Below are 60,948 nucleotides of genomic sequence, written 5' to 3'. Positions count from 1 at the left end.
TCCAGTGGTAGATGTATTCCCCCCAAATTCTTAATTTTCTAGATGTTTGATACGTTTGATACCTTGCTTGCATGAATAAGACAGGCTAGTTTTGCTTTGCAAGTAGTTTGATGTCAAAATATATTAAAGAGTGCAATCCGTTGCATGTTCAGACAGAAAAAAGTCCCTAGCCAGCAGTCTTGGCTTGGGAATGCTGTGAGTTATATGTTTTCTGTCTAAACATGCAGAGAGTTGCACCTTTAGAATGGACTACATAGCCTGTTTTCTGCTTTAGGAGATAGAGGATGTGCCTATTCCAAAGCAATGCAATGAAAGGCAGCTATATATATATAGCTGGGGAACATGGGTGGGAGGGTGCTGTTGCACCATGTCCTGCTGTGTTGGTCCCTGGCCGATGGCTGGTTGGCCCCTGTGTGAACAGAGTGCTGGACTAGATGGACCCCTGGTCTGATTCAGCACCTGGGCTCTTCTGATGTTCAGCATCTAACTCTGCCTTTTCTACTTGAAGTCCCATCTTCTTATATGCAGGGCCGGTGCTACCATAGAGGCCACTCAGGTGGCTGCCTAGAACCGCAAGGTAAGGGGGGGGGGGCGGCAAACGCCGCACCCGGAAGCCGCTCTCCCACAGTGGCTCTGAGAGGGCGGCTTCCGCGTGCACCGTCCTGAAGCCGTCCACCTGCCCCAGCGTCCTGGCTTTGCTTCGGCTGGGTGGGCGCCGTTCCAAAGCCGCCCGCCCACTGGCCCACCCCACCCCAGCATCCTGGCTTCGCTTCGGCTGGGCGCCCACCCAGCCGAAGTGAAGCCGTGCCGCCCCCAACCCCAGCGTCCTGGCTTCGGTTCGGCTGGGTGGGTGCCTAGCCAAAGCGAAACCAGAATGCTGGGGTGGGGTGGGGGCGGGCTGGCAGCTTCGGAACGGCACGCCTAGAAGTCGCTCTCCCAGAGTGGCTTCCGGCAGGGCGCGCCGTTCCGAAGCCGCCCACCCCCACCCCAGCGTCCTGGCTCCGCTTCAGCTGGGCGGGTGAGATGGCGCCCCGCACCCAGGTACATGGGGGTGGGGGGGTGAGTGAGTGAAAGCAGCTCACCTGCCTAGGGCTCAAAATAATCTGGCACCGGCCCTGCTTACATGTCTTTCCACTGTTCTTGCCTCGCAAAGTAGAAGACTCTACTGGCTGCAATTGGAAACCGGAAATCTTCATCGAGAACTATTAAGACGGTGTCCCCTTTGGGATACAGGAAAAGAGGAAGTAGGATACGGGTTGCGAAGTGGGACATAAGGCTCCTTTAGGCGCTTAGTATTCTGGCTGCATCTAAATGAGGTCCAGTTTGTTAGGGAGCTCAGTCCGTTTGACTTCCCAGAATGATGGGTTTGCTTATGCTATACATGGACTCGACGGTTTAGAGACGCTTTCCCCAACCTGGTGCCCTCCCAATGCGTTGGACTATAAATCCCAGCATCACCCAGCATAGTGGCTGGAGCATAGTGGGAGATGTAGTCCAACATGCCTGGAGGGCACCAGGTTGGGGAAGGCTGGTTTTGGGTTGTTGTTTTTAAGAGCAATATTTGGAGGCAATCCTGGCTTTCCCCCCTTTCTCAGGAAAACACAAATTCACAAGATTTGCTTTTTTATTAAATAATAATAACAACAACAACAACAACAACAACAATGAGGTTTTAAAATATAAACTGTTCATTAAACAGAAGAGGAAACGACAACTGTAAAAATAAAGCCAGCATGAATAGATATATTAGATTTCTCTTATTTATACATTAAAGCATTGTTTTAGGGAGTGCAGGAAAAAAAGTACCACCAACGATATTGTTCCCAATAGAGGAAAAATGGAAGATGAAAATTATATACAAATGTAGTTATTCGGAGCTAAATAGATACTATGTTAAATGTACGACTGCATTTAACATGTCTAATCCTCACTATTTTATTCACTGTTTATTTGTTTAAAATATATATTAAAATCTGCCGTTCAGGGCATACTGCCCTCACGAGGTGGCTTCCAATATTACAATATTTTTTTTAAAAAAACAAAAAACATGGGACTTTAAAAATTAAACTGTTCATTAAGCAGGACAGAAATGACAACTATCAAAAACAAAGCAGGCATGAAAAGAGTTATTCTATTTCTCCTATTTATACAGTCAACCAGTGCTTCGGGGGTGAAGGAAAACATCTCACGGATGATATTGCTCCCAATAGAGTGGAGGGGAAGGAGTATGAAGATGAAAATTATGGACTGAAGTTGCGTTGAAGTGGTGCTGAAATCCAGGCAAGATTTAATAAAAGCACCATTAAGCTAAAATCTGCCATAAGGCACACTGGCACGCCCAGGCAAATAAAAAAATGTTTTGCCTCTAGGTGACCATATGGATAGGAAGACAGGGCTCCTGTATCTTTATTTTATATTTATTTATTTGTTACATTTATATACCAGCCCATAGCCGAACCTCTCTGGGCGTTTTACAAAAGTTAAAAACAGTAAACATTAAAAGTATACAAAATTTAAAACATGGGAACAACAGTATAAAAACAACAGTATCCATTTAAAAATCAACAGTTCAGGGTAGGGTGACCATATGAAAAGGGGGACAGGGCTCCTGTATCTTTAACAGTTGTATTGAAAAGGGAATTTCTACAGGTGTCATTTGTATATATGAAGAACCTGGTGAAATTCCCTCTTCATCACAACAGTTAAAGCTGCAGGTGCCCTGCCCTCTTTTAAATCTGGTCACTCTAGTATAGCTCCTGCAGCTTTAACTGTAATGAAGAGGGAATTTCACCAGGTTCTCCACATATACAAATGACACCCGCTTAAATCCCCTTTTCTATGCAACTGTTAAAGATACAGGAGCCCTGTCCTCCTTCTCATATGGTCACCCTAGTTCTGGGGGTCCGTTAAAAAACAAACTTAGTGTTGTTAAATGGTGTTAACAGTTGTATTGAAAAGAGAATTTCAGCAGGTGCCATTTCTATGCATGAAGCACCTGGAGAAATTCCCCCTGCATCACAACAGTTCAAGCTGCAGGAGCCCTGTCGTCTTTTGTATCTGGTCAAGTGGTTAGGGCTCCTGCAGCTTGAACTGTTGTGATGAAGAGGGAATTTCACCAGGTACTGCATGCCTACAAATGGCACTTGCTGAAATTCCCTTTTCAAAACAACTGTTAAAGATACGGAAGCCCTGTCCTCCTTTTCATATGGTCACCCTAAATTTGCCTCCTACTGAAAAGGCAACACTGTCATGTGTAATCAGTCATGTGTTAAGTTAGTTCAGTCATTTCAGTAACTTCCTAAAACTCTGGCAAACATTAAGCGGTGCAGCAAGTTCATGGGGCTGTAAAACTATGACTAATGGTGCAATCCTACGCATGTTTAGACAGAAAAAAGGCCTTCAAATCTCAGCTTTCCACTGGGAGTGGTAGGGCTTTTTTCTGTCTAAACATGCATAGGACAGCAACCTAAATGAAATAAATTAGTCTATCTGTGACCATTCCACACACACACCCCCACACACCCATAGCTGAAGCTATGTACAAAACATTAAAACGTTTAAACAAAACATTAAACGTTTGTACAAAACGGTGCACAAAACATTAAAACATTAAAAACAATATATGTTTTTTTTTTGTTTTTGTTTGCAGTGTTTCATAGATGAAAAGAGGTGGGCCCATCCCACATACACTGACCTGGACGTAAGCCCCAGTGTAAAGTGACCCTATGGAAAGGAGGACAGGGCTCCTGTATCTTTAACAGTTGTATAGAAAAGGGAATTTCAGCAGGTGTCCTTGGTATGTATGTAGGACCTGGCGAAATTCCCTCTTCACCACAACAGTTGAAACTGCAGGAGCCCTGCCCTCTTTTGAATCGGGTCGCTCTAGTATAGCTCCTGCAGTTTTAACTGTTGCGTGATGAAGAGAGAATTTCACCAGGTGCTACATGCATACAGATGACACCTGCAAAAATTCCCTTTTCTGTACAACTGTTAAAGATACAGGAGCCCTGTCCTCCTTTTTATAGGGTCACTCTACCCCAGTGAACACTATGGGTAGACTCCAACTAAAGTCCTACTTAGAGTAGACCCATTGAAATGAATGGGACTCAAGTTCATCACGATTAACTGGAGTCCCATTCATTTCAATGGGTCTACCCTAAGTAGGACTTTAGTTGCATTTTACCCGATGGGACTTGCTTCCGAGTAAGCAAACATAGGATCGTGCCAGTTATGTACTTCCAACACTCTTCTTGCACCGAAAAGCAGTGCCGGTGCACACCCACCATCTCTACTGCCGAAGGGAGCCAGCGTTCGTGCAGTGCTACCTTCTCAACTGGGTGCTATCCAGATCTGTTAGACTACAACTCCCACCAGGTTGGAGAAAGCTCTTTTAAAAAAGTAAAGTACTTCTTTAGAAGTAAGTATTTTTAGGATGTTTTTAGAATGTTTTTAGGATGTTTTTAGGATGTTTTAACAATGTATATTATGTTCTTAATTCAGTTTTATGTATTTTGTAGGGCTGTGCTCCGCTTCTCTTTGGGTCAGAGAAGCAGAAGCGGATCGGGGTGCTTCGCCTCCCCTTAAGGTGGAGGCGAAGAGGATCGTGGGGGGGGGCAGTGGAGTGTCACGGAGCAGATCGAGAAGACGGCGGATCCTTCGCCTTGATCCGGAGCTCAGAAAAAAAGGTAAGGGGGCTTTACCTGGTGCTACCGCCGCCCGTGCGGCAACAGCGGCAGAGCCAGGTAAGGGGGGAGGGGGGGTCTACAGTTACAGGTTGAGCCGTAGGCTCTAGTGAAGCTGGCGACGGACCGCGATGGACCAGGTAAGTGGTGTGCGCGAGGGGGGTTCACCTGGGGAAGGGTCTTACCTGTGTCCGTCTGCGGTCCGCCGGCGGCTTCAACTGAGCCCGAGGACTCAAACAGGAAGACCAGGCCGCAGCTGCGGCCTGGTCTTCCTGTTTATTTATTTATTACTTTTTTATATCGTCCAATAGCCGAAGATCTCTGTTTGAGTCCTCGGGCTCAGTTGAAGCCGCCGGACCACAGACGGACGCAGGTAAGGGGGGAGGAGGGAAGGGGGCCTTACCTGGCGCCACTGCCGCCGAGCTCTGTTTCGGATCTGGAGTTCTGCAGCGAAGCGAAGTGGACCACAGGCGAATTGGCGCGGAGTGGAATGGAACCGATCCGGAAGTTGCAGATTGGGATCCGAAGTGGATCGGGGGGGGTCCGTGCACAGCCCTAGTATTTTGTATTTAGTGTTGTTCCGCCCTTCGATCAAAATGGAGAGGCAGGTAAGAAATTATTATTATTATTATTGTTGTTGTTGTTGTTGTTGTTGTTGTTGTTGTTGTTTCCAAGCGAACACTTAGCCACCATATTTTCCTATGATCTGCAATTTTAATGTTTGCTAGGAGCCTTATTTTGAACCGGACAAGAACTGAAGAACCAGTAATGTTGACTCACCACCATATACACTACTGCTATCCCGGCAAAGGGCTCTTAAGCTTCCCACCTCTTCCCGAGATGAGCAACAATAGATCCTTCAGCAACATTCTTTTATTTATTCAGGTAAACTGCCGCTCCAGACTTGTACACGTGCAAAAGAGTGGATCAGCTCCGCTCAAACCCTCCATGGCTGTTCATAGTGATTTATCATGTGGTTAGTAGATTTAGTATGTGCTTGTTAGTGTAATCAAACTTTTATTGAGATTCGAAAACACGCATGTGCAAAGGCAGCTGACGCGTTAAGTCAGCACTTGAACTTAGTTCACTTGATCATTGACATAACTGAGCTCTTAAAGCTTCTTTGTCCTCGGACCGTGGGAATCCCTTCAAACATTAGACTATGTAACTTTTACTCAGCGCTGAGGCTGAGTCTTTCCGGGCGGTGTCATTGGTTAGTAGCTTTGATTTCCTGTTAGGTGTTGCTTGGCAACTTACAATACAGGTAAACAGTGGAAATCTGTATAACACCGTGGTCATCCAAACAGGCCCTGTGTCATTTGCTGCAAGAGACTAACTGTGGGGCTTTGCCCATCCCGTGGGCAAATTGGTCTTCAACTGGTTCAGACCCGAGGCCCACCTACGGCTTCCCAACCCGCAACATGGGACCCGTGCCCAACGTTTCTCCACGGCCAACATGGCAGCAACAGCTTTGCCGAGACCCATCTGGACTGATCTTGCGACCCACTTTTGGGTCGCCCCTGAAAAAGTCACTGCCGTACACAACCGGTGCAGCTAATCCTTTGCAGTAAACAGCCTCGGAGGACCCCCATTAAAACACAAGATTTTTTTCTCTTCACATAGGTGAGCACAAGGGGTGTGCCGGGTGTGTCCAGGAACACCCTAATACATGGGTTCTCAACAAGGGGGGAATTCCCCCCCCAGGGAAATTTTAGGGTTCCGGGGGGGGGGAATTGGGACCACTATTCAGCAAAGTATGATGTCCTGTGGATTATGTCTTCCTACACACGTTATTAAAAACCTCCCAGAAAAGTGTCCTGTCGTCTGCAAAAGCCAGGCCTTTGCTCTCTTTTCCCTCCCTCCCTCGCAATCCTAGAAGTTTCAAGCTTCCCGTTTAAAGGGGCAATGCAAAGCATGGGAGATGAGAATGTAAAAGGGGCCATGCTTTGCGTTGCCCCTTTAAATGGGGCTAACATAGAAAAAAATAAAAGATTTTCAATATTATACGCATATTATTTGAAATGCACCTTTTGAGTTAGACTATCTTGGGAAGGGGGGGAATTTTATTCTGAACAATGGTGAAAGGGGGGAATGGAGCAAAAAAACGCTGAGAACCACTGCCCTAATATTTCAAGCAATAAGTATCTCGTCAGTCCTCCCCTTACCTGCAGTGGCTTTCCCACAATCAGGCAAACCGAACGCCTCGTAGGGCATCCGTGTCTACAGTGTTTAAGAAGTCAATGAAGCCAAAAATATCCTTTATGACTGATTATTCAATAATTTCACAAAAATAAAATCCCTTGGGTGCGCACCCTGATGAAATGCGTTGCGCACGCCAATGTCTTTTCGTTGTATTCCAGGTGTGCTCTCTCTCTCTCTCTCTCTCCCAAAGTGCTGACATCAGCCATTTCTGGCTAGACATTCGCCATGGAAGACCTCAGATTAGAGAGCCGCGCAAGTTGCTCATTGAAAGCAGGAGGGGGGAATAAAATCTTGCTGACAGCCCCTCGGTCCTGATTTTGACTCAGGCCAATTTTTCCATGGAAATGACCAGCTTGGGAATCCCCCGCCAACACTGCAGAGAGCTCAGTACTAATGGAGCCTGGAGGAAGAAGCAATAAAAGAAGGAAAGCATCTGTCAGAATTCAGGAGGTCCCCCCACCCCACCCCGGCATTCCGTTTCTGAGTCTTGCCAGAGTGTGAGCATTCGGTTCAGACGGGTCAGCCAAAACTGGTTTCGTTTTCTGGAAGGATAGCGGGTGATTCCTTTCCTCCATCTCCCCGGGGGGGCTGACTGCTACCCCCAGCAAAGGGGTGATGGAGAATTTCAGGGACTTTTGGAGGGCGGATGACTTTCGGTTCCGGGGTGCTATTTACTAGGGATGTGCTCCGCTCCGATTAGGAGCGTAGAAGCAGTAGCGGATTGGCCTGCTCCGCCTTACCCAGAGGCGGAGTAGGAGCGGACCGCGGACCCCCTAGAAGCAAGGCGAAGAGAAGCGGCCATTTTTCGGAGCTCCGAGTTCAGGCGGAGCGCTCCGGTCGCCATCTTGAAAACATTTCGCCATAGGATTGCATTGCGGCAAATAATCGCGCATAACTACGTTGTTTTTGAAGCTATCATTCTGAAAATTCTTGTGCACAGGGAGTCGTGGATGGGGGTCATTTTGAGACCACTCTCACCTCTCTGCATCGTACGGGTCACGGGCTATATTTTTGTGAAAATCGGGTCAACCGCGCGGCTCAAACTGCGTTTCCGGCTTTTCGCCCATAGGATTGCATTGAGGGAAAGAATCGGGGATAACTGGGGGGGGGTTTTAAGCTATCATTCTGAAAATTCTTGTGCACAGAGAGTCGTGGATGGGGGTCATTTTGAGACCACTCTCACCTCTCTGCATCGTACGGGTCGCGGGCTATATTTTTGTGAAAATCGGGTCAACCGCGCGGCTCAAACTGCGTTTTCGGCTTTTCGCCCATAGGATTGCATTGAGGGAAAGAATCGGGGATAACTGGGGGGGGGGGGTTTAAGCTATCATTCTGAAAATTCTTGTGCACAGAGAGTCGTGGATGGGGGTCATTTTGAGACCACTCTCAACTTTCTGCATCGTACGGGTCGCGGGCTATATTTTTGTGAAAATCGGGTCAACCGCGCGGCTCAAACTGCGTTTCCGGCTTTTCGCCCATAGGATTGCATTGAGGGAAAGAATCGGGGATAACTGGGGGGGGGGGGTTTAAGCTATCATTCTGAAAATTCTTGTGCACAGAGAGTCGTGGATGGGGGTCATTTTGAGACCACTCTCAACTTTCTGCATCGTACGGGTCGCGGGCTATATTTTTGTGAAAATCGGGTCAACCGCGCGGCTCAAACTGCGTTTCCGGCTTTTCGCCCATAGGATTGCATTGAGGGAAAGAATCGGGGATAACTGGGGGGGGTTTAAGCTATCATTCTGAAAATTCTTGTGCACAGAGAGTCGTGGATGGGGGTCATTTTGAGACCACTCTCAACTTTCTGCATCGTACGGGTCGCGGGCTAGAAGTTTTTAAAAAATCGGCGGGAAAAATACCTTTTTCAAAGGGCTGAGGGGCAGAGTCAGCTCCCGGTCATGATGATCCCAAAGTTGGAGGAGGGCATAGGCAAAACAGGTAACTTGGGATTCTGGGAAACTTCTCTTTCTTCATCTGAACGGGCTTTTCCCCGTGTTTTTTAACACACCTCGCAGGGATGTTGTGTGTGGGGTGCCCGATTTTCAAAAATTCGCCAAAAATCAGGGGATGATGGGATTGCTTTGAAACTTGGCGTGCATGTGTATATCCCCATGAGGTGTCATGGTGCCAAACATGAGGTTTCTAACTTGAACAGAAAAAAAGTTGTATAATTTTTTAGCTTTCAATGCAAGCCTATGGGGGGGGAACGGAGCTCCGGATCCGGATCCAGAGCTCCGGGCGGAGCGGAGCGGAAGTGGGCGGAGCGGGGGCGGGGCGGAGCGGCCTGATCCGAAAAATGGCGGATCTGCAAGTGAAGCGGAGCGGGGGGTCCGTGCACACCCCTACTATTTACAACTACAAGGTGGCCAAGTTGTCTTTTCTTTGTTTGTGTGTGTGTAGGGGGGGTGGGCTTTGAGAAAGCCAAGCCATGGTGTGGGTCCAGTCATCTCTGGCCCGGTCTCCCCCCAGAAAAAAAGTGCCTTCTTAACCCCAGTTTCAAAGTCCTTGATAGCCAGACATCGGATAGCACAGCATTTCTTAAAACCTCAGAAAAAGGGGAGTGGAGAAAAAGAACCTTATAATTGTACGTCATTGCTCCCAAACATTTGCCTCCCCAAACGTCTGTGAACCTGTCCTGAATTTGGGGGGAGGTTTTCGTCATCCCACCCAAAATCTGTGGGGGCTGGGGGGTGGAATCCCCTACCCTCCCAGGTCCAACAGCAGGTTGAAATGATTCTCCTCACTATTTCCGGCGGAAACACATGATTAGGAAAGGTAAAATTAATACTCAAAAGCTCGGGAGCGATGCAGACACTTTGTATCTCCAGTGGTTCAGCTAGGGCTGGATTTGGGGGCCCAGGTCCTAGACCCCACCAACCCAGGGATCCCCCAAATAACCATCCATATTTGTGCAACACTTAGCCCTCATACTTTACATGTTTGCTACTCTTCAGTCCAGTGAAGCAACTGCCTCAGGCATTGGATGCTGTGGGGAGGGAGCACGTGGTAGTGGCAGCTGCTCACCCCATTGATGACCCCCTAAGTCAGCTTGCTGCCCTCAGGTACAGTGGGGGATAAGAACATCAGAAGAGCCCTGCTGGCTCAGACCAAGGGTCATAGAATCATAGAATAGCAGAGTTGGAAGGGGCCTACAAGGCCATCGAGTCCAACCCCCTGCTCAATGCAGGAATCCACCCTAAAGCATCCCTGACAGATGGTTGTCCAGCTGCCTCTTGAAGGCCTCTAGGGTGGGAGAGCCCACAACCTCCCTAGGTTACTGGTTCCACGGTCGTACTGCTTTAACAGGCAGGAAGTTTTTCCTGATGTCCAGCTGGAATCTGGCTTCCTTTAACTTGAGCCCGTAATATACATTGTTAAAAACATCCTTAAAAACATTTTTAAAAGATCTTAATATTCCACTGGATAGGCCTGCCGGAAGAGATCAGTCTTGATCGATTATTCAGATCTGATGCCTGGATTTGCACAGCCCTAATATATAATATATATACACACACACCAACACACATCTATATATGGTTAGATCCAGGGTCTGCCTTCATCATGAGGAAGGGATCTTTCCTGAAAGAAAGGACTCCACTCACATCCAGTCCCTCCACCTGATTTTTGGGGGTCTTCCACACGCACCACAGCTCATCCCATTCAGTAGGGTCTCCTAACTCTCTGTGTGGGATTTTCAGGGGGCTGGAGGGGCCACCATGGGAAGGAGGAGGCAGGGAATTCCACTTCTGCCAGGACAGTTCAATCTGTAACCAACCATTATCTTCTTCTGCAACGGAAGAATTTACTCCTTCCCAAGTAAATGAGTTGAGCATCAGAAGCATTCAGAGGAGGGCAACCAGGATGATTTATTTATTTATTTATTTATTTATTACATTTCTATACCGCCCAATAGCCGGAGCTCTCTGGGCGGTTCACAAAAATTAAAACCATTCATAATATAAAACAACAGTATAAAACCATAATATAAAATACAATAAAAAAGCTCAACCAGATAAAAACAGCAGCAATGCAAAATTACAAATTTAAAACACCATGTTAAAATGTATTTATAGATTGTTAGTGTTATTTATAGATGATCAGGGGTCTGGAAACATGCCCTATGAAGAGAGACTGAAAGAACTGGGCCTGTTTAGCCTGGAGAAGAGAAGATTGAGGGGAGACATGATAGCACTCTAAAAATACTTAAAAGGTTGTCACACAGAGCAGGGCCAGGATCTCTTCTCGATCATCCCAGAGTGCAGGACACGGAATAACGGGCTCAAGTTAAAGGAGGCCAGATTCCAGCTGGACATCAGGAAAAACTTCCTGACTGTTAGAGCAGTACGACAATGGAATCAGTTACCTAGGGAGGTTGTGGGCTCTCCCACCCTAGAGGCCTTCAAGAGGCAGCTGGACAACCATCTGTCAGGGATGCTTTAGGGTGGATTCCTGCCTTGAGCAGGGGGTTGGACTCGATGGCCTTGTAGGCCCCTTCCAACTCTGCTATTCTATGATTCTATAACCTCGAACATGTCAGGAACGTCAGAAGCTGTTGTGAAACATGGAATGGTGGTGGGAGGGAGGAGAGGAATGCGAACAGTGTGCTCCATGCCCGAACTAACATACGTGGCTGTCTCAAGGGTGCCCCAGAAGACCGTTAAGTCCACGGTCTAAAATTACCTAGGTGCGCCACTGATTAGCGCCAAACTTAGCTCTGAATGATGTGATGTCATGCTCTTCGGTGGGATTGGGAGTGCTGTCCAATGTGGCGACATGCTGGAATGGGGCGGGTGTCCAATGAATTTTGCCCTCTATTATCGATCATCCATCACCCCGCTGATCCTTTCGCTAGCATTCTTGAAAACACGCGTGATGCAGAAGCAGAAGTCGGACACAGCCGTTCCAGCTGCCGAATTTGTGGCACGCTTTTGCCAATGGGCACAGCGGTCTCTCAGAGCATACAAACCGGCATTCTTTTATCAGCTCAGGCTGAATTACCAACTATGCCCTTATCTGGACAGAGATAGCCTAGCTACAGTGATCCATGCTATGATAATCTCTCATTTGGATCACTGCAATGCGTTATATGTGGGGCTGCCTTTGAAAACGGTGCGGAAACTTCATCTGGTACAAAACAGGGCAGCCCGTTTACTAACAGTGACTGGCCGGCGAGATCACATCACGCCAGTCCTTTTACAACTTCATTGGCTGCCAGTCCAGGTCCGGGCCCGATTCAAAGTGCTGGTACTAACATACAAAGCCCTAAACGGCTTGGGGCCAGGCTATTTGAAGGAACGCCTCCTCCCATATATACCTGCCCGGACCTTAAGATCATCTACAGGGGCCCTTCTCCGTGAGCCCCTGCCAAAGGAAGGGAGGCAGGTGGCTACCAGGAGGAGGGCCTTCTCTGCTGTGGCACCCCGGCTGTGGAACAAGCTCCCTAAGGAGGTTCGCTTGGCACCTACATTACATTCTTTTAGACGCCAGGTGAAGACCTTTTCATTCTCCCAGCATTTTAACAGTCCATAAATTAATTTTAACTTTGCTGTTTTAAATTTGTATTTTTGCATTGCTGCTGTTTTTATCTTGGTTGTGATTTTATACTGTATTTTATATTATGGTTTTATACTGTTGTTTTATACTTTGAATTGTCTTAATTTTGTAAACCGCCCAGAGAGCTTCAGCCATTGGGCGGTACAGAAATGCAGTAAATAAAGAAATAAAGAAATATGCTAACCAGGTCTGACCCTGCTTAGCAGCAGAAATCAAGCATGTCCAAGGTGGTATGGTCATAGTGTGCTCAGGACCTCACCTCCAGAAGCTTCCAAACACAGCCGTTTTAGATCATCTTGGGAAAGACTTGCTATGGTGACAGAGAGATCATAGAATCATAGAATAGCAGAGTTGGAAGGGGCCTACAAGGCCATCAAGTCCAACCCCCTGCTCAATGCAGGAATCCACCCTAAAGCATCCCTGACAGATGGTTGTCCAGCTGCCTCTTGAAGGCCTCTAGTGTGGGAGAGCCCACAACCTCCCTAGGTAACTGGTTCCATTGTCGTACTGCTCTAACATTCAGGAAGTTTTTCCTGATGTCCAGCTGGAATCTGGCTTCCTTTATCTTGAGCCCGTTATTCCGTGTCCTGCGCTCTGAGAAGAGATCCTGGCCCTCCTCTGTGTGACAACCTTTTAAGTATTTGAAGAGTGCCTTCTCTTGGCAGTGAGGTGTAGTGGTTATATGTTGAGCTGAAGTTACTGGGAAGATCCACAGTCAAATCCCCACTCCTCGACACAACACATTGGTGACCTTGGCCCAGTCTCTCTCTCTCTCTCTCTCTCTCTCTCTCTCTCTCTCTCTCTCACACACACACACACACACACCCACACACCCACCCACCCACCCACCCACAGCCTTACCCACCTCACAGGGTTGTTGTGAGATTTTTTTTGGAAAGAACCAAATATCCTGCCTGGAGGGTTTTTTGGAGTCAAAATGGGATAGAAATATTATATAGGGCACAGAAAGATCCCCTCCACAACTGCCTCCCCCCATTTATCCATTTTCCCGCCAAACCAGGTAAACTTTATTTTTTTAAAAAAAAAAAAAAGTCTGCTGTAAATGGGATGCAGCCTTTGAAATCTCCCATCTGTGAGGGCTCTGGCAACAGTTGAACCATAGTTGCTGCTATATCACTATATCACTTTTATATAGCTCCATCTGCATGCTAAGTATGGCATAAAATTGTACAATTAATCTACACAAACCGCTCTAACGGGATTCCTCGCCGTCCACCCCAGAGAAAAGGGAAAACCAAGAAGCATTCTTTGTAGTGTGCCACAATGCATCTCTCAGCCTCCCAACACACTAAAAACATAAAAGTATTGCGTATGCACATCTGGAAAGATCTTCAAGGAAACATACAGAAAATGCATATTTGAATGCCAGCTGCTTCATATAGAAAGAGGAGTCGTAATACTACTACGTAGAGGGATTTTATAAATTGTAAAGGGGTTTTCTCTCAGTTAATATAAAGCACATATATACTTAAAAACCCATTACCAAACAGGAAAAAACTTTTTAATGGATGGGGTCTGGTTATCCTATTATACATAAGCTATTTCCAGGACTCTTGTATCTGGAAATTTTATGGCAAAGGAATACGTTTAAAAGTAAAAAAGAAAGTCAGGTTTTGCTTTGATTTCTTTGATAAAACAATGGCTGGAAGCTGAAATGGTACCAGCTATTGTTAGAAAATGAAACGAAAACAAATGTTAATAGAAATAAATAAAATAAATAAAATAATATGCTCAGGAGCAGACTTCTCAAGGGTGGGTGGGTGGAATCCTGCCTCAGTAATAGAATCAAGATTTTTAAAAATGGCAATTCTGTAAGGGGTGGATTTGAAGGATGGATCCCAGACCATGGAGTGCAGCCTTCAAGACCTGCCCCTGGAATCTTATGCAAACATAGAGGAGCTTAGTCCTCAGTGAACTCCCTGGAATGTACTTTTCAGTAAATACAGTTCTCCTAAGGGACCCTACCAACTTTCTATCAGGTTAACTGGTATAACCTCCCCCACTGGAATCCTGGGAATTGTAGTTTGGGACAGGTAATGAAAGAGAACCCAATCTCTTTCCCATCCATTCATTGCATTTCCCAGGAGTCCCTGGTGGAGAGGGAATGTTAAACTAGTTTAACTCTGTAAGGGAGATAGATAAAATATGCCCTATGCAGCTACCTGCGCTGCTCAGAAAACAAGGTGGATTGAAATTTTCCAGAAAAGTAAGCCACTAGGAAGGAACACAAAGCGAATGTTCTAGGGATGAGTCTAAGGATTTAGGGTGACCATATGAAAAAGGAGGACTGGGCTCCTGTATCTTTAACAGCTGCACAGAAAAGGGGATTTCAGCAGGTGTCATTTGTATGCATGCAGCCCCTGGTGACATTCCCTCTTCATCACAAGAGTTAAAGCTGCAGGAGCCCTGCCCTCCAGTGACCAGATACAAAAAGTGGGTGGAGTCAAAGCAAAAAGAGGCTGTGTCCACATTCTCACACCCCAATGCTCTTCCAGTGTCGTCCCCCCCCACCCCCGTGCTTTGTGCTGATTTTTTGCTCCTCCAGTTTCTGTTCATTTCAGTTGAGCTTTCACAACAGTTCCTGGTACCACGGGGAACCAGATCGTTGTTCACAAGCCCAGAGTGGAGATGACCTAGCACATTGCCTTCCTTTTATAAAACCTACGATCTCCAAGTTAAGTGCCGCAAACTTGACAAATGGGTCCCCCTCTACAACTCTCAAATTCCAATTGCTCCCAAGAGAATTGCTAAGGGGGGTATTCCGGATTGCAAGATATGCCATAGAAATTTGCAAAAGTTACAAAGTTTCTCCTGGACTTTCCTGCATCCCACCTTAAAACAACAACACATGAGTATCCCTTTGTCCCTCGCATAGAAGGGTTGGAAGGGGCCTATAAGGCCATCGAGTCCAACCCCCTGCTCAATGCAGGAATCTCAATATAGGAATTTATGTGTGCAATCCCCAAAGTTTCCAGGATTAGCTCTGCACACTACCCAATGTGGTGAGAGCCTGTTGCAGCTTTTGCACATTTCACTATTATACAATAATGTGCAAGTGCACTGCTATTCTTCTTCTCCCACAAATTGTCCATTTATTTGGTTTGTATAGAATCGTGCTCTTCGCTCTTCACTGCTCTTACTTATTATCCTCGCGCATGCGCATGCGCATACCCTTCCCGCTTCAGGCGGCCTCTAACGCGCAGGCGCATTAGAACCTCCCGCGACAGAGAGCGGGATACGCACAAGAGAAGCTCCTCCTATCCTTTTTCATATGGGCACCGGTACCAAGTGCGCAGGCGTAATTGCGCTACATCCGGGTATCCTTCGCGGGACCTGAACATTCAGTGGCGAAAAACTCTATGCAAAGGAGTCTTAGAGACTATGATGGGAACTATGTAGTGACACTTCCGGTTGTTAACAGACATGCTGGGGGTGGGGGCAACGTGTGCAAACTCACCTTGTTCACTTCCCTTTCAACAACAACAACAATAATAATAATAATATCAACAACAAAAGGTTAGGATGGGCTGAATACGGCCAGCTGATTAATAGGAGGTTTCTTTTTCCTAAAGCTTTTAAAACTTGATGTTGTGCGGACTTTATACTGTTAGTTTTACCCTACCCTGTGCCTGCTTACCCTACCCTGTACCTGTTTGCATTCTCTTCCCCTCCTTATTGTTTTACTATGATTTTATTAGATTGTAAGCCTATGCGGCAAGGTCTTGCTATTTACTGTTTTACTCTGTACAGCACCATGTACACTGATGGTGCTATATAAATAAATAAATAAATAAATAAATAATAATAATAATAATAATAATATGAAAACGAGGGCAGGGCTCCTGTATCTTTGTTTTGTTGTTTATTCGTTTAGTCGTTTCCGACTCTTCGTGACTTCATGGACCAGCCCACGCCAGAGCTTTCTCTCCGCCGTTGCCACCCCTAGGGAATTTCAACAGGTGTCATTTGTGTATATATAGAGAACCTGAAAAAAATTCCCCCTTCATCACAACAGTTAAAGCTGCAGGAGCCCTGCCCTCTTTTGTATCAAGAGAGACTGAAAGAACTGGGCATGTTTAGCCTGGAGAAGAGAAGACTGAGGGGAGACATGAGAGCACTCTTCAAGTCCTTGAAAGGTTGTCACACAGAGGAGGGCCAGGATCTCTTCTCGATCCTCCCAGTGTGCAGGACACGGAATAACGGGCTCAAGTTAAAGGAAGCCAGATTCCAGCTGGACATCAGAAAAAACTTCCTGTTAGAGCAGTACGACAATGGAAGCAGTGACCAGATTTAAAAGAGGGCAGGGCTCCTGCAGCTTTAACTGCTGTGATGGAGAGGGAATTTCACCAGGTTCCCCATATATACAAATGATATCTGCTGCAATTTCTTTTTCAATACAACTGTTAAAGATACAGGAGCCCTGTCCTCCTTTTCATAGGGTCACCCTAGGAGGGGTTGAGGTCAGGTATGATAGAGGTGTAGAATTATTGATTTAAAGTCTACCTCTTTATTGAATTGCTATCTTTAAAAACACACACACACACAGAGTCCTTAAAATCTGCAAATAAAAGAAAGAAAAGGAAGTTAACAGGGCGTTGCAGAGTGCTGCAATTTATTTCTGTAAACCCCAGAGAGCTTTGGCTGTGGGGCAGTATATAAGTGTAATTAATTAGGGTGACCATATTAAAAGGAGGACAGGGCTCCTGTATCTTTAACAGTTGTATTGAAAAGGGAATTTCAGCAGGTGTCATTTGTATATATGGAGAATCTGGTGAAATTTCCTCTTCATCACAACCGTTAAAGCTGCAGGTGCCCTGCCCTCTTTCAAATCTGGTCACTCTAGTATAGCTCCTGCAGCTTTAGCTGTTGTGATGGAGAGGAAATTTCACCAGGTTCTCCATATATACAAATGACACCTGCTGAAATTCCCTTTTCTATCCAACTGTTAAAGATACAGGGGCCCTGCCTGTCTTCCTTTTCATATGGTCACCCTAAATTAATTAATTAATAAATAATAATAATAATAATGTTTACTATTTTTAATTGTTGTAAACCGCCCAAAGAGCTTCGGTTGTGGGGCGGTATATAAATGTAAATAATAATAATAATAATAATAATAATAATAATAACAACACCAAGGGGTTCTACTGTTACTTTCTACTGTTAGTTTTTCCCTACCCTGTGCCTGCTTACCCTACCCTGTACCTGTTTGCATTCTCTTCCCCTCCTTATTGTTTTACTATGATTTTATTAGATTGTAAGCCTATGCGGCAGGGTCTTGCTATTTACTGTTTTACTCTGTACAGCACCATGTACATTGATGGTGCTATATAAATAATAATAATAATAATAATAATAATAATAATAATGTTTACTATTTTTAATTGCTGTAAACCGCCCAAAGAGCTTCGGCTGTGGGGCGGTATATAAATGAAATTAATTAATTAATTAATTAATTAATAATAATAATAATATCCTGCAGGCCCCGCAATACGGTGACGTTCCAACGGTTACCGGAAGTCGTATGCGTACACAGCCGTCTTGTTTTCTCTTTAGAGGCCAAAAAAAAAAAAAAAAAAAGGCGTGGGAGGGCGAGGCGCACTTCCCTTCGGGCGCATGCGCACTTCCGCGCTTGCGCAGCCGCCTCGATGGTGGTTGGCGGAGTGGCCGCGGCGCGGTGCATGGTGGGAAGGAGGCGGCGGCCGCGGCGAGTCCTCCTTCCCCTCCCGCCGCGCCTCTGCCGCTTCCCCTCAGCTGCGCGCGGGGTGTTTGAAGGAGCCGCGGTCGCGGCCGCCGCCCTCGACGATGCCGAACTTCTGCGCCGCCCCCAACTGCACCCGCAAGAGCACCCAGAGCGACTTGGCCTTCTTCCGCTTCCCGCGGGACCCCGCCCGGTCAGTGAGGCTCCGGTGGAGGAGGAGGAGGCGGCGGCGGCGGACACGGGGGCTCCGGCTGAGGGGAGGGTGGAGGCGGAGGAGGAAGGGTGCGCGAGGCTGACGGGGCTACTCTGAGGAGGGGGAGATAAATGGCGGGGGGGGGCGTGTTCACACGTTACGTTGGAGCCGACCTGGGTTTTCCAGTCACACACGCGTCTTGGAGTGAGGGAGGCACGGGAGATCACGTGTGAGCGCGCTGTTCTGACCCCCGTCTCGGGAGCTGGGAATAGAAAGAGAACCCCGAGGCTGGATCACACCAAGAGGTCCGTCTAGTCCAGCCTTCCTCAATCTGGGGCGCTCCAGATGTGTTGGACTACAACTCCCAGAATGCTGGCTGGGGCATTCTGGGAGATGCAGTCTAACACATCTGGAGCGCCCCAGGTTGGGGAAGGCTGGTCTAGTCCAACCCTCTCTTCACACAGTGGCCACAAGTAGAAGACCCAGTGCAACAGCACCCTCCTACCCGTGTTCCCCAGCAACTGGTGCACACTGGTTTACTGCCTCTGATACTGGAAGTACCACATGGCCATAGGGGGTAGTGGCCATTGATAGCCTTCGCCTCCAGGAATTTATCCAACCCCCTTTTTAAAGCCATCCCAATGGGTGGCCCCCACTACATCTTGTGGTAGTGAGTTCCATAGTTTAACTCCGTGCTGTGTGAAGAAGCCCTTCCTTTGATCTGTCCTGACTCTTCCCCACCCCCACCCCATTCAGCTTCATGGGGTGACGCCTTTGGGGTCTAGTATTGTGAGAGAGGGATTCTCTATACCAGGGAATCCACATTCTCTATACCAGAGCTTTCCAAACTTTTCATGTTGGTGACACACTTTTTAGACATGCTTTAGAAAGAAACATGCATTGAGCAGGGGGTTGGACTCGATGGCCTTGTAGGCCCCTTCCAACTCTGCTATTCTATGATTCTATGACATGCATCATTTCGCAACACAGTAATTCAGTTTTACTAGCAAACCGGAGGTTAAACTAACCCCTTATAAGAGATACGGACGCATACGTAAGTTGTAATACGTTCGTGCAACACACATACACCCTGCAGCCGACACACGAACGTGTCGTGACACACAGTTTGGAAAGCTCTGCTCTACACCTTTATTAGGTCTCCCCTTAGCCTCCATTTTCCCAAGCTAAACATTCCCAGTTATTTTAACCTTTCGTTCAGCGGGGAGTCGCTCCAGTTGTAAATGGCTGACAGTAGGCTCAGAACAGATCAGAGAGAGAGAAAACGTCTTCGGGCAACGCAAAAGAACCTAAGAATAGTCCTCCTGGATCAGACTAAAGTTCCACGTAGTCCAGCATTCGGTTCATACAGTGAATGAATCACTGAATTATAGAATAACACAGTTGGAAGGGGCCTATAAGGCCATCCAGTCCAACCCCCTGAGCAGCTGCCCACAAGCAGGACATGAGTGCAACCTGCTTCTGTTCATGCTGCCCAGCAACTGCTTCTGATACTGGAGTTATTAGGACTAGTAGCCATTGCTAGCCTTCTCCTCCATGAATTTGCCTAACCCCCTTTTAAAGTCATCCAGGTTAGTGGCCAGCACTACATCTTGTGGTATGAAATATCAGAGTTTGACTGTGTGCTGGGCGAAGAACTCCTTCCTTTCACTTGTCCTTTCACCCCCAGTATAATCTTTCACTCTGCTGTAAGAAGGATGTAGGCAGATTGGTTCAGAGGAGGGCAACGAAGTTGGGCAGGAGTGTAGGAGATGAATCTTGTGAGCAAAGGCTGGAACGAACTGCATATGTTTAATTTGGAGAAGAGAAGACTGAGGGGGACGTGATGGCACTTTCCAGATATCAGAATAGAAGGGGGGAAGGCTTGAATGGTTTAAGTTACAGGAGGTAGATTTGGGGTAAACAGAATCATAGAATAGCAGAGTTGGAAGGGGCCTACAAGGCCATCGAGTCCAACCCCCTGCTCAATGCAGGAATCCACCCTAAAGCATCCCTGACAGATGGTTGTCCAGCTGCCTCTTGAAGGCCTCTAGTGTGGGAGAGCCCACCACCTCCCTAGGGAACTGATTCCATTGTCGTACTGCTCTAACAGTCAGGAAGTTTTTCCTGATGTCCAGCTGGAATCTGGCTTCCTTGAACTTGAGCCCGTTATTCCGTGTCCTGCGCTCTGGGAGGATCGAGAAGATTGATGTTAAAATCAGGTCAGCAATGGGCCCAGTGACCTAGAAGGGTGGGGGACTCTCCCTTGCTTGAAGCAGAAGCTGGTTAGTCACCTGTTGGGAATTCTCTAGTTGTGGATGTTTGCATGAAGCAGGGTATTGGAGTAGGTGGCCTGCAAGGCCTCCTCAACTCTAGTATTCTACTATGTTCCAGTTCGAAACAGCTGAGTGCATGTGTAGACATTGCTTGGCTTGTGAATATTTGCCAAGTGTCCACAGTTTTTGGCTGGCCCACATACCCATCAAGCCCCCCCCCCCCCCGCCTTTTTCTTGGGGAAGGGTGTGGGAGGAAGTGGATCTGTTAGGCAGCAGAGCCCAATCCTCACACCACTGCCAGCTTTCCTGAGGCAGACACAGGGTGAGCTCTGTGGAACTCTATCTGCTCCTGCATGGTCTTTCCTGAGTGCGCACAGAAGGCTAGCTGGGTTGGGAAATGTGGCCCAGTTTGGCTTAACAATCCCCAGCCCTCCAGCTGCTAAGATGATCCCTGCCCAACTTTTCATCTTCAAAATTGGGAGGAAGGCTGGACGCTCATCACGCTCGCCCGCGTTGGGCGTGATTGCTATACCCTTAAGCAACAAAGAGTCTTGTGCCCCCTTAAAAACTACACATTTATCCTGCTCTAAGCTTTCATGGATATTGTCCACTTGATCAGATGCATAAAATGTCAAACCTTAAATTGGCAGATCTGTAGACATATGCTAAGGGTCGAAGGGCAAGATTTAAGCTGTGTTTTAAGAGAGAACTGAATGTTTTGGGAATGGTAACTGTTTAAGATTGATTGTGCCACAAGACTCTTTGTTCATAGAATCATAGAATAGCAGAGTTGGAAGGGGCCTACAAGGCCATTGAGTCCAACCCCCTGCTCAATGCAGGAATCCACCCTAAAGCATCCTGACAGATGGTTGTGCAGCTGCCTCTTGAAGGCTTCTAGTGTGGGAGAGCCCACAGCCTCCCTAGGTAACTGGTTCCATTGTCGTACTGCTCTAACAGTCAGGAAGTTTTTCCTGATGTCCAGCCGGAATCTGACTTGCTGTAACTTGAGCCCATTATTCCGTGTCCTTCACTCTAGGAGGATCGAGAAGAGATCCTGGCCCTCCTCTGTGTGACAACCTTTTAACTATTTGAAGAGTGCTCTCATGTCTCCCCTCAATCTTCTCTTCTCCAGGCTAAACATGCCCAGTTCTTTCAGTCTCTCTTAATAGGGCTTTGTTTCCAGACCCCTGATCATCCTGGTTGCCCTCCTCTGAACACGCTCCAGCTTGTCTGCGTCCTTCTTGAAGTGTGGAGCCCAGAACTGGACGCAATACTCTAGATGAGGCCTAACCAGGGCCGAATAGAGAGGAACCAGTACCTCATGAGATTTGGAAGCTACACTTCTATGAATGCAGCCCAAAATAGCATTTGCCTTTCTTGCAGCCATATCGCACCGTTGGCTCATATTCAGCTTGCGATCTACAACAATTCCAAGATCCTTCTCGTTTGTAGTATTGCTGAGCCAAGTTGTTTTGCTGCAACAGACTAACATGCCTACCCCTCTAGAAATTAAAAATCACAATGGCCGAAGGAGGCTCTTAGAAGGTTAGCTCAGTAGTAGATTGCACGCTTTTATATGTGAGGCTGGGGTTCAGTCCCCAGCGTCTCTGAATGGCCATGTTTCTGTCCCTGGACCCACGGAATGATGCGAAGGCATTTTGGGCTGGTGGTAATGCATTGCTTTAGAATTCTCAAAGTCTGCCATAAATATTATCCTAGTATTGGTAACAACACTCCTGCAAGGTATAGTAGTATTATCTTCATATCGCAGCATGGGATGGTGTGTATTTGTGTGTTTTTGTGTGTGTGTGTGTGTGTGTGTGTGTGTGTGTGTGTATTGCATGAGTAATAATGGATAAGGCAAGTATGTAGCCTTGCAAAGAAGTCCACAAAAGCTCTTCCCTGCCTACACATAAGTACATCTAGTCATTGTGTGGAGTCTGAAAGGCAAAAGAGAATGAATTCTCTTCCAGTTTACCTAAACATTTTCGGTCTGGTTCCTCGGAGGTAACTTTTAGACCAGGTGAGTGGCTCTTTATGAGTCTATATGTCTAGGTATGTTGGAACAATATGTGTAGGCTTAATTAAAAACAACAGTGGCTAGATGTGGGAATTTTTGAAATGTGGTGATCATGAGAGCTGGAAAATGAGGTAATGTTGTAAATACTGGCATTCATATGTACCTGTGATTTTTCCCAAAGTATCTATTATTTGCAGGGATACAGAGGCTGTTCTGCACTATGCGTTTGGAAGAAATCTATAAGAGTTCCATTAAGTCCCCCACACTGGCTCAGTTCAGACAACACGTTTCTTAATGGTGGTTTTAGAACTCCACGGTGGAGTTTTTACATCACCGCTGAGAAATGTATTGTCTGGAGGGAAAACTCCATGCAATGACAGAGGTTTGTTTTGGGAAAATGCTCCATGCAGAATAACCACACTGTGCAGAGGAGAGTTCCTGCACAACTGTTGTGTTACATGGCGGTTTCCATTGCATTGCGTTGACTTTTCCTACTTGCTTCAGAGTTCTTTGGCAAGAATGGCGAAAGGAGCGAGTGCCGTTATAGGAGAGCCGTCAGGAATTTATTTATTTATTTTTTTGCAGCAATGGCTGATGGGATAATATCAGGAGGAGAGAGGGTGGGGGAACTGTCAATCAAACACTGGGATGGATTTTACTCAACTCCATGGTAGCCCGCAGTCACACAACGGTGGAGTTAGAACATGTTGTGTGGTGAGCACCCCCCTAAAAACTCAACCGCTGTGTGGAGTTTTCACACTGCGTTGACTAACGTGTTGTCTGGACTGAGGCACTGCATAAGCAGGGGCTCTTACACATGGCATGCTGACTGATTATATATAGGGAGCTTCTGTACCGATGGTGGGGGTCAAAATGGGTAGGTCTACCAGAGGCCTGTAAGCAGGGTTGGCAGGGCGGATATTTCTGCACACAGAGTGAGAGGTTTGTGTGCATATGCATGCATACTTATGAATATAGAAGTCTGAGTCTCAGAAGTATAGGAGCGACACACATGGCGACAGTCAAGGTAAGAAGGTGTGTTGGAGTGAAAGGAAGAGAGCCATGTGCAGGAAGAAATGTCAGGAAGTAGGTGGATGTGTGTGTGTTGTGAGGTGTGTTCTGCAGGGGAGAGATGCATTAGATCTTTATGTGATGTTGAGAAGGCTCTGCAGAAGTATATTTGAATGTGAGATGTTGGGATGAGTTGTATGGCTATACAAGTAGACGTACGTTGAGGAACTCTGTCAGTCTAAGCAAAAGCAGGGGAGGTGTCTGTATATGCATGTCTTTCCTCTCCTTACGTACATTTTCTTGTAACTCTGTTGCTTATGTACACAAAGCCACGATGCTCCCAAATATACATGTATTCTGTATCATTTTATGTGCCTGTCACACATACCTTCTGTTTGCACTTCTGTCTGCACTGCTTCATGCTTCCATTTCTTTCTCTGATACCCACAGCCATGAAGGGATTTGGGAAAGCTGCTTTGTTTGCAGGTGCATGTGGGAGAAGTAAGGAAAAAGGAAAGGAACCTCTCATGCAAGAGTCATTACTGACTCTTGGAGGGACGCCAGCTTTCGCTGACGTTTTCTTGGCAGGCCTTATAGCGGGGTGGTTTGCCATTGCCTTCCCCGGCCGTGATTCCCTTTCCCCCAGCTAACTGGGTACTCATTTTACCGACCTCGGGAGGATGGAAGGCTGAGTCGACTGCCTGAAACCTGGTATCGAACTCAGGCCGTGGGGAGAGTTTCGGCTGCAGAAACTGCTGCTTTACCGCTCTGCGCCACACGAGGCTCTTTTTGGGAGAAGTAAACACCAGTGTAATTTTACTAATATAGGTGACAGGTCTACATGAAACCTGGGTCTGAAGGTATCAGGTGTTCCTGTGGAAGGGTGAGAGCAGAGTAGGTGTCAATGAGAGAGGTGGGCTGCATGCTCTTGTGTGCCTTGAGATTTATGGGAGACTCGAGGGAAAGAGGTGAAGAACATGAAAGTGAGGCTTTTAAGAGACAGGAGTGTAAGTCTGGCCTTTGTTTCTTATACCGATGCCTGGTTTTCTCTGAGGCAGGAAGCCTATTTCTGGACTGTAGGTGGCGGCTCGCGTGATTTTATTTATTGCCTCTCCCTTTTATCCTCACAGCAACCCTGAGGTTCAGTGACTGGCCCAAAACCACCCGGTATACTTTACGGCTAAGTGGGGACTAGAACCCAGTTCTTCTCAGTCCCATCCAAAGCTCTAACCACTACACCACACCGACTCTCAGTGATGGAATGCACTCTCATGAAAAGATATATTCATACAGATCACAAGCTAGCATGATAGGGAGAAGGCTAGGCTGGACTTCTAAGTGCAGGAAAATGTTAACGTGAGTCTCTATGAAATTATTCAGCCCAGGCACAGGTTTACTGCCTCGCTGAGAACTCTGTTTAAATGGCTGTAGTTATCAACCTTCCCTAAAGTCTACTCGGCTAGTTGAGGAAGTCCTGGAAATTTTCTTGCAGTGGCAGCTGGGGAATGGGGGAGATACATCCCCAGCTGTGAGTAATGGTGACATTCCATCGTGCAGCATGTTCTTAACGTGCCAAAGCCATCACTCTTGACGTAGCTCTGCTCACTTTCAGCAGCAGAGGGAGCGCCCTACTCGGGTTGGATTATGTTGCTTAGATGAGTGCAAGGATACAGTAGAATACCTCTGGATTGCTGGTGGCTACCACCCGTGTAACAAGTCACACGCTGGCAACTGTCTATGTAATGCATGCTATAGGCTGGGTTCACACAACACGCTAACCCACCCAGTGTGGGTTGTTGTTGATCTGTGGGTTATCATGTTGTGTGAACGCAGCACTTTTTCCGCGGGGTTGCTCATTAACCATGCAGTGCAGCTTGTTAAACACCCTGAACATAGAATCATAGAACAAGCCATGGGTTCTCAAGGTGGTTTGTTCGAGAAAAATAAACCACACTGCATGGTTAGCAAGCGGAAAACGTGCTGTGTTCAGACAACATGATAATCCATACTGGGTTAGCGTGTTGTGTGAACCCAGCCTATGTGTTTTCTAGCCAAAAACAATAATTTCTGTCCTCTTTCCTGATGTAAACGTTTTCAGGGAACACTTCAGTGTCATAAATTATAGGTCAAACAATTTATAAGTTAATTACAGTATCAAAAGCTGCCACTAATTGATTTATCATCCTTTTTTTTATTTGCACATCTATACAAAATATCACACTTGGCATAGTACAAAAATCATCAGAGATGTGTACTGCTGCTAAATGTTTTGTACAGACTTGATTTGAATTGATCCTTTGGGAGACTTGAGTCTTAGGTGGCTGTCTAATGCATTGTAATGCGTAACCAGAACCAGAAGTTTCGAGCATATAAGACCCACTCTGGCCCACTTGCATTGGCTGCCTGTATGTTTCCGAGCCCAATTCAAGGTGCTGGTTTTAACCTATAAAGCCTTTCACGGCTTGCGACCACAATACCTGATGGAACGCCTTTCCCGACATGAACCTACCCGTACACTGCTAAACATCTAAAGCCCCCTCCGGGTGCCTACCCCTAGGGACGTTGGGAGAATAGTAACAAGGGAGAGGGCCTTTTCAGTGGTGGCCCCTCAATTATGGAATGATCTCCCCAATGAGGCTCGCCTGGCGCCAACATTGTTATCTTTTTGGCGCCAGGTCAAGACCTTTCTCTTCTGCCAGGCATTTAACAACATCTGCTGAGTTTTTCAACTGACCCCAAAATAGTTGTTTTTAACCGATTGTCTGTTTTTGTTTGTATTTTATGCTTTTAAATTTTGTGTATTTGTTTTTAATGTTCACTGTTTTTAACTTAAGTAAACCTCCCAGAGAGATTCAGCTATGGAGTGGTATATAAATGTAATAAATAATAATAATGATAATAATGATAATTCATATTGATTAGCTCCTTAAGGACACAATCCTATGCACGTTTAGACAGGAGAAAACCCCTGCAACTCCCAGTATTCCTCAGCCAGCATGTTGTAGGACTTTTTTCTGTCTAAATACGCATAGTAAAGTATCTTGTGCATTCATAGAATCATAGAATCGCAGAGTTGGAAGGGGCCTACAAGGCCATCTAGTCCAACCCCCTGCTCAATGCAGGAATCCACCCTAAAGCATCCCTGACAGATTATTTTTTAGCGTTCTTGTCGAATATAAGAATCTGCCAACCTGGGAGTAGTCACAAATTAATGCGACTTCATTATGTACAAATAGGATTTGGAAGACTTAGTCCACATGGTTACAGCGGGATTTCTTCTGATTTATTTCCAGAAAAGAAAAGAAAAAAAATCATATTGATGGTTCTTGTTATCTGATCTGATATTTAGGATGTATGAATTTGCCCTCAGAGGGCCATTTGGCAACAAGGAAATTATAGAAAACGTCATGTCAGCGTCCTAGTTTGCTGGAATAACTTCCCGTCTTTAGGCCATCATTCATGAACAGTTGCAAGACAGAAGGAAACTCTCTCTTGAGGTGTATTTCTTTCTCTTTGCTTTTCTCACAGGAGGCCGGGATATTGTTTGAGGCAATGAACCGCCCAGAGAGCTTTGGCTATTGGGCGGTATAAAAATGCAATAAGTAAATAAATGAATAATGAAACCAGCGCCATCTTACTTAGTTGGGTAAGGCAGCCTTCCCCATTCTAGTGCACTCTGGGTGCTTTGGACTCCAGTTCCCATCACTCCTGGCCAATGGCCATGCTGGCTGGAAATTATGGGAGTTGCAGTGCAAAGCGTCTGGAGGGCACCAGGTTGCAGAAAGCTGGAGCGAGGTCCTCATTGAAGTTCTATTTGCACTTAATTCTTTCTCTTCAAGGCCAGTGACTAAAGCTGAATATGCACAGTGGAGCTCATTTCAGGCATTGACATCAAAGAATTAATTTATCTCAACGCTTGAATGCTGAGTTTCAATTTTTCTCTGATAGCCAAGGCAGTTTTCCCCTGCATAATATTGGTGGTTCACTTCATTCCAAACACCCTTGAAAGCTTGACTTTTAGGGTGCAAGAGAATAAGAATTGCCCACCCTCTGAGTAGTTTTCTCTGTAGGATTCTGGATGGGACAGTGATCTGGCCTCACCTCCTGACTCATAGCATCATAGAACAGCAGAGTTGGAAGGGGCCTTCAAGGCTATCGAGTCCAACCCCCTGCTCAATGCAGGAATCCACCCCAAAGCATCCCTGACAGATGGCTGTCCAGCTGCCTCTTGAAGGCCTCTAGTGTGGGAGAGCCCACAACCTAAGTCCAGGTTTATTCCACTGCATGTCTGTTGAATGCTCTGGATGTGTCCAGTGCAGAGTTCTGGCAGAATTATGCACTTCCCATTGAGGCTAATGGGCCTTTTCTCTTTTCAGTGCAGGCAATCATGCAGAGATGCAGTGGGCACTCCCCTCTATGGGTCAATATGTTTGGCTCACAGACACCTTTTCATCTATTATTATTAAGAACATAAGAAGTGCCCAGATGCTGGATCAGACCAAGGGTCCATCTAGTCCAGCCATTGGCCAGGGATGAACAAGCAGGACATGGTGCAACAGCACCCTCCCACCCATGTTCCCCAGCAACTGGTGCACACAAGCTTACTGCCTCGAATACTGGAGATAGCACACAGCCATCAGGGGTAGTGGCCATTGATAGCCTTCTCCTCCAGGAATTTATCCAACCCCATTTTGAAGCCATCCCACTTGGTGACCATCACTACATCTTGTGGTAGTGAGTTCCATAATTTAACTATGCGCTGTGTGAAGAAGTCCTTCCTTTTATTTGTCCTGGATCTCCCACCCATCAGCTTCATGGGATGACCCTGGGTTCTAGTATTTGAGAGAGGGAGAAAAATGTCTCCCTGTCCACATTCTCCACACCATGCATCATTTTTAGGGCTGTGCTCCGCTTCTCCTCGGACCGGAGAAGCAGAAGCGGATTGGGGTGCTTCGCCTCCCCTTAAGGCGGAGGCGAAGAGGATCGGGGGAGCAGTGGAGCGTCGCGGAGCAGATCGAGGTGAAGGCAGATCCTTCGCCTCGATCCGGAGCTCCTCAAAAAAGGTAAGGTTTTTTTTACCTGGCCCTGATGCTGACGACGAAGCCCATGCGGTGACAGTGGTAGAGCCAGGTAAGGGGAAGGGGGGGGGTCTTACCTGCATCCGTCCGCGGCCCTGTGGCTGCTTCAACTGAGCCCGAGGACTCAAAGAGGAAGACCAGGCCGCGGCCCGGTCTTCCTGTTTGAGTCCTTGGGCTCAGTTGAAGCAGCCACAGGGCCGCGGACAAATGCAGGTAAGGGGGAGGAAGGAGGGGGTGGTTACCTGGCCCTGCCTCTGCCGCCACCTGTGCGGCGGCGGCAGAGCCAGGTAAGGGGGAGGGGGCTCTTACCTGCATCCATCTGCGGCCCGTTGCCAGCTTCACTAGAGCCCGCGGCTCAACCCGGAAGTGTAGGCCGCAAGCAGGGCCTACAGTTCCTGGTTGAACCGTGGGCTCTAGTGAAGCTGGCGGCGGGCCGGGACGGAAGCAGGTAAGGGGGAGGAGGGAGGGGGGCCTTGCCTGGCGCCCCCCCCACTGCGGAGCTCCGATTCGGAGATGGAGCTGCAGAGCGGAGCGGACCCTAGGCGGATCAAGGCGGGGCGAAGCGGGCCTGATCCACAACTTGCCGGGCAGAGCGGGCGGTCCGTGCACAGCCCTAATCATTTTGTACCGCTCTATCATGTCTCCCCTTAGCCTCCTTTTTTCCATGTTAAACAATCCCAGCTGACGTAACCTTTCCTCGTAGGGGGAGATGCTCCAGCCCCTTCATCATTTGAGTTGCTGTTGTTGTTCTTACTATTATTATTATTATTATTATTATTATTATTATTATTATTATTATTTCAGCACATGGTTTGAGGACTGTTTTGCAAAGCATTTTAATAGCTAAAATTCTGCCTCCCTTGCAGATGTCAGCGGTGGGTGGAGAATTGCCGAAGGGCTGATCTGGAAGATAAGACGCCAGACCAACTGAACAAGCATTACAGACTGTGCGCAAAGCATTTTGAAACGTCAATGATATGTCGAAGCGTAAGTGAAAGGAAGTAACAGTAATAACCTCTGTTTACTATGTAACATGTAACTGGACTCTCTTTTTCCGCTTTATGGTATGTCAAAAGGAGGAGATAAATCCTTAACAGCAACGTCTCCTCAAGCAAAATGCCTTTTCTTGACTTGATTTATTGCCTGTAACTAATTGACCGGCTCTGCCTGTGATAGCAAGACATTAAACTCCAGGATTTTGCAGCGAACTGGAATGTGTAGGTAGAGTCCCGCCGTCTCCCGTCCGTGCCTAACCTGTTTGTTTCAGTGCTTTTAAGCCTCACTGGGTTACTTAAATGCAAAAACATGCAGAGGTAGATTGGCGTTCTGGGAATCGCTGCATCGTGTGCTGGAGGAAAGTGATTGGAGCCTCCCTGTTGGAAATACTAGATTTCAGTGAAGAGTCTCGCCTGAAACTCTCCTGGGGGAAATTCCATCTTTAAAATCGAGTGGCGTTTTATGGGCCCAGAATGGGTTTTTTTAAAAAATGTTTTAAATGGCCAAGTGAATTAACTTGGGTAATAGAGGCAGGTGGTTTTCATTGTACTACATTTGTCTAGAATTTGATTATGTTTTAAAGCATTGGGTGCCTCCGTGCAGCCCTTTGAGAAATGGCTCGTAGTAGAATCGCACATGCAGAGTACAGATACTGCACAACGTTCACCGGGTGGCAGCATCGCTCCTCTAAGAGCTCAGATGGCTAGAAGCCTTGACTGTTTGCAGGAATCTACCTTAAAGCATCCCTGACAGATGGCTTCCCAGCTGCCTCTTGAAGGCCTCTAGTGTGGGAGAGCCCACAACCTCCCTAGGTAACTGATTCCATTGTCGTACTGCTCTAACAGTCAGGACGTTTTTCTTGATGTCCAGCTGGAATCTGGCTTCCTTTAACTTGAGCCCGTTATTCCGTGTCCTGCACTCTGGGAGGATCAAGCAGAGATCCTGGCCCTCCTCTGGGTGACAACCTTTTAAGTATTTGAAGAGTGCTCTCATGTCTCCCCTCAATCTTCTCTTCTCCAGGCTAAACAGGCCCAGTTCTTTCAGTCTCTCTTCATAGGGCTTTCTTTCCAGACCCCTGATCATCCTGGTCGCCCTCCTCTGAACCCTCTCCAGCTTGTCTGCGTCCTTCTTGAATTGTGGAGCCCAGAACTGGACGCAATACTCTAGATGAGGCCTAACCAGGGCCAAATAGAGAGGAACCAGGACCTCACGTGATTTGGAAGCTGTACTTCTATTAATGCAGCCCAAAATAGCATTGGCCTTTCTTGCAGCCATATCGCAAGCCATTTTGCTTTCTCTTGTGGGTCTCTCTCTCTCTCTCTCTCTCTCTCTCTCTCTCTCTCTCACACACACACACACACACACACACCACTTTTAAAAACTCGCTGTAAAATGATGGCGGTGTCAGGTAAAGGAAGTCTTTTCTTTTCCCTTTCAGAGCCCCTACAGGACGGTTTTACGAGACAACGCCGTACCAACGATATTCGACCTCACGAGCCATTTGAACAACCCTCACAGCAGGCACCGAAAAAGGATTAAAGAGCTGGTAGGTCTTCCTTCGATTGAGGTTCGGGTTGATAACGTGGGCTGCGAGGCCCAAAAGAGCGCTCTAATGATATAATTACCCCAAAGGTTCAGTTCAGTGGAACGTCAATACGCTTGATCTCCTATACGCCTTCCACAACGTTTTCTCAGGTTCCTGCTGCGATATAGGAACGTTTTGCCGCATCTCCAGTTAGGATCTTCGGCTCATTTTAACCTGTGCTCACTCTTATGTGAAACGTGACGACGACTACTGAATTGCCTGCTACTGAAGCCAGGTTATCCCTGTCCCGAAGGGACCATAGCTGGGCCAGCATCCAAAGCTGTTAGAAGGTACTCATAGAATCATAGAATAGTAGAGTTGGAAGGGGCCTACAAGGCCATCAAGTCCAACCCCCTGCTCAATGCAGGAATCCGCCCTAAAGCATCCCTGGTTGTCCAGCTGCCTCTTGAATGCCTCTAGTATGGGAGAGCCCACAACCTCCCTAGGTAACTGGCTCCATTGTCGTACTGCTCTAACAGTCAGGAAGTTTTTCCTGATGTCCAGCCGGAATCTGGCTTCCTTTAACTTGAGCCCGTTATTCCGTGTCCTGCACTCTGGGAGGATCGAAAAGAGATCCTGGCCCTGCTCTGTGTGACAACCTTTTAAGGATTTGAAGAGTGCTCTCATGTCTCCCCTCAATCTTCTCTTCTCCAGGCTAAACAAGCCCAGTTGTTTCACTCTGTGCCATTGAGGCCACCTGAGCCTCAAGTGACAGTGATGACTCCTGGAGAACGCCCAAGCTGTCAACCTGATCCTTCAGGGAGTGTGCGACCCCATCCAGAACAGGCTGGACACCCGCCTTTCACTCAGTAGAACCACCCACTAACAGCATCTTGGTCTTCTCTGGATTGAATTTCCATTGATTATGTAATGATCCAGTCCATTGTTACATCCGGGCGCAGGTCCGGCACTGATTGTTGTGGGCGATCTTCTAAAAGAGGTGTCAAATACTTCTCTCCTAGGATTATATGAAGCTCATTACAGATAGTGTTCAAATCCTGGTAGACATGAAGGTTGCTAAGCAAGGCTCCACATTTGTTTATTTATTTATTGCATTTGTATACCGCTCCATAGACGAAGCTCTCTGGGCAGTTCACGTGGCTTTGCATCGCATCCAGACATTATTATGATTCCTGTTGACCTGCGAATGAGTCTGTCTTGCAACTTCAGACCCTCCCAAAGCCTAGCTTAATTAGACAAGACCCTCACCCTCGATTCCTCTGCATTTATGTCCAGTGTGGAGGGAGAGCAGGTTTGGTTCTTGTGCTTGGCTCCTTCCTGAAAGACCCCTCCTCTCCTCCGAATTCTGTGCCATTCTCTGAGAATGTTTTTTTGGGGGGAGGTGGGGGGGGGCGGAGGAGTGCGAGGGGAATCTTCACGCTGGGCCATTGGGGCAGTGACCAGGTATGGAGAACTAGCTGAAAGTGGTCATCAGTTTTTTGGTCCCCTAGGCTAGGGGTTGTCAGAAAGTAGATCTCTAGATGCTGTGGACGTCAACACTTGTATTTTATGGTTTTTAATTGTGCACTGCCCAGAGAGCTTCAGCTGATGGGCAGTATAAAAACGTAACAAATAAATAATAAAACACCCAGAAGGCCCTGCGAGCATGGGCAAAGGCCAGGAATGCTGGGAGTTGAAGTCCAGAACTCCCGGAGATCTGCTTTCAGACCACCCTGGCCCTAGGCTGTGAAATGAACCGAGTGTGAATGTGTGTTCCTTACCCTCATCTTGGGCAGCCTCTGCCAGTCTTGAGATTGTTTACTAATCTCTCTAGAACTTTCAAAGAGGCGATACCCAATATGGTCAGGTTACAGGCAGTTGAGGTTGAAGCATCTCTTTCTATAGGCTTTGTCTGGGCTGGCATGACACGATAGCCACGGGGGGGGGGGGGGCTTATTTGTGCCAGCGTGACTTACCGTGACGTGCACGGACGATTCAGCGTGGTTTGCCAGCTACACAGAAGTCACCTTGAGAACCCATGGCTCGTTGCTGGGTAGTTCAGGGTGGCGTGCTCTCAGGGTGTCTTCTCGTGATGTCTGAACCTGGCAGTGTGGCTTCAGCAAGCCTCGTTGGGACAGACTGTTGCATCGGCTGGCCAGCGTGGCCAGAAAAATCCCAGCCGCTCCACGTGGTCTTGCTTCCCCTGATCTGCCCTGCACTATCCTCACTCTTCCCTTCCTACTCCAGTTTCACTGGTGCTTCAGCGCAGGATCTGCCCACTTGCCCTGCCTGCTCCAAAAGCAGCGACCCTTTGCTTTCCTCCTGCCCTGAGCTGTCTCAGATGCCACTTCTCTTAGTGGGTTACTTTTACGCCCAAACATCCCCTAACTCCCCGGCTCGCTTAGCGGGTAAATTTCACTGCCTTGTAACAATTCAGCCACTGCCCCGTCCTATGAAGCCTCCCCACCCATCCCCTTGGCTTGCACGGATGCCTCTTGCCTCAGTGGGTGAATTTTACTTCAAAGCATCCCACCCCCATGGGCTTTCACGTACTTTGACTCCCCTGTTTATTATTTATTTACTCATTTATTTATTTATTTATTGCATTTAACTCCCGCCTTTCTTCCTCCAAGGAACCCAAGGAGGCATACATAATCCTCCTCCTCCTCCTCCTCCTCCATGTTATCTTCACAACAACAGCCCTGTTAGGTAGGCTGGGCTGAGAGTCTGTGACTGGCCCAAAGACACCCAGTGGGCTTCCACGGCCGAGTGGGGACTAGAACCCCGCTCTCCCGACTCCCAGTCCGACACTCTAGCCACTCTGCCACACGGTGTGCGCCCTGTTGCTCTCCAGCCACTAACCCAGTTGGGGGAGGATGACTCTGCTGCTTCATCACTCTTCTCTCCCGCTCCCGCTCCTTTCACACAGGCGTCACAGGAGACGGATGTGCCAGCCCCGGGGGCTCTCTCTGAGGCAACCACTGCCCAAGAAGGCCAAGCCCAGAGAATGCGTGCTAAGCTCTGGGCGGATAAGGAAGTCGGAGCGCTCATCGACCTGTGGGGCAGCCCAGAGGCCCGGGGACATTTTCAAACCTGCGGATACGAGACCCTGTTCCGGTGGTTTTCTAAGCAGATGACGCGCCGGGGTTTCGCGCGCACCCCCTCGCAGTGCAGGGAGAAGCTGCACAGCTTGAAGAGGAAGTTCAAAGAGATCACCGCGCACAGCAAGTGCTCCGGGGTAGAGCTGCCCACCCTGCCCTTTTATGACAAGCTGGTGCCTATCCTGCTTGGGAGAAGGGACGCCGCTCCTGGTTATACCTGTGGCAGCGGGATCCCCCTGCAGTTCTCCCCGAGAGCCAGGCATCATCTCATGAAGTCCCTGGAAAGCAGGACCCTAACTCCAGGGTTGTCGAAACAGCTGCCCGCTCGGAGAGAAGGCGTTGACGGCGTTGACCCCAACCCGGCGCACCCACCGATTTCCAGCGCTGCAAAGCAGTGCGGGGCCCCGTCTGCTAGTGTGTCCTGTCCCCTCGAAGCTGCACCAGCCCCAAAGGTGCCCCCTGTGGAGCCCATCCGCAGCACAGGACACCCCGGGAGTCCTCCTCTGTTGCCACCCCAAGCTGCCCATTCCACGTCTGGGATGGGTTCCTCAGCTCCCCGCTCCTCAAGTGCGAGCAGCCCCACAGACAGTCCTGCCGCGCCGAGGACCGTTTCCTTGACCTCCCAGCCCCCCTCCGTGACGCAAGGCGATGTCACGGAGGCTTTCGGGGCTGCAAAGGGTGGGGGCGCTGCCGGCCAGCAGGCGGTGGTGGGCACGTTGCCCAGGGAAACGCATTCTGAGCTTGACCACCCTGAGCAAGAAGTGGAAGTTGGCAGTGAAGAGAGCGTGCTTTTTTCTCCTCGTCTTCTGCGGCGCCTTTCCCAGGAAGGAGAGCAGCGCGCGCAGCTTGACTCAGCGGATCTAGACGAGACGGGGGTGCAGTCTCTGGCTCGTACCGAAGCCCCCGCTCCCCAAGCGGAGGTCGATCCTGTCGGAACAGTTCTCCCAGACTCGGCTGCGGTGGGCAGCAGCGAACCGTCCCCTCTCCTTGAACGTGAGCTCTGCCACCAGTTTGCAGGATCGAGCGACCCGACGTTCACCAGCTTCTCCCTTGTGGAAGGAGGAGAGGCATTGGCTGAGCTGGAAGATGCCACTGTGGAGGTGCGGTCTCAGCCGGCTGTGGCAGGGCCAGCTCCAGGAGCTGCCGAGTCCATTGAGGAAAGCCTGGAGGAGCCGAAGGGTCCACTCGCCAACCCCTCCCAAAGGGCGACACGTTTCTGCGACAGGCGGAAAACGGACCGTGCGCAGCTCGCTCGGGCCTTGGTGGAAGCCACTGAAGCATCGGGCGAGAAGCTCTTCCAACTTTTCCAGGATTTGGATGCCGAGGAGAACCGGAGGAGAGCGAGCGAACGACTCCTGACCATCTGGGCGACGCGGAGCATCGCTGACAGCGTCCGGGATTCGGAAGACTTGTTCCGTGACGGGACGGAAGCCTCCGATCGCGTTTTTGAGAGGTTCCTGGGCGAGCGGGACGCCATCCTGGATCAGCAGGCCGAAGTTCTCCGTATGTTAGTAGCCCTTCAAGAGGCTCTTCCGGGTCCACAGCCCCGACCCGTGTGCCGTCCCCATCCGTTCCAGGATGCCGCACCCCAGGTAGTGCTGCCACGCCCCTCCCGTGCCCAGCATCGTCATCCCCGTGTGCCTCTGATACACCAACCACCTGCAGCACCTGCTTCCTCCTCAGCTTGTAATTCTGGTCACGGATCCTGTCGATCCAAGGGCCCACTGTGATGCATCTGCTCAGATGCGGGACAGACGGCGCACTCAAGCCTCTGGCCAACCTTCCCAGGAAGAGGGACGGGACCAAGCCAGAGGGCCGGCCTCAGTTTAGTCTCCTGCTCCGCTGCTCCCTATGCTTGCTCCTGCACCTGAGCCTCTCTTGTACCTTCCTCCTATATCATGCTTCTCCCACCCCACAAAGTAGCACCTCTTAGCATAAGCGTTCCAAGCCGTTTTTACTAACAACCCCAACCCTGCTGTACTGGTAACCATTGCTAGCCTGCCCCCCCTCGCCCCCAGTACCTGTAGGTAGAGATGTGAAGGCCTGGAAAAAAACCCGGAAATTTTTTTGGGGGAAACCGGGGTTTTCCCCGTTTCCCCCCCGAAAAATTGGGGAAAAAAGAAAAAACGGATTGTGGGATGTTTTATTTTAGCATGATGAATAAAATGTTTAAGACAAGGTGTTCAGATATTTACTTCTCCAAATGATTTCTAAAAACTATGTACAGTATCAGATTATTACAATGTCTGTGCACTGAGGACAAGCAAGTCCTAGGTTGCAAACTGAGACTACAACTCTCAAATGCAAGAGCAAGATGCATTTCTGCCTCTAGGGGGCAGCACTGCCACGGAAGCAGGGACTATAGTGATCGCTACAGGTCAGAAAATGAGTCTGATTAAATTTCATGCATATTCATTGAATCTTGGTCTAAACCCCCCCCCCCCCCAATTTTTCTTAGTTCTTTTTATGGGAATGGGGGCTTTATGTCTTGACACTGGAGGACTAGCGGAGACAGAAATAATTTTCTTTGTTACTAATGGTGGTGGTTTCTTCAGTTGTTTTTTAAAATTGTGTTTTGCCTGCTCCTCATAAACTGGCCAAACCAAAGAGGTTCTTTACAGCTCAGGTGTTCCTAACAGTTCAGGAGCTTGTAGCTCTATTTGTTACCCCAAAAAAGTAAAAAAAAAAAAAGAAGTAAATTAAACTTGTAATAATGTTTGAATACACTAGTTTTAATATACCAAATCTAATAATTTTATGCCAGACCAACTTGGACATAATTACATTTTATGTTCCTGAAGTAACAAAGAGACTTTAAATCTGTAAAAAAAAGTGCTAATATTGCATTATTTCAATTTTTCTGAAAATTTCCGTTTCCCCCTGAAAAAAACGGGTTTCTTTCCATGGCTTCAAAATTTCTGGAAATTTTACATCTCTACCTGTAGGGCAGAGTAGCCGGCCCACTCCTAGGAGCAGCAACTGGCAAACGGCTACCCTGCCCCTCTGTAGCGTGTTTTCGGAAGTAACAAAGCAGTGTTAGGCAGATAAAGGTTTTTATTGGGAATTTGTCTGCATGTGCGTTTGGGTTGCTGTGACGTACTGCCTTTAATGGGGGGTCGGTGGTTGAGGAATAACAGGGGAGTCAAAGCAGGGGGAATTTGATCTTCTATAAGTGCCAGTTCCGCTGGCAGATGGACACAGCTGGATCGAATACATTGTCTTTAACACATTATAATAGAGCCAGTGTGGTGTAGTGGCTAAAGTGTTGGACTGGGAGTCAGGAGATCCGGGTTCTAGTCCCCACTCGGCCATGGAAACCCACTGGGTGACTTTGGGCCAGTCACAGACTCTCAGCCCAACCCGCCTCACAGGGTTGTTGTTGTTGTGAGGATAAAATGGAGGAGGAGGATTATGTACGCCGCCTTGAGTTCCTTGGAGGAAAAAAGGCGGGATATAAATGTAACAATCCGGGCCCGATTCAAAGTGCTAGTATTACCATTTAAAGCCCTAAATGGCTTGGGACCAGGTTATCTGAAGGAACGCCTCCTCCCATATGTACCTGCCCGGACCCTAAGGTCATCCTCAGGGGTCCTTCTCCGCAAGCCCCTGCCAAAGGAAGTGAGGCAGGTGGCTACCAAGAGGAGGGCCTTCTCTGCTGTGGCACCCCGGCTGTGGAATGAGCTCCCTAAGGAGGTTCGCTTGGCAGCTACATTATATTCTTTTAGACTCCAGGTGAAGACCTTTTTATTCTCCCAGCATTTTAACAGTCTATCAATAAATTTTAACTTGGTGTTTTAAATTTGTAATTTTGCATTGCTGCTGTTTTTATCTGGTTGAGCTTTTATATTGTATTTTATATTATGGTTTTATACTGTTGTTTTATACTTTTTTATTATTATTAATAACTAAAACAACACAATAGAAGAAAAAAAAAACTTCAAACATCTGCTACATACATATTGAATAATTGTTGAGTACAAATATCAAAAACTATTACATATACCTTATCACACTACAACATCTTCGTTCTTAACATAAAAGTGCACCCCCCACCTCGGGATCATTCTTGAGTCCAAAATCTAATCGTTTCTTCTGCTGGTGGTTTCCCACTTCCCTTAGTAAACACAAACACTAGGAACTGTTTCCAGATTCCTTCGAACTCATTTATTTTAGTTACGCCTTTTCTCCACTTAATATTACATGTCAGTTTATCATTAATGGCTATGTCCCATACTTCTTTATACCATTCCTCAATAGAATATTCCCCTTGAATCTTCCAGTTCCTAGCTACCATCAATCGTGCTGCAACCAACAAACTCGATATCAGCTCTATAGTTCCTTTTCCACACTTTATATCTTCAAATAGTGACAGCAATGCTATTTTTGGTGTTTGTTCTATTTTCATTCCCACTATTTCTTCAATTTCTGAAAACACCATCTTCCATAATCTTTGTACATATTTGCATTGCCACCACATATGTAAATACGTTCCTTTTTCCCCACAACCTCTCCAACAATTTGCTGAATGTTGATCACTTATCTTATTCAATCTAACCGGGGTTAGGTACCACCTCCATAAAATTTTAAAATAATTCTCCTTTATTCTTACTGATAAACTTCTCAACACTCTTTGTTTCCATAGTCCCTCCCAGCTCTGTCGCCCTATTTGTATCTTCAAATCTGATTCCCAAACCATTTTCTCTGTATTCTCTCTAAACTCCGTCTCTAACAATATTTTATATATTTCACTCATTAATCCTTTTAAAACTATACTACCTCCTTTTCCTTCCTCCTTACTTCCTACTAATTCTTCAAACCTCGTCATCTTTCTGCACATTCTATTATCTTTAATCCACTTTTTATTCCATTGATCTAATTGACCATACTCTAGCCACGATAGCTTCTTCTCCTTTAACAAATTTTCCATATCCTCTCTTGTTTTAATATCTCTTACCCAATCCTTTAATTTTATTTTATTTTTCTCTTTTAATATTTTACATAATCTACCCTTTAGATCCTCTGGGAAATTCTTTAACATTATTATCGGTGCTAGGGGAGAGTTGCTCAGAAGCAGCTTCCCTTTAAATTTACTCCAAATTTCCCATTGCATCCTCAGAAGTGGGTTATCTATACTTCCAACCCACTTTCTTCCTCCGTCTTTAAAAAAAACATTCTCCAAGTTCATCTCTACCTTACTTATGGTTTTTTCTTCCATCCAATGTAAATCTCCTACTCCCATAATTGCTTCTACAACATGTCTTAATCTATTTGCTACATAATATAATTTTATGTTTGGGAGACCCATTCCCCCCTTTTTTTGGCTTAGGTACCAGTTATTTTTATTCACTCTTGCTTTCTTTCCTCCATTACAATATTTATTAATTATATTTTGCCAACTTTTTATCTCGGTTTCTGATATTTTTATAGGTAACATCCTAAATACAAAATTAATTTTAGCTAATATCTTCATTTTTATCAAAGCTATTCTCCCAAACCAAGATAAGTTTAATCTTTTATATTTCTCCAGTTTCTCTAGTACCTCCTTCTTTAACCTCGTTAAATTTTCCCTTTCTAGATTCTCTAAATTTTTTGTAATTTTAATTCCCAAATATTTAATCTCGTTCTTAACTTTCAATTCCATTCCCTTAAATTCCCAATCCTTTTCTTCCTTCTTGGTATAGTTAAACAACATCATCTCTGATTTAGACCAATTTATTTTTAACCCTGTAATTTCCTCAAATTCCCTCAGATGATATTTAATTCTTTCTAATTTTCTTAATGGATTCTTAATGGTCAATAAAGTATCATCCGCAAACATGTTTAACTTTATTTCCCTTACCTCTCCAATTCCTTCTAACTCTTCGTCCTCCCTTAGTGCCTTCGCCAAAACTTCCATAACCATTACAAACAGGACCGGCGAGAGCGGACATCCTTGTCTAGTTCCTCTGGCTAGTCGTATCTTTCCAGTAAATCCGTCATTTACCACCACTACCGCCGTATTTTGGGAATATAGCTGTTCTATTACATTTTTAAATTTATTTCCAAATCCCAATTTATCTATAATACTCTTTAGTGCCTGCCAGCTCACACAATCAAAAGCTTTAAAAATATCCAATGCCATAATACCTGCCTTAATATTTTCTTTTTTTATTACATTTATTACATTTAAAACTCTTCCCACTAAATTATGCATATGCCTTCCTACCACAAACCCACATTGATCTACTCCTATGTATTCTGATAAAAATTTATTTAGCCGTTTGGCCATAATAGATGTGAAAATTTTTGCATCCTGATTTATTAACGAAATAGGTCTATAAGAGTTGGGATTAGTCAAATCTTTATCTGGTTTTGGGATCAGAATTATCACTGAATGTTCCCATGATTCAGGTATCTTCTCTCCTGATAATATCCTATTATAAAGTTCCATTAATTTTGGAGCTAAATAATCTTTGAAGACCTTATAATATTCCGGACCCAAACCATCTGCTCCCGGTGATTTACCAACTTTTAACTTATCAATAACCTCTTCAACTTCTCTTTGACTTATTACTGACTCCATTAACTCCTTATATTCTAATTTTATTCCCTTCTTTATAAACCTTCCAATATACTCCTCCACCTTTTCTTGTTGAATGTCTTTAACCTTATACAATTCCTGATAAAATTCCTGAAAATTTTTTAATTTAGTTTTCATTGCATAACAATAATTCCCTCGGCTATCTTTCAACGTTTCTATCCCATTCCTCCCTTTTTCTTTTTGTGTGAGCTTGGCAAGCAACCTCGAGTTCTTATTACTGTTTTCAAAGTATTCCCTTTTCATATACATTAAATTCTTTTGAACCTCCTCTATATTTAAATTTTCTAATTGTTTCTTCTTAGCTTGTATTTCCACTAATTTATATTTATCTTTAACTCGCCAATAACTTTCCTCCAAGTTTTTAATTTCTATCTCTAACTTTTCCTGCTCTACACGTTGTTGTCTTTTTAAACTACATGTTTCTCTAATACAGATTCCTCTTACTACAGCCTTCATGGTGTCCCAAATGACTGATCCAGCTGTTCCTCCTTTTTCATTAATTTCCCATGACTCCGACAATTCGTTCCGAATTTTCTCTACTACTTTATTATATTTCAATATCCTTGTGTTCAGTTTCCATCTATATGCCTCTTTATAATCTTTCTTAACTGTAAATTCTAAACTTAACAAGGCATGATCAGTTACTTTTATTACCCCCATTTCCATTTTACAAATCCTCGTTGCAAAATCTTTTGAAATAAATATATAATCTATCCTGGAGTATGTATGATGTACTGGGGAGAAATATGAAAATCCAGGCCTATTCCCGTTAAGTAAACGCCACGAATCTAAATAATCATTTTCTTTTACTAATTTATTCAATATAGTCATATTATTCCTCTTTTCAGCATTAGTGGGATTTGACCTGTCCCATTTATTATCCATAACCATATTAAAATCCCCAGCTAATATAGCATACCCCTCCTTAAATTCTTCTATTTCTTTAAATAACTTTATAAAAAACTCTCTATGCCTCTCATTTGGGGCATAAACATTAATCAAAGTATATACCTTTCCCTCAATTTTACCTTTTAACATGAGATATCTACCCTTATCATCCTTTTTTACTTCTTCTAATATAAACCCACTTTTTTTTTAAATCAAAGTGGCCACTCCATTTTTTTTCGATGTCCCTAATGACTTTTCATAATAGGCTAACCACTTTAATTTTATCATATTCGAATTCTCGGAGCCTTGGTGTGTCTCTTGAACCATTATAATATCTGATCCCTCTTTATTAAACATTTGTTCTATTCTCTTCCTTTTCACGACTGCCCCCAAACCTTTAACATTGAGTGTTGATACCTTTATCTTTTTATCCATAATCACCCTTTTGAATCCTCTTCCGATCCCTTGTGCTCAGCAATTCAAACTTGCTTACATAAAAACACAAACCCCATACATAAACCCCCCACCCTCCTACCCCAATCCCTCCTCTCCTACCTTCCCCCCCTCCCCACCCCCCCACTCTAATCCCCCCCCCATATCCCCGTGAGTCTAATACTCCAGCCATCTACTTTAAAGGGGGGGGGGGAGGCAGTGCTGCGCCTGGCCGGCAGGTCTCTTTATTGGCATTTCTATTTGCAATTATCTCCAAACATAGTTAACAATTCTCTTACTCTCCAGATGTCCCAGCTTCATTCCCTCCCCCACCCACTCCAGCCCCATTTGTTTCTCCATCCAGACCCAGCCTCTTCAGCAATTCTTTACCTTGACCCAATGAGGTTACTCTGTATTCCCTCCTCCCATATGTAGATCTTAAAAAAAAAAAAAAAAAAAAAAAAGGGAAACCGAGTAACCCCATACATAAGGAATTTTATTCTTCACTAATATTTCCGTTATTAGTTTAAGACTTCGTCTCCAATTTAATGTGTGTTGAGAAAAATCATTAAAAATTTGCACTGTTTTGTCTTTATATTATATCTGATTCTTAAATCTCAATTCTTTCATAATTTGCTCTTTTTTATAATAATTACCAAATTTCACCAAAATGTCTCTAGCCCCTTTGTGGTTTTGCCCCCCCACACGATGGACTCGATCCGGATCCAATCCGTCTATTGATATATCAGGCATCAGCTCCTTGAACCAGTTCACGATGATTTCTCTAAGATCTTCTCCCTGCGACTCCTTTAGCTGCTTTATTCAAAAAATAGATCTACTAGATTAATCTTCCAAGGCAATCGATCACAGTACCCATTCTTTAAATTGTATATTAGTTGATTTCTCAAAAGCCTCTTATTTCTTCTGGTCCAAATCCGCTTTAGCCTCTATCTTTTTGATCTTATCCGAATTTTCCGCCGTTTTATCCGCTAAATACACAATTGATGTCTAAATTCACTCATATGCTGATCCATTTTTTAAAAATATAACAATGTTATTTTCAGCTATAATAGCCCTGATCTCCATCAACGAGGGAGGGTTGCTACCACTTTCTCCTCCTTCAGTCATATTTTTTTCTTTATTTGGTATTGTATCCAAAGGGACTGGGTCTTTATCTTCCTCCTCTTGCTCAACTCCAGGGGCTGTCCTTTCCAGGAGGGAGAGGTATGCCAAATTATGATTTGAAAGTTCCTTTTTTTATGATTTGAAGGTTTCTTATTTATTTTTTTTATTTTTTTGTATATTAAGCTTTTCCCAACTTTTGATCTTTCTTTTAACGTTAGGCATGGGACTCTTCTGGGTAGGGCATAAATCTTAGAGTATAACTCACTTCCTTAGCAACTTATGCTGGCTTCTCTGTTATATATCAAACACTTTTTCCTTCTTCACGAGGGGGGGGGGAATATCCAGTTCACAACAGCATTCACTAGAGGGGATCAGTTTAATCATTCACAGCCTCTCAGCTTCCCACATCTCCCTCACCGAATGCCGAATGCAGCTTCTTCCACCTTCTCTCCCCCCCTTCTCGCCACGCCAATAAATCCAATCAACAACTTTCACCTTACAAAGCCAGCATTTCAATCGTTCCCATGTGAGATAAGAATGAAAGGTTATAACACAAATCAATGTCCAGCAAGCATAAATTCCTTCTTTTTAAACTGCGTCAGTGTTTGCTCTTTACTTTCGGTTTTGATAATGTTGCCGTTTACACAGACATTGTATTAAACATCAATCATCTCACCTCCCTTCTTCAAATCTCTCCACTTTTCTAGCTCCTGTGACTTTTATAATCATTTTCTGTCGTTTGCTCAAAGATTTATGCCCATTAGAAGAGAGATAATTGCTTTTTCCGGCCAACGCCGCTTAGAGCCTCAGAAGAAACCCGCCATTGCTCAGGCGGCCAGCTCCGCCCCCCCTGTTGTTTTATACTTTGAATGTTTTTAATTTTTGTGAACCGCCCAGAGAGCTCCGGCTATTGGGCGGTATAGAAATGTAATAAATAAATAACAAATAATAACACTGGGGAGCGGGGGTGATGCTTGACAGTAAAATTCACCCACTAAGGTAAGTAGAGGAGGATGGTGAGTGATTGCTGATTGTGGAGCAGGGGGCACCAAACGCAGCACCCGGAGATGGCGTAGGGAGGGTGAAGGATTGCCGCTTTCCGTCAAGTGAGCGGAGAGAAAAGAACAGCCAGAGGTGGGGACAGAAGTGTCAGTAAAAACAGCAGGAGGGAAAAAATACTTCCACTGACTCCAGCAAATCTACAGCTGGCGAAAGCTTACAAAAGAAAACACGCTAAGGCATACTGAGCGCCCCGATGGCAGGAAAGCCTTGGCCGCATCGTCACTAGCTGTCCCCGCAAAGGCTCTTGGCATGGAGTTGTGCCGTGAAGTCCTCTGGGACGGATGTCAGACGAGGGTTGGCGGATTGAGGGACTAGCAAGCCATGGCAAGCCACAGAGCGCACGGTCCTCTGTAACGTAGGTTAGCGAGCGAACAACCCACCCACTGTGGCTTATTTTTTCAGTGTGGCTTATTGCGACGTGGGAACGCGTCCTTTGTGTCTTCTCCCTGAGCTGCTTAGCGAAAGACAATATCGTTGCTTTGAATGTTTAATCTTCCTGGATTCAAAGACTTGGGTTTTATAGATAGATAGATAGATAGATAGATAGATAGTACATTTCTATTTATGTTGTCTTGTTTTTGGAGGCAAACTTCTAGGATGGGTTGTAAAACAACTTTGTTTTTCTTTCCCCAGAGTGAAGAAGAAATAAGGACACTGAAGCAGCAAAAGAGTAAGTGATCAGTCTGTTGAAGTTTTGGTACCTTAAAAGATGGCTCTCCTGTCGTGGGGAATGTGTCTCGTGGCTTCTTCCTGAAGCTGCTTCCTCCCTGGAGGAAACACGAATGTACCAGATAAATTTATTTATTTATTTATTTATTTAAAAACATTTATATCCTGCTCTATATCAATAAGATCTCAGGGCGGCGTACAGATAAAAACATACAGTATAAAACAGTAAATATACACGGCTAAAAACAAATTAAACCATAAGCCAAGTTAAAACAATATATAATTTAAAAACAGTAAAACTATTAAAACAGTTAAAACAAGGTGCCTAGTGAATTCAGCCATTAAAAGCTTTGTTTAAAAGCCATGTTTTCACTTGGCACTGGAATAAAATCAGCGTTGGCGCCTCTCCCTTGTCCCTTCATAGCAAATGTGTTGTGCTGGTGGGACGCAGAGGAGGGCTCCTCCAACTGATCTCAAGTCTCGGGCAGGCATATATAAGGAGAGGCACTCCCTCAAGTATCGAGGTCCCAAGCCGTTTAGGGCTTTAAACGTCATTACCAACACCTTGAATTCCGACCGGAAGCGTAGAGACAGCCAGTGCAATTCCTTTAAGACCAGTGTTATTTGGTCTCTGTAAGATGTACCCGCCAGCCGTCTAGCTGCTGCATTTTGCACTAGCTGCAACTTCCGAGTTGTCTTATTATTTATTTATTTATTTATCATATTTATACCCCGCTCCTCAGCCAAAAAAGGCTCTCGGAGCGGCTTACACCTAGCAAAAAAGACAGTCCCTGCCCTCAGGCTTACAGTCTAATAAAGACATGACACACAAGGAAACGGAGTTCAGGAGGGAAGAGGTAAAGAGAGAGAAATTAAGTGGACTGGGAAAAGGGCTGGTGGGATTGTCCTGCTCCCGAAGGAGGGGAGTCCAACTGGAGCAGGCCCCGATGTTTCCTCGGCCTGCTCCTGTCCCCTCGGTCCTTCTTCTTCTGCCGTCTTCAAGGGCAGCCCCACATAGAGTGCATTGCAGTAGTCTAATTGGGAAGTTACCAGTGCATGCACTACTGTGGCTACGTTGTCCCTGTGCAGGAAAGGCCGTAGCTGGCAGATCAGCCAAAGCTGACCCCAAGTACTCCGTGCCATGGAGTCCACCTGGGCCTCCAGTGACAAGGATGGGTCTAGGAGTACTCCCAAGCTACGCACCTGCTCCTTCAGAGGGAGCGCCACCCCATCCAGAACAGGTCCCTTACCCATTTCTCGGACTTGGGAACCACCAATCCACAGAGCTTCCGTCTTACCAGGATTCAGCTTCAGTTTATTGGCCCTCATCCAGCCCATTACAGCCTCCAGGCAGTGGTCCAGCACCTTCACGGCCCCAATAAATACTTTTATTGAATGCTATCAAAGGCCTTGGTTACACCTGGATTATGGACCCCACATGCTAGGCACTGTTCAGCCACAGTCTTGCCTCGTTCAGCCTGTGTCAGTGGGAGAGTTGCTTGTTTTGAGAAGAAGCCCAAAGCTTTCATATACTTTGCTTTTAAGACTATATACACCAAAGATGTTTCTTTGAACATTATTAATTCAAGGCCATTTCACACCTTAAGACAGGGGAAATTGGGTTTCCCCTGAGTGTATACTGCCAGCCCAGGCTCCCTGGTTCGTGTTCTCAGAGGTTACATCTGTTTGCAAGCACGTGGTTCTTTCTAAGGTAAACCGGATTTATTATTACACTGTTGTCTTACACTTCTTACAAAACTCAAGGAGATTTACATTTTCTTTATCCTTTCAAAACCCCTGTGGGGTATACTCTTCATTTCCATTTATTTGTTTTATTAATAAAATGGCATTCAAATGAGCTACTAGGGGTGAGTGACAGGCTCATCCACTTAGCTTCATTTAACTGTTTATTTACGAGTATTTATAAGCCACGTACATCTACAAATTTCCAAGTGGTGTACACAAATCCTAAAAATATAAAACGAGTGCATAGGCTAAATAAACTGTCTCTACGTCTCCATAAGAGGAAAATACCTGATAGACTAAAGTACAGCAGGAAGGCTTGCAGAAATAGATGTAGAATTAAGAATTGTCAGTGCGCGTCTGATTTCAGAGGGAAGATAATTCCATAGAGCGGGCACCAGTAGTTTAGATGCTCTGCTCCAAACAACCACAGAGTGGAGTGAGGCTTCCAGATCGCGTGAGGCGCTGGTTCCCCTCTGTTCGGCATTGGTTAGGCCTCATCTTGAATACTGCGTCCAGGTCTAGGCACCACACTTCAAGCTGGAGGGGGGGTTCAGAGGAGGGCAGCGAGGATGATCAGGGGTCTGGAAACAAAGCCCTATGAGGAGAGACTGAAAGAACTGGGCCGGTTTAGCCTGGAGAAGAGAAGACTGAGGGGAGACATGAGAGCACTCAAGGACACAGAGAAGTGCCAGAATATCTTCTCGATCCTTCCAGAGTGCAGGACACGGAATAATGGGCTCAAGTTACAGGAAACCAGATTCCTCTCTATTCAGCCCTGGTTAGGCCTCATCTAAAGTATTGCGTCCAGTTCTGGGCTCCACAATTCAAGAAGGACACAGACAAGCTGGAGCGTGTTCAGAGGAGGGCGACCAGGATGATCAGGGGTCTGGAAACAAAGCCCTATGAAGAGAGACTGAAAGAACTGGGCCTGTTTAGCCTGGAGAAGAGAAGATGGAGGGGAGACATGATAGCACTCTTCAAATACTTAAGAGGTTGTCACACAGAGGAGGGCCAGGATCTCTTCTCGATCCTCCCAGAGTGCAGGACACGGAATAACGGGCTCAAGTAAAGGAAGCCAGATTCCAGCTGGACATCAGGAAAATCTTCCTGACTGTTAGAGCAGTACGACAATGGAACCAATGACCTAGGGAAATGGTGGGCTCTCCCACACTAGAGGCCTCCAAGAAGCAGCTGGGCAGCCATCTGTTAGGAATGCTTTAAGTTGGATTCCTGCATTGAGCAGAGGGTTGGACTGGATGGCCTTATAGGCCCCTTCCAACTCTACTATTCTGTGATCCTGTGACATCACCAGGATGGGCTCACCAGATGGTTGCACACTCATTGACAGAATTGGATTATTTAGGAATGCATGAGAATTTTGTTCCACGTGCCCAAACATTCACAAATCCCCCCCCCCCAAAAGTACCAAACAGTCCACAAGTTTGTGCAACTTGGAAAAAGCCGAGTGCCCTGAATATGCAGGTCAGATTCATAGAAATCCAAATGTATTTGAGTCCATTGCATATTTTTCCAACGTGTCCCTGATGTTTGGTCAAACTTGTAATTAGGCATTTATGGGGGGAAACAAGTTATTTTATTTATTTATTTATTTGTAACATTTATATCCCGCTGAATATAATAAAACCTCTCAGTGGTTCACAACATTTTAAAAAGTTACGTTGCTTTTAACAGGGAATCTTGTGGCATGAGCTTTTATTGTCACTTACATAGGAATATAGGAAGCTGCTGTATACTGAATAAGTTGAGGAAAAAGAGGGGGAAAGCACCACAAAAAGGCTATAAGTAAAAGGGGCTACAAGCTCTGGTGCGAAGAAATGTCAAAAGGAATTTCTTTATTTTTATCCGAAATGTGGAAATATAAAAATGTTCAAAAAAACTTTCAACCAGACTTGTACAACGCTCAACGTTTCAGATCCAGAGATCCTTTGTCAGGAGCTGTACAACAAAATAAATTACTTTTTGAAGTAATTATAAATTTAAAAGCTTCTGGATATTCTTTACAAAACTGCAGTCGTGTTCATTCTGTCTCCATCAGCAGTCAAACTGATCAATATCCAGAAGGATCTCCCGATCCAAAACGTTGAGTGTTGTACAAGTTTGGTTGAAAGTTTTTTTTTTATATCTAGCCTAGTATTGTCCGTGCTGTCTAGCAGCTTTGCTCCAAAATTCCAGGCACGATTCCTTCTTACCCCTACCTGGAGAAGCCGGGGATTGAACCAGGAATCTTTTGCATACAACGCAGGGGCTCTACCACTAAGCTTCAGTCCCTTAAGTTCCTACAGTGCAGAGTCCAAATGCATCAGGATGATCAGGGGTCTGGAAACAAAGCCCTATGAAAAGAGACTGAAAGAACTGGGCATGTTTAGCCTGGAGAAGAGAAGATTGAGGGGAGACATGATAGCACTCTTCAAATACTTGAAAGGTTGTCACACAGAGGAGGGCCAGGATCTCTTCTCGATCCTCCCAGAGTGCAGGACACAGAGTAATGGGCTCAAGTTACAGGAAGCCAGATTCCAGCTGGACATCAGGAAAAACTTCCTGACTGTTAGAGCAGTACGACAATGGAATCAGTTACCTAGGGAGGTGGTGGGCTCTCCCACACTAGAGGCCTTCAAGAGGCAGCTGGACAAGCATCTGTCAGGGTTGCTTTAGGGTGGATTCCTGCATTGAGCAGGGGGTTGGACTCGATGGCCTTGTAGGCCCCTTCCAACTCTGCTATTCTATGATTCTATGATCAAATGATTTTGGGCTGGTTCAGAGCAGTTTATTTCTGTGACCTGTCCAAGACATCCTTTTGCATGTTCATTTGCTTAAGCCACCGGACATCTCTGTGCTCTTAATTGAGAATTACGCTTGCAAATGTTAAGTATTGTTACACATAGGGGTAGACGAAACTCAGTTTCGCTTTCTCCCCCCATTTGAATGTTTTTACTGTGAAGTTCTTTCTGTTGCATTTATGATGAAGTTTGTGAACTTCATTAAGTTCTTATTAAAAAAGAAACAAAATGCGTACCTATCTCTAGTTATGTGTTAATGTGTCAGTTGTTGAAATGTTTGGCAGTTTTGGTAATTTAAAGCTGGCGAGTTGATATCGCTTGCATTTCTGCATTAAAAATACATTTAATACAGCACCATGTACACTGATGGTGCTATATAAATAAATAATAATAATAATAATTAAATATCTCCTCTCCTAGTTGATGAAGCTTTTGAACAGGAAAAGACGAATCAAGAATCTGTTGACAATGACATCCAGAACCCGGCCTCTGACGAAGGAGCTGATGAACCTGTAGAAGATGACGTCCCTTTAACGCAAGAGGAGCGGGAGAACAAAGATTACCTTAAATCCTTATTTGAAATTTTAATCCTGATGGGGAGACAAAACATCCCTTTGGATGGTCACAACGCCGACGAGCTCCCTGAAGGCATCTTCACTCCAGACAATTTCCAAGCTCTCTTGGAGTTCAGGATAAATTCTGGTGATGAGGTTTTGAGGAAGCGCTTTGAGACCACGGCCGTGAACTTGGCCTATTGCTCAAAAGCCCAGCAGAAGCAAATGCTGGAAATCTGTGAAAGTTGTGTGCGGGAAGAAACACTCAGGGAAGTCAGGGACTCTCACTTTTTCTCCATTGTCACGGATGAGGTGGTGGACCTGGCCAGCGAGGAACACTTGCCGGTACTGGTGCGATTTGTTGACGAGTCCCACAACCTGAGGGAAGAATTCATCGGGTTCTTACCGTATGAGTCCGACCCTGAAATCTTAGCTGTCAAGTTCCATACGACTATTACCGAAAAATGGGGCTTAAATATGGAGTATTGCCGGGGCCAAGCCTACATCGTCTCCAGTGGGTTTGCTTCAAAAATGAAGACCGTGGCTACAAGGATCTTAGAGAAATACCCGCAAGCTGTATACACGCTCTCGTCCTCCTGTGCCTTGAACATATGGTTAGCCAAATCAATTCCCGTGTTGGGCATTTCCATCGCACTTGGGACGCTAGAGGAAGTTTGCTTGTTCTTCCAACAGTCCCCCCAGTTACTAGCCGATTTGGACAACGTCATCTCGCTCCTCTTTCAGAACAGCGAGGAGAAAGGGAACGAGCTGAAGGAAATAGTCCGTTCCCATTGGACAGGCCGCCATGATACCTTTGAGATTGTAGTAGACCTCATGCAGGCTCTGGTGCTGTGCTTGGACGGCATCAACGACGCTTCCGTCCGGTGGAGCAGCACGATCGCTGGACAGGCGTATATCCTTTCCACGGCCCTCGCAGATTTTGACTTCGTTGTCACGGTTGTGATCATCAAGAACATCCTCTCCTTCACGCGGGCCTTCGGCAAGAATCTCCAGGGTCAAACGTCCGATGTCTTCTTTGCGGCCAGCAGCTTAACGGCCGTGTTGCACTCCCTGAACGAGGTGATGGAGAACATCGAGGTTTACCATGAATTCTGGTTTGAGGAAGCCACCAACTTGGCCACCAAGCTGGACCTGCCCATTAAGCTCCCCGGGAAGTTTTGTCGAGCCCAGCAAGGCAACCTGGACTCTGAAATAACCCCGGAAAACTACTACAAAGAAGCACTTAGCATTCCGACCGTGGAGCACATAATTCAGGAACTGAAAGACATCTTCTCAGAGCAACACCTGAGAGCACTGAAGTGTTTGTCTTTGGTGCCTTCTGTCATGGGGCAGCTCAAATTTAATACATCTGAGGAGCATCACGCCGACATGTACAAAAACGACCTCACCAACCCAGATACGTTGTCTGCGGAACTTCACTGCTGGCGAATCAAGTGGAAACACAGAGGGAAAGACATCGAACTCCCTACGACCATTTATGAAACACTCCATTTGCCCGACATCAAGTTTTTCCCGAACGTGTACGCCTTGCTCAAGGTTCTGTGCATCCTCCCCGTGATGAAGGTGGAGAACGAGAAATTTGAAATCGGCCGGAGACGCTTGAAGGCCTACCTAAAGAACACATTGACTGAGCAGAGGTCGAGTAACCTTGCCTTGCTGAACGTAAACCTCGATATTAAACATGACTTGGATTTAATGGTCGACACCTACATCAAACTGTATCCAGACAAAGTGGAATTCCAGGAGGAGTTCCTTCCGCCTAACAGTTCAGAAGCGGCAGAAGAGACTTAACAGAGTACAAGAGGGGATACTTCTATTTCGGATATTTTGTGGGTTGTTTTTTTTTTCCTTTTTAAAAAGGGGAGGTTTTTTCAAAAACGGAGAAGAGTAATTAATTGCTGCAAGCGTCCTTGTGTTTTAGGCGTGTCTCTTCAAACAAGCCACGAGCAATGGACCCAGCACAGTTTTTGTTTTGCTTGTTGATCTGTTCTGGTTAATTATTTTGCAAACCTTAAACAGGATACGGAATGGCTGGCTGGGCAGGGGGCAGAAACAAATAGAAGGCCGTAGTTTTTAAATGACTAATATATATAAGGTGCCTGAACGCACACAACTACTCGAACCACTAGTGGAGAAAGATGATTAACAAGAAACCCATTTATTATACAAAAATTACAAAAAAGCTGATGTGTATCCCATAGTTGTTAGACAATAGTGGTGTTGGGTACTATAATACGATAAATCAATAATTGGAATACTATTCCTACTATAAGACAATGCAAGTCTATAATATAGCCCAACAAAGCCACACTAACACACTTTAGTCTATTAAACACATTCGGCAATACATCAGTACATAAACATGTTCATGGATGTATTATAAATAAGGTTTGTTCTTATTATATTTTATTCTTTCCAGCGTTGTAAGTTGTTGCCAGGATTTTGCAATAAACTTCTTCCCGTTTTCGCTGCTCAAGCTTCCTCGGAACAAACGCTACAGAGATAAGATAATAGCGTTTGTTCTGTAGCGTTTGTTCCGAGGAAGCTTGAGCAGAGAAAATGGGAAGAAGTTTATTGCAAAATCCTGTCAAGAACTTACAATGCTGGGAAGAATAAAATATAATAAGAACAAACCTTATTTATAATACATCCGTGAACATATGTTTATGTACTGATGTATTGCCGAATGTGTTTAATAGACTAAAGTGTGTTAGTGTGGCTTTGTTGGGCTATATTATAGACTTGCATTGTTTTATAGTAGGAATAGTATTCCAATTATTGGTTTATTGTATTATAGTACCCAACACTATATAACAACTATGGGGTACATCAGCTTTTTTGTAATTTTTGTATAATAATAAATGGGTTTCTTGTCAATCATCCTCCACTAGTGGTTCGAGTAGTTCAGGCACCTTATATATATTGGGCAGGGGACAGAGACCTCACCGGCTGATTGGACGGCCATGTGTCCGCTCTCCCCTTGCCATTCTGTTGTAATAGAGTTCTATTTTGTTACTCTTGAGATAGCCCCATTTATGATGGCTGAGCTTCTGCCACACTTAACGCTCAAATGACTGAAAGTGTTCCCGTTTTAAAAGAGCTCTGACAAATTGTATTCATCGCTCTTTTGGCTTCTTGATTCCCGTTTCCCACCCGCCAGGAAAACACTGCACAGGGTATGAATTTAAATGAACTGTTGGGATGTTTTTTGGGTTTTTTAGGTTTGGCGTAATATGACCTTCTCCAATCTGGTGCCCTCTAGATGTGTTGTACTACTGGCTGGGGGATGCTGGGAGTTGTAGTCCCAACACATCTGGAGAGCACCAAGTTGGACAAAGGCGGCCTAGTGCATTCACTGGGTGGTAACCCCTCGTTCACCATTGGTCGAATTTCCTGCATCGGTGGCCCTCTTAAACGTCTCGTGCTTTTATGAATGGAAGAGAGCTGCTTTCAGGAACGAATCCGTCTTGTAAAAACTATGTTCCATGGGCATCTAAAATGATGGCCAGCCAGATTTGTATGTAAGTGGTTGTTTTTTTACTAGCTTTCCTCCAGGATATGAACTGTAAACTTTAAAAGGAGCAAATGAGAGGGTGATTTTTCGGGGTTGTTATTATTATTATTATTATTTTTAATGTAGATGTCATATGGAGATTTTTCTGCTGGTATTTTTTTGGCAAAAGAAAACATTTTTGTATAGTTTATTTCCATGCAGAATAAAATGTGAATTTGCTATTTTAGTGTTATCAGTTAGCTGTGGCCATGGAGCAGTTCCTGTGTGAGTAAATGATTGGTCTGTGTGTGTGTGTATGTGTATAGGGGAGCCAGAAAAGAAATCATGGTGTTCCCACAGTGTTTTTTTAACCTTTCGACTTTCCAGGAACTCTTCTCACATTGGTTTGCCTGCCAAGGTGCCCCTGCGGGTCTCTTACAGTTCTCTTGCACAACGAGGACTTGAGAGTATGCACTGAGTTTATTTGGGGTACTAGCAAGGCTTCTTGATCATTGCTATTGGCCTCTTCTAGTAGAATGCCATCCTGGAGCATATGCACAATAGTTTCCTGGGGCAGCATAGAAGACAGTAATGGTAGTGAAGCTTGCTGGCTATCACTGATCTCTTTTAGAGCCAGTGTGGTGTAGTGGCTAAAGTGTTGGACTGGGAGTCGGGAGACCTGGGTTCTAGTCCCCACTCGGCTATGGAAACCCACAGGGTGACTTTGGGCCAGTCACAGACCCTCAGCCCAGCCTACCTCACAAGGTTGTTGTGAGGATAAAATGGAGAGGAAGAGGAGGATTATGTACGCCGCCTTGGATTCCTTGGAGGAAAAAAGGTGGGATATAAATGCAATAATAAAATAAAATAAGGAACGCCTGCTAAGCTTCCAAGAAACCCAGGGTCCTCCACAACACCGTTTGAAAGACCCCTGATCAAAAGGATTCCTGATGGTTGTCCGACCCGATCTGAAAACTCCAATGGAGAAGGTCTCTGTCTCGTAGTGAGGTGATTCTATTGCTGAAATGGACTCTAAAGCACCTTCAAACTACCTCCTTGGGATTGAACCCCATTTGTCGCTAACCATGTTCTTGGTGAGTTGGTCAACACTTCGCCAATTCCTCTGTGTGAGAGAGAGAGAGAGAGAGAGAGAGAGAGAGAGAGAGAGAGAGAGAGAGTGATGCTCTCTAGGAGAGTTGAATGCTGTCCATGTCTCCTCCTCCTCTTAATCGTTTTTCTCCAGGCTTACTAGATCCAACTTCTTCAACGCTTCTGAACTGAGGAAAGGGCTGATAATGGTCAGAGCTTTTGCTAGCCCTTCCTAGTTGTCTGGCACAATCGTTCCTACGACTTGGGTAATGGTGCATTTGTGAAAACCTTCTGAATCGCCTGTTTAAAAGGAAGAGGTCCTGCTTCAGAGAGACTAATCTCCTCTTCCTCCAGATTGTCCTCGGAATGTTTTCTTGTTTAGTCAGGGGGATTGACAGATTACAAAGCCACTGCTTCATTCCTTTTAAAGGAGAAAGAGAGACACATTGCAACATGAGTCTCAGTCTTTTCCCCTGGGGCTTCTCCTTGGATTCCCCCACCCATAGAGTCATAGAATAGTAGAGTTGGAAGGGGCCTAAAAGGCCATTGAGTCCAACCCCCTGCTCAGTGCAGGAATCCCAGTCGTCTTCAACTGGAGGGTCGTAAGATCAGTCCAGATTGCTCATGGCAAAGCTGTTGCCACCGCGTTGGACAACCGTGAAATTGTGAAAGTGGGTCCCGTGTTGCACGTTGGGAGTCCAAGGTGGTTCTCGGGTCTGGATCAGTTGAAGTCCACTTCCCTAACAACCCACCCCGAGGATCATCCACCCTTACTATTCACATGAGCTGCTTTCCCCCCATGCACACTGAGATGCAGTCGAACGGCTCTAAAGCTACCTCTCCCCCACTTTGAGCACCAGCACCAGCTTTGATAGACAGGCCTTATCAGACAGGCCACTTGGTCACTCCCACTGGCTTGTGTCTTGGCTCATGCAGGGAGGTGCACGGCCGAGATTCTTAGGGATACAGACAGAGCCTCTACGCCAGGGAAGAAAGGGTTAAACGCCCTCTGCACATGTTAACGGAACAGCAAGATGTGGTGTAGTTCATTTTGCTGGCTGCTGATGGTTAGAAATTTAGAGTAGGGGAGGGAGGAATTTGTGGCTCTCCAAGTGTTCTGATGGTTGCTAAAGATTTGGGGGTTTGATAAAATGTTAAGGAATCTTGCACACAGCACTTGGTAAAATTGGTCATTTGTATTAATATTCCATGAACAACTGACATTGAGTTGGGAAGCTCACTATCTTTGTTTCTCCATCTACACCAAGAATGGAATTGCAATGCAAGAGGTATGTTGCCTCCAGACAAGCAGAGGTATATAATAATAACAATCCCAAAACAATCTTGGAAAATGCAGATCATAAAATATACTGGGACAGAACAATTCATACTGACAAAACAATTCCTTGCAACCAACCAGACATAATGGTCATAGACAAAAAAGAAAAACGCACGTACCTCATCGACATAGCAATACCGAATAACAAAAATGTTGAAAAGGAAGAGGAAAAGAAAAATATATACACCATTGGCCATGGAAGTCAAAGAACTATGGCAACAGGAAAAGGTCACAGTTATTCCGTTAGTCACATCAGTCACTGGCATCACATCAAAAAACTATACCAAAAGCCTTCAGAAACGGCCTACCAAAATACATCCACACCAACATCATACTTGAAACATGCTCAATTGTTAGGAAATTTTTGAATCTGCAAAAGACAGCATGACTTGGCAATGTCCATCTAGAAAAACCGCCATGGGCGAGAAAGAGACAATAAATTTATTTCTTACCCGCCTCTCCCTCTGGATCAAGGCAGGGAAAAACACCAAACACACTATAATATATAAAACTACGTATAATACATAAATACATAGCCTGGCGCCTACACGGTACTCCTTTCATCGCCAGCTGACGACCTTTTTATTCTCTCAATATTTTAACACTTAATTTTAACTTAAATTTAAATCTTACTGTTTTAACTCTGTATTTTAATCTTACATCAATTTTGCTGTGTGGTTTTATCCTGGTTGTGCTTTTTATACTGTATTTTGTAATTATGCTTTTAAAGTGTTGGTTGTTTTATTGTGGTTTTAATTTTTGTGAACCGCCCAGAGAGCTTCGGCTATTGGGGGGTATAAAAATGTAATAAATAAATAATAATAAATTAATAATAATAATAAACTGGTTAAAAGAGCATATAAAACCAATAAAATATTAAAATAGCAATCACAACATCTTAAAATTCTTAGGTTTAATATTCATCTGGATAGGCCTGCTGGAAGAGACTAGTCTTTATGGCTGTCTTAAACACAAGAGAGAGTATTAATTAAGCCAACAAAACTCCGGCAGGCCATTCCATGGAAATTTCCAATGTTCTTGGTTTGGAGCTTCTGTGTTGCCTTTTGACACAGTGGCTTTCTCCCTATTGAAAGCTTTCTGGACCTCCAAATACTTCAGAGTGACGATACATTTTTCCTTCTGGCAAGCATCCCCTCCTGTAATGTAAGAAATAAACAGGCCTTGTGAGCTGAAGCCCTATATTTTATAATGGCTTACAGTCTTGAGAGGCTGTAAGCCATAATAATAATAATTAATAATAAATTTATTTCTTACCCACCTCTCCATCCTGATCAAGGCGGGGAACAACCATGTATAAAATACATAAAGCATTGATTAAAAACATAGTATACATTGTTTAAACTTCCTAAAAGACATCCTAAAAACATAGAGACTGAAAGAACTGGGCCTGTTTAGCCTGGAGAAGAGAAGATTGAGGGGAGACAGGATAGCACTCTTCAAATACTTAAAAGGTTGTCACACAGAGGAGGCCAGGATCTCTTCTCGATCCTCCCAGAGTGCAGGACATGGAATAATGGGCTCAAGTTAAAGGAAGCCAGATTCCAGCTGGACATCAGGAAAAACTTCCTGACTGTTAGAGCAGTACGACAATGGAATCAGTTACCTAGGGAGGTTGTGGGCTCTCCCACACTAGAGGCATTCAAGAGGCAGCTGGACAACCATCTGTCAGGGATGCTTTAGGGTGAATTCCTGCATTGAGCAGGGGGTTGGACTCGAGGGCCTTGTAGGCCCCTTCCAACTCTGCTATTCCATAATTCTATGATACTAAAAGCATCCTAAAATTCCACTGGATAGGCCTGCTGGAAGAGATCAGAGATCTTGATAGCGTTCTTAAATGTTAAAAGACTGTTAAGTTGATGGATCTCCTCCGGCAGGCCATTCCACAGTCTGGGAGCAGCAGAAGAGAAGGTCCTCTGGGTTATGGTTGTCAGCCTAGTCTTTGCTGACTGAAGTAGATTCTTCCCAGAGAACCTGAGTGTGCGGGGCGGATTGTACGGGAGAAGGCGATCTCGCAGGTAGCCTGCACCCAAACCATGCAGGGCTTTAAAGAAGAAAGAATAACACAAGAGAAGAAAGAATAAGCGAAATTCAGTTACCAATTCTTCCAGTGTCACAGCGTGAAGTTACACCATGAGCAGGTGACACGGCCGCTGCATGAGACCATTCTGGGCAGGGAAGAGCCCAATGGTGCTTGGTCCCAGCCAAGCCAATGGAAAGGGTCTGTCATGCCTCTCCTTCTGAAGGCCGAAAATGGAAATGCTGCTAATACAAGGCGATATGCCAGGCTGGTCGAGGAGGCTTCTCTTTCTCGCTTCTGATGCTGCTAGCTTGAGTAACCGCAGATCAAGTCTGTTTGAGATGAAGAGTGTTGGACTCAATCTCAAGAACTGAGTTAAACTAATGTGTTCAAAAAGGAGACGACTCTATTGCTGCCACTTTATATTTGCCAAAGTCGTCCTAATCCGCTCTAGTAACATGAACGTACGGAGCTGCCTTCTACCAAATCAGACTTTCGGTCCATCTCTAGTTCATTATGTCTTCTGTGACTGGCGGGGTTCTCCAAGACCAATTGTGTAGGACTTTTCCCACCTCTCCTACCTTGGATGCATTAACAAAGAAAGCAACTGGACATGTTTGAGGGTTATGCGTGGACTTCCTTCCTGCAGTGCCTACGGCCCCTTTCAAGCATGTGGGATTGAGCCGCAATGGATTGGATCCAATGTTAGTGCTACTTAAAGTAGTCCCGTTGAAATGAATGGAATTTAAGTTGCACTGATGTAGGAAAGGAAAGGAAAGGAACCTCTCGTGCAAGCAACGAGTCATTACTGACTCTTGGAGGGACGCCAGCTTTCGCTGACGTTTTCTTGGCAGGCCTTATAGCGGGGTGGTTTGCCGTTGCCTTCCCCGGCCGTGATTACCTTTCCCCCAGCTAACTGGGTACTCATTTTACCGACCTCGGGAGGATGGAAGGCTGAGTCGACCCGAGCCGGCTGCCTGAAACCAGCTTCCGCTGGGATCGAACTCAGGCCGTGGGGAGAGTTTCAGCTGCAGAAACTGCTGCTTTACCGCTCTGCACCACACGAGGCTCACTAATGTAGGATACAGCCCAATATTTTTAAAAATGTGGTCCATGTTTGGGGGGTGGGGGAGAAATACTTGGAGTAGTATTTCTAAACTTGAAGAGAGGGGCAGGGAGTCGTAACTTTACCATTCCTTTCTCTCTTGAAAATGAGCCAGATGTGAAGTTTTGCATCACCAAACTGTAATAATGGCAGTGACATCCCCTCATGTCCCCCCAAAAGAATTTGGAAGACTTGCTATTGGTACTGCAGGTGCAGTTCTGTTTTGCAAGAGCTTAACATAAATCTGAGGATTAGTTTCTAATGTTCTTTGTGTGCTAATTTCCTGCTGTTCCTGAGCTTAAGTGAGCCTTGTAACAGTTTCGCCAGATGCTGCTGGTAGTACCTGATCAATCGTCTTGTAAGGTTGACATAAGGAGAGCCCTGCTGTCTCAGACCAAAGGCCTATCTGGTACAGCATTTTGTTTACGCAGTGGCCAACCGGTTGTCTATGGGAAGGCCACAAGAAACTCTGCCACAGCCTGCTCTTCCGGCTTGAGGCCTAGCCCTCAGTTGAAGCCGGCGCCAGACCGCACCATAGACAGGTAAGCCCCACCCCACCCCCTTACTTGGCTCTGCTGCCTTTGCCGCACTGCAGAGACAGGTAAGCCCCCCTCCCCATCACCACTTACCTGCCTCCGTCGTGGTCCGGCGCAGGCTTCAACTGAGGCCTGGCCCTCAGTTGAAGCCTGCGCCGGACCACGCCAGTGGCAGGTAGGCCCCCTCCCCCTTACCTGGCTCCACTGCCATTGCTGCACAGATTGAGGCAGTGCCAGGTAAGCCCCCCTCCCCTCTTACCTGTGTTCGGGGTCAGTCCGCTCCGGATTCGCTATCCGAATCGGAGCGGAGCACAGCCCTAATTTTCATAACAATATGGGACAGGCCATATCAATCCCCAAGCATCCCTAGTTTAGAAAAGAAGAAGGAAAGTGTTGAGCTTGACCCTTAGTTTGACCCTTAGTTTGATCTGTTTGACTTCTCCCACACTAGAGGCCTTCAAGAGGCAGCTGGACAACCCTCTGTCAGGGATGCTTTAGGGTGGATTCCTGCATTGAGCAGGGGGTTGGACTCGATGGTCTTGAAGGCCCCTTCCAACTCTGCTATTCTATGATTCTATGATTCTATAGATGTAGCAGATATTTTACTATAGATCAGGGTGTGAAACCTCTGGCCTTCTAGATGTTGGATTCATAAGAAGAGCCTAAAGGTCTATCTAGTCTAGCATTCTGTTCCCACAGCGGCCAACCAGCTGACTGGGAAACCCACAAGCAGGACACAGGTACCACAGCATCCTCCTGCCCATGTTCCCCAGCAGCTAATATACACAGGCACACTGCCATGGACTCAAAAAGTACTTATCAATGGAACCTTCTCAAACTGGGGAGAGGCAACGAGTGGGGTACCGCAGGGCTCAGTCCTGGGCCCAGTGCTCTTCAACATTTTTATTAATGATTTGGACGAGGAGGTGCAGGGAACGCTGATCAAATCTGCAGATGACACAAAATTGGGTGGGATAGCTAATACCCTGGAAGACAGAAACAAACTTCAAAGTTATCTTGATAGGCTGGAGCGCTGGGCTGAAAACAACAGAATGAAATGTAATAGGGATAAATGCCAAGTTCTACATCTAGGAAATAGAAACCAAAGGCACAGTTA

At 45.8% G+C, this 60,948-nt stretch overlaps 1 protein-coding gene across 1 annotated transcript; it reads left to right on the top strand.

The window, feature by feature from the left end:
- The first annotated feature begins 18,190 nt into the window (after positions 1–18,190).
- THAP12 (THAP domain containing 12) lies at positions 18,191–52,369 on the top strand. Its single transcript, XM_063127235.1, has 5 exons — positions 18,191–18,352; positions 29,601–29,721; positions 31,169–31,276; positions 45,077–45,113; positions 50,077–52,369. Exons 1-5 carry the CDS (start codon positions 18,264–18,266, stop codon positions 52,020–52,022), a joined length of 2,301 nt encoding a protein of 766 aa, XP_062983305.1. The 5' UTR covers positions 18,191–18,263; the 3' UTR covers positions 52,023–52,369.
- The last annotated feature ends 8,579 nt before the right edge of the window (positions 52,370–60,948 follow it).

The sequence above is a fragment of the Elgaria multicarinata genome, chromosome 5, assembly GCF_023053635.1.
Source record: "Elgaria multicarinata webbii isolate HBS135686 ecotype San Diego chromosome 5, rElgMul1.1.pri, whole genome shotgun sequence".
Lineage (NCBI taxonomy): Eukaryota > Metazoa > Chordata > Lepidosauria > Squamata > Anguidae > Elgaria > Elgaria multicarinata.
This window is presented reverse-complemented; position numbering and strand designations above follow the sequence as displayed.

Bases quoted from the DNA above. Each gene is read 5' to 3' on its own strand.
- THAP12 (XM_063127235.1), top strand. From the start codon at position 18,264: ATGCCGAACTTCTGCGCCGCCCCCAACTGCACCCGCAAGAGCACCCAG. The intron at 29,722-31,168 runs GTAAGTGAAAGG...TTTCCCTTTCAG, and splicing joins CGTCAATGATATGTCGAAGC to AGCCCCTACAGGACGGTTTT. The intron at 45,114-50,076 runs GTAAGTGATCAG...CTCCTCTCCTAG, and splicing joins GACACTGAAGCAGCAAAAGA to TTGATGAAGCTTTTGAACAG.